Genomic DNA, 56168 nt, shown 5'->3' with positions numbered 1-56168 from the left:
CACACACACACACACACACACACACACACACACACACACACACACACGGTTTTAAAGGGGCCAATCTCCTAAGCTCAGTAGTAAACTAATCAGTTAGGTAGAAGAGTAGGCTGACTGGCACAATGAATGGTGAATGACAAATCTGAGACTACAGAAGGTCTCCTGTAGTTACTTGTAATGAGATGCCTAAAGCAGCATGATATATCCCGAAGTGCACTTACTTCTTGAATGAAAATGCTATTATTCCATTCCATTACTTATTTTGTGGTATACTTATTTATCTCCATTCTTCTTCCATTTTTATTCAAGGAGGTTTCCAAGCCTTGTCTCATAGATAGGGTTTCCTGCTTTAGTGAAGGGAGATAAGTGCCCTGATGCTTTACCAAATCCTTTTGGAAATATTTGGTGTAAGGTGAGGAAAGAAACACCACAAAACAGAGACTTTTGTCAAAACAAGTTATATGAACAATATTCTCAATATCTTGTATCATACAAAACAGGATTATTACAAAAGAAACGATGGGCTCAGAGGAAAGGTTGTGACAAAACAAATTTTGACATTTATAAGACAAAAAGGAAAGAAATAACCCCCCCAAAACCCCAATCTAATTCTGAAGAATGATCTAGTCAAAAAATCATGGATGTTATTAGTTTTTTAGTTACTATTAGTTATCAGTCTTTAAAAAAAAACTTTCAGGAAACACACAAAACAAAAATGATTAGTCTTTCAAACCTTAAGACCAAAGCATGCCGCAGTTCGGCTTCAAGTGACAGCCGTTCTGAGGGTTCTCTATCCCCCCCACTTGCCCCCAACCCAAAAAAACTAAACTATCCTATAGTTTTCCTTCAGGGATAAGAAGATTCTTAAGAATGTGCCTTCATAGGACTCTTCTCTATTAACAGTATTATATAAGGATGATAGAATCCCATCTTACAGCAGGCAGCCTTAGAAAGAGCAATCTTCCCTCTAGTCTCATTAAATTAACTGGTAAGGTTTAAAGTAATGGCGTTAGAAAGTGACCTAGGTCTCCCTGGAAAGCCACATCATGGCATGTGCTCTTTATTCCTAGAAAAATTAAAAAGACTGGGGCGGGGCTTTTCCATAAACCTACTGTGGAAGCAGGCAAAAAATAGCAGCAAATATTGAGACACTTTTAAAAGTATATCCATATTGGTACTCTACAATACAAAAGACTTAAACAAAATACTTTACATCCATGTAGTGGTTAATGACAAATCATTCAAAAGGAGCAAGACCATTCATTTTCAATCATTTCCAAAAGATAATGCAACTTAGAGCTTCCATTTTTTAAAAATCCTATACATATATATATTACTGAGTTTACATCAAATGCTCATAAACTCTATATTCTCTGCTCAATAAAAACTAAGAATTTTTCTTTCATCAACACAACATGAAGTAGAAACACGCAGCACAGTATGAAGCAGTAAGTGGACCCAAGTCTCTGATGTAGCCACTGGCAATGAAGGGAGAGCCTTCGTTCGAGTAGACAACTCAGAGTACCATGACTCTGACATCTTCTCCAAGCCCCCAGTTCTTGTTTTGTTTTGTTTTTCTCCAAAAGCACAGATTTAACTGATTCAAGCAGTTAAATTACACCAGGAAAGATTCCTCCAAAATTTGTCAGCAATTATCACTGTTGACCTAAACACCACATGGACCTTTTTTTTTTTAATCCTTTCGGAAAGCACTTTTGAGATCTCTTGAGTTTCTTGGTTTTGCTGTATAAAGCCCAGGGCCTAGAGCCCTATTTTTTCCCTCCTGCCCAAACTTAATCCAGTAGAAATATTCAAGTCTCAATAACAGTCTTTAGGTGACAATGCAGCACAGTATCCTTTTTTAGGCAAATGTTGACTATTAATGCTATAAGGAGCCACCCTTCTACCAACCAGCCAATTTGACCTTTGGTGAAAAGTTTTGTCTAGAAGACTGGTATTTTATCAAAGAAAAATTAACAAATAAAAACAAGGCTTTTTCCAAGAATCCTTTAGGGTTAAAAATTGAAGCCTGTCATTTATAAACATCCTACAATGTCTTCCTCCTCCAAACCCTCCTCCCTAACAGTAAGTTATAGAATAATCAACGCTAACATCACCTTTTCAATATGCTCTCCACTTAGAAGGAAGAGGTGATAAGTGTTGAGTCATTATCTTTTCTGCCTTTCACTTGGGCTTTACATAATATAGTGAGGAATAAAAAAAAATGTTATCTTCTTTATTGGAAAGATGTATGCTGAAGGACACTTTCCCAATTCACAATTCATTATCCAAGTGAAAAGCAAGTAGGGGAATCAGAAAAAGTCATTTTCTATCTGTGGCTCAGTCGATCAATAAAGAAGGTTGACTGCAGAAAAAGCTTTTTTTCCTCCTCTTGAGCTTCTCCATGAATGTATATATAGACCAGTGTGAGACAAACTTCTCAGAGAAGAAAATGCCCCTGGCCTAGTGGGCATAGGTTAAGCAGAGTTTCTTAAATCCAGAACTAAACACCAAGTCTGAGAGATTTAGGTTTCAAATACCCCAACTCAGAAAAGTGTTGTTTTTAAATTCTTAGTATTGCTCAGAATGCCATTAAAAAAAGGAGTTCCTAGAAAAAGAATTAGACACCTCTTCTGATTATTAAATCTTTAGTTAAAATGGAGAGCTACAAACTCCTTCCCTTCAGCTCATTCTCATCATACATACACATGTATGAAATGATGAGCAATGGCAATATCAGAAAGTTTAATTCAGGTCAAAGGTGAGGACCTCAACATGACTGGTACATAATTATTAGAGAAATTCAAAGGTCTTTCCAAGAAACCATCCATCATGAGAAGTTTCTAAAAATTTGTCCACAAGGTCCGTGAGAAAATAAAAGTAAAAAACAAACTTTTCTTCCATCACCATTTTGTTTAAGCATTGTGTGTGTGTGTGCACATGTGTGTGATTCATCAGGTTTGTGGAACCATTCAATGAACCTGATGCTGATGAAGCTTTGAAATAAATAAGCCTCAAAGGGGATCAATCATTTCCCTAAGAGAAAAAGGCACCGTGTTCTGTTTCAAAAAGAATTACTATCAAAAATAATTTGTTTCAGCCAAAGATTCACCTAAACACCTATAGTTCAAAAATTCCACTAAGAATTTAAGGGGTTATCCATGGTGACCTTCTTCAGAGATCACCAATGATTCCAGGAACATAATTCTGACAACCGATTTATAAAGGAGAGAAAATTCAGTTTTTTGGCCCATCTTACAAATGGAATGGGGGGAGGGAGGAAAGGGAATATTTTAAAAGGCAGTGTATCCACAAAGTTCCAGTTAAAAGGTACAGAAGGAGCAGATGGTAAATTGGAAGGTGTCATTTCTAGTCACCATTCTGGCTGAGAGTACATTTTCAAGAGATATGTAGTAACCACATCCTTCTCTGTTCCTATTCCCACCCTCTTTGGCAGATGGCCAAAAAAAGGGGGGGGCAGGGAGGGGAAGAAAAAAGGTCAACATATGGAGACAATGCAAAGGGCAAAGGTCCAGGAGGCACTGTATGTTGGTTTCAGTAACTACAAAGCCTTTTCTGGTTTGATTCAAAATGCTATGGCAGTATAAAGAGGTATTCTTAGAGGGAGTCTTCATGGCCTGCTATATTCAAAGCACCCTCTCTGCACAAGTTATTTGTGATAACAGCACACTCAGAGAGTATAGAAAAGGATGTCCCAAGAGTCCCACAATGCTGGAAGCCTCAGGAATTGCTAAGAGATCTTCCCAGGGAGCTGTAAGAGAAATATTTTAATAGTATAGACTGCCTCTAATCGACTGTAAAGTATATAAAGAGAAATGGGTCCAGAAGGTCCAGAAAGCCCAAGTAGAGCACAGAAAGAAAAGAGGAGAGGAAGAGGAAGAGAGGAGAGGAAAAATTATTTCAAGTCAGATTGAACTCCCTGGGTCCCAAAAGATACCACTAATAGACTTTAGTGCAGTGTTCAAACAAAGGCAAATTCAGTCACTTCTGGGTGACTGGCAAGCAAAAGATGCACACACTTCTAAAATTATGAGTTCAGCAATCCTTGTGAATGATGCAAATCTAATTTTGAAAGGAAAATACTTATTGCCTAAACTGATCATTCCTGAAGTATAAGAGGAAACAAAAATCCATCTCTCACTTCTACATAGATGTATACTTTACAGCAAAATAATATTTATCAGCCCAAAGTGACAGGGATATTTCCAGTTTGATGAAAAAAACGTTCTCTCTCCAGTTCCGAATTTACTTCTGATATAGTCACCGATCAAACTGTTCTCGGCAGTCCAAACTGCCACTCAGTTAGATTTAGGCAACTAACACACACACACACACACACACACACACACACACACAGAGTTGTGGCAAAATCAGGGGAAGAAAAATGGCACAAACTTTTACACAAACCAAAAGCTGCCTGGTGTTTTATTTTCCCAGCAGAAGAGGAAAACTCATAAAAATATAATTTTTTTCCTGAAATCCACAATTCTTTTCAAACCAGCCAAGCCTAATTCTGTGGAACTCACACTCTTCAAAAAAAAATAATAAGCCTAACAAAAACTACTTCATTTCAGACACCAATTTGCTCCACTGGAGCATGAGGAATGGCATGATTCAGTAGGGGCTAGTGCAATTGTCGAAATCAGTAGCAAGCAATCACAATTTTCTTCACCAATAAGTTTGTCGCATACAAACACACAATCCTAGCAAGGCTGGTTTAGCATAGAGCCACTAGCCTCCATTGTTGAAATCTGCTTTTCCATTAAACACACTCACCAAAAGATTAAGGCAAGTGGCTGGAATTTAAAGCAGCCAAGAGGTTGGTATAACCTCAGATCTCGAGACTCAAGAGCCAGACAAGAAAAAGCATCTAATTCTAAATTGTAGAGCTGAATTTTCTCCTGGCTTTTTAATGTTTGGGGTCTGGGTGAATTTTTTTTTTTTAATTCTCATCTTGCAGAAATCTGCTTTAAAAGGAGAAAAATAAAAAAGTTTCTACCCTTCCCCCTTACCAAAGAACCTCTTCAATTGAGAAGAGAGAACTGGAGCCTGGTGGCATTTGAAAGAGACATTCAAAAGTGACACAGGTTAACCTAAGGTAGTGGTTTGGAAATGAAGAGCTTAATTCTGACATTTTGACACAGAAGTTCAACACAGGCCCGCCTGCTGCTGAACAGTTTATAAATAAAGTCCGGGAGTCAGCGGGAATATTTGTTTTGGTATCAATGCTTCAGAGATGATGGCTTCCATCCTCCCTTTCACACTTCAGGGTCCAGCAGGGCTCTCAATGGTTGACTGATTTTCCATGGTGTGCCCCAACTCCAGAAAAGTGGTTTTTACCTAGCAGGAGAAACAAAGAAAGAAGAATTAGAACTTTCCAGTAACATCTTCATTAATTCCACTTATGTATTCACAGGGAGCTCAAAGAAGGAAGTAAAACTAAACACTTCTATTTTCTGGTATTTATTCTTTGGTACTTGTTCATTTCCAGGTTATCACTGTCAAGAGATGATAATGCTGGCAATTACAAAGTGTGGAAGGAAACAAAAAAAGGACAATGGAAATGAGAACCCCATTGATCTTGCCAATAGCTCTTCCCCTCAATCTGGCCAAGTTTAGTTCTGTGATAAAACACTGGAAGATATTCTTCAGTCAGCAACTATGTTTCCCCCTCCCAACCCCAATACAAAAGCAAAAGGCAGAGAAGTTCATGTACAAGTAACATCAGTCATATCGAAAATTTTAAACATCACCGATTTTATTCACCTATCTTTAGGGTGTCTCCTCTGAACATAAATCCTGTGCTACCAATTATTTGGCATTTCAAACTAGGTGTCTTAATCTCAACAAATCTAAACTGAACTCATCATCTTTCCCCTTAAACCTTCCTCTCTTCTAAACTTCCCTTCTCCTGTGGAAGGCACCAACATCCTTGAAGGATCTGACATTCATAATCTCAGCTTTACCCTCAACTCCTCACAATTCTTCACCCCACCAGAGTCTACCAGTTGCCAAGTCATGCCGTTTTAACCCTCACCACACATCTTGCAGTCTACTCCTTTTCTCACCTCACACAGTTTACCTACCATCAGGTACATCACCTCCGGCCTACATTACTGCAACAGCCTCCTAGGCGGTCCTCCTGCTTCAAGCCTCCTACCACTCCCATCCATCTTACACATGAAGTAATATTCTTTCAATATAAATCTGACCATGTGACTTCTCTACTTAATTAACTCCAGTAACTTCCTAATGGCCCTAGGATAAAACAGGAACTCTTCTGTTTAGATTCGAAATGACTACACTACCTGGTCCCAACCTGAAACTTACTCCCCTTTCTGAACTCTGCTCTACAACCAAACTCTGTACTCGCTCAGGACACCCCGTATCCTGTTCCTATGCCTTTTCAGTGGTCTCCCCATTCTTGAAATACACTCCCTCCTGACCTCCACCTCAGAGTCCCTTTCTTATTTTTCAACTGAAGTCCACAAATTATATGAAGCCTTTTTCTGATGCCCTAAATTTGAGTTTCCTCTTTCCCAAACTACCTTGTATTTAACTGCTATGCATATATTTGTGTTTGCTAATTTTATATTTATGCCATATAATTTTTTATATGTAATTACTACTTTCTCCATTGAAATATAAGGTTCTCGCAATCAAGAATTACTTCATTTTTTTTGTATCTATATCCTTAGTACCTAGCCCAATGAGTGGCATAAAACATTTAATAAATACTTGTTGATTGATTGATTAGAAGCATAGGATTCTTCTCCCAAATACTGTCAAGAGATTTACAGTTGGCATGAATCTAGTATGTTAAGCCATATATAAACATACATATTCATATGAACACCTGCAACAGAATGGGACCTAGTGAATCTGAAAAGAACTGGTAACAATCCAAATTAGTTGTGCAAATGGCTCTAACAATGAAAATGGAAAAAGCATCTAGTGGAAATTGAATGCAATGTAATTATCTTCCTCAAGTTCGGCCCCAACAGTGGAGAGAACAATGCACCTCCCTCCCTTCTTTGCAGAGGCTGGGTGGGGTGGAGGGGGACTACAACCACGGGATGGAATATTCCATGCACTGTCAGATTCAATTAATGCCATGGTTGCCTTTGCCGAATTGCTAGTTCCTCTCTTTTTATCTTTGTAATAAAGAATGGCTTGATGGGGAGGGCAGGAGGACAGGCAGATTTGGGGATAAAGGTAATATGAAAACAAAATATGTCAGTAAAAATTTTTCTTAAGAAAAAAAAAAGAAATAGTTATACAAATGTAATGCTTAACTACTGATGCATTAGAAAATCCTCCAGGAGGTGTTCAAATTTACTGCTTCCCAGATCTGAAATTGCTTCATGTGGAAGATTCCATAGTGTTCACTCTTGGTGCTCAAGCTGTTCTGAACCTCTCCAACAGCTTGTGCACTCATGTTCTTGTTCTCGTTCTGTCTCTGTCTATCTGTCTCTCTCTCTGAATCTCTGTCTCTGTCTCTCTGTGTCTCTCTTTCTCTCTCTGAATCTGTCTCTGTCTCTCTCAGTCTCTCTGTCTCTCTCTCTCTGTGTGTCTCTCTCTCTGAATCTCTCTGTCTCTGTCTCTCTCTCATCAAGTACAGGGAAAAGTTAGTAACCCAGTCTAGCTAGATATAGAGCAGAAACTGAAGGAATGTGAAGGAAGGTTGGAGTTCGACTGTGAATGGGCCTTAAACACCAAACTAAGAAGTTTATATTTTATCCTACAGGCAACAGGGAGCCAGTGAAATTTTTTGTGCAAAGAAGCTTGGTTAGACCTGCATATAAAGATTAGATAAAGAAAGACTTGTCTTCCTGAGTTCAAATCTGGCCTCAGATAACTTACTAGTTGTGTGACCCTGGGCAAGTCACTTAACCCCATTTGCCTAAGTTTCCTCATCTGTAAAACGAGCTGGAGAAGGAAATGACAAACCACTCCAGTATCCTTGCCAAGAAAACCACAAATGAGGACCCAAAGAATCAGACATGACTGAAGACAACTGAACTACAACAACAAGGATGGACTGGAGAAAGCAGAGATTTGAAAAAGACAAGGTCACTATATACAAGGTCATTATAATACTATGGAAAAGAAGCGATAAGGCCCTGAGCAGGGTTGGGGCTATGTGAGTAGACAGAAGAGGAAGTATATGAGAGACACTATAAAGCTAAAACTGTTTGAATTTGACTTGGCACGAAGTTCAAGGGAGAGGAACCAAATGAAGAAAATTTCAAGCTTAGGTGATTGGAAGAACTGAGTCTCATCAGCTGAAAAAAGTGAAGTTGCAAGGAAGGGAAGGATAGGGTTGGGAGGAAAGAGATAATGAGAACAGTTGTAGACAAAGTGATCTGGAGGTGCCAGTAGGGCATCCAAGGAAGCACAATTCAGGGGAAAGACACATGCACAGTTCACAACTGATAGATCTACATATAGATGTATATGGCTATAGACCCTTTAGGTTTAGACTTATAGATCTATAAACATGTGATAACTGAACCATGAGTGTCTATAAGGCTGCCAAGGCAAAAATGTAGAGGAAGAATGAAACAGAAACTGAGGGAGATCGACATTTAGTGGGAAAGGCAATCTCCAAGAAGGAATGGTCAGACAGGTGGGAGAACCACGAGAGAGCAGTATTACAGAAGTCAATGGAGGAGAAAGTATTCAAGAGAAGAAGTTGGGCAAAAGCAGAGAATGTTGGAGAAAAAAATAAGAATTGAGAAAAGATTGAGAAAAGGCCATTAGATTTAGCAAGCGAGAGGTCACTGACAACCTTTTAAAAATCATTCCGGCAAAACGATGACATCAGAATCAGACTGCAAAGACCTTCTGGGAAGTGAATAGAGGGTAAGAAAATAGAGGCAGCAAATACAGATTATTCTTTCTAAGAGTGAGGAATGAAAATGAGGAGAGATATGTTACTAACAGAGCTTGAGGGTATGACAGTCAAGGGAAGGTTTTTTGTTTTTTAAGGACAGGGAGATCTAGACATGTTTGTAGAGAGCAAGGAAAACTATAGTGGGCAAAGGCATATGATATGAGGGGAGTTCATGAAACTGAGCTATCATCTCAATAAAGTAAAAAGTAAAGTTAAATCCAGTGTTTAATGTGAAGGTATTTTTAGAACCTGTAGTGGATTGCATGCCGCCATGGAGGGGAGGGAGAAGGAGAAGAAGGGGGAGAAAATTTGGAACTCAAAAGCTTGTGGAATGGAATGTTGTCAACTAAAAGTAAATTCATTATTTTTTTTTAAAGTAAACTTGTCAAATGCTGAGAGAATGAAAGGATAGGATGGGAATGAAGTTAGGTACACAAGGTTTAGCAGCCCAAATAAAGAATATGGTAGTGAGTCAAGTAGAAATGACCAAGAGTGGTGTGCAGAAGTGAAGGCACAGTTGAGGTTAAATAACATAAATAAGCAGAGGACCCAGTCTCAAAGGTTTCCTGACCTCCTCCAGAAGTGCTCAACAGCTTGGGATCAGGAGGAATAAAAGCAGATGGTAGAGGGAGACCACTGTTGAAAACTGAAGAAATGTGGTGACAACAGACAGCAATTCAATAGAAAGAACACAACTTAGGAGCCCCAAGAATTGAATTCAAGTGACTTTGGGCATGTCATCCTCTCTGGGCCTCAGTTTCTTCATCTGTAAAATGAAGGAGTTGGACTAGATGACTTCTAAGACCCCTTCCACCTTTCAATCGATGATCTTAAGCCCATGCATATGAAATCTGAGACCAATCCAACTGTGGGAAAATAAAACCCAAAGAGGAAAAAGCAGTCATGCCTCAATAGTCCCAAGCTCCTCAGCAGAAAAGCTATCTTCCCATAGACTTAGAATGTTTGAGAACTTGAAGGAACCTTAGAAATCATCTAACTTAACCCTACTTTTTATAGATCAGTAAGCATTTATTTATGTGTCAGGCTAAGCACCAGAAATACAAAAAAAGACAACATGCAAAAAAATCAAGCAAACCAAGGGCCAGAGAAATAAAGTAATTTGTCTAACATCACTCAGTTAGTGACAGAACAGTGACTAGAATCTGGGTCTCCTGTCTCCTACTTCAACATCATAGCTTTTAGTAATAGATTCAAAATCACAGAGCCTGAGAGTTCAATGAGACCTTGAAGACCCTCTAGTCCAACCCATACAGGAAAAGAATCTCTTCTATGCCATGTCCAACAAGCAGGCTGAATATACAAAGAGAGGGAAACAATGAGCATTTCACTTGTTTTCCCTCCCAAGCAACTCTGTTGTGAGTATACTGCCAAACTCAGTTTAATGATGCATGTAAATAAATTTAGAGGTTCAAGCAGATGTGAGTTATTAATTTAGTCATTTTTAGTCACAACTACTTCTGATAAAACTCTACGAGACAGAACTTTTAAGAATGATAGAATTTCGAAGCAAGAAAGGAACAGACTTGAGTCTTGGAAGAGGTTATAGGGCAGTTTGGAATTCACTCTCTTCTCTGCCTTTTAGAATCCTTGGTTTATTTCAGGTGCCACCTACTAAATGAAGCCCTTCGAATTCCCCATGGATAGAATCCTCACCCTTGGGATAATTTGCTTATCTGTTGAATGTTGTTGAATAGAGGCTCCCTGAGGGCAGAAAGTTCTGCCTGATTTCCATTTCTGTCTTTGTATTCCTACAGCTGGGGGCCTCATACTAGGGAAGTACTAAATGTTTTGTTGGAAAGAAAGGTCCAATACACCCTAAAATATTCACCGCACATTGTGTAATAGCAAATAATTGAAACAAAGTTGAGGCCTGTAGACTGGGGAATGGCTAAACAAAATGGTAGCTGAATGGGACACAATATTGCTGTGCTGTAAGAAACAACAGAAAAATTCTGAGAGCTACTGGCAAGTCAAATGCAAACCAAAATAAGCATAACTAAGAAAATAATATGCTTAATGACAATAACAATAAAAAGGCAAACAACACAACAGAACACTGTAATTATTATGGCTAAGTTTGGCCTCAAAGAAAAAACAAGAAAATCCCCTCAGCAGAGGTGGAGGACACTATATTTGTGTAACATGGCATATATTGTCAGACCTGGTTGATGTGTTAGGTTTTTGGGGGGGTTTTTTTGCCTTTTTTTTTTGGAGGGCAATTGGGGTTAAGTGACTTGCCCAAGGTCACATGGCTAGTTTTTGTGTTAAGTATCTGAAGCTGGATTTGAACTCAGGTCCTCCTGACTCCAGGGCTGGTGCTCTATTCACTGTGCCACCTAGTAGCCCCTAATGTATGAGTTAGTTTTACTTGACTGTTTTCCTTCTTCATTACAAAGGATGGTTCTCTGAAAAGGGGAGTAGGGAGAGAGAAATTTTGAAATGAAGGTAATATAAAAACATAAGATGTCAATATAAAATTTTAGCTATTGAACAAACTGAATAAATTTAATCCAGTTTCTGCCTTGTACAAATGAGGAAACTGCAGTCCAAAGGGAAAGGAACTTGTACTGAGCCTAGAATAGAGGTTTCTGAAATCTGAGGACTGTTAGTGCTCAAAGTTGTGTATCAGATTAGGGAAAGATAGGAAGAGAAACCAAAGCTTACCCAAGGACTCCAAGAACAGACATACTGATTTTGAATAAGTCTTACTTTATGAATAAAGTTAAATGTTGATACACTATGACCTATAAGAGTTTATGTTAACATCTAGGCCAGGACTAATTCAGGCCAGTCTAGTAATTCACTCACAGTTTTCCAATGCAATGAGACATTCATGGCCCATAAAATGCAATAAAAGTGACTTTACTAGAATGAAGTTAAAAAAGGATACATTTCCTAAAGTTAAAAAGGATACTAATGCAGATAAAATACTACTTCTCTCAACCTCTGTGGTTACCATGGCAATGAGCAATGCTAGCTTGGAAAGATATCCCTGTGGGTCAATAGGAATCCCATTAAAACCTCCAACACTAACTTCCCAGATAGGCTGGGCCTTTTATATCTAAGGAGGCAAAAGAAGGCAAAGAGCCTCCCCATTCCCTTCAAGGATTATCCGGTCCAACCTACACAGAACGGGTGCTACTCCTACCGAGGATTAGCAGCACCTTCTGTAGAGGCAAAAACTGGGGCCAAAAAGTAGGTAGAGATTGATTGAGGAAGGACGAAACCAATTGTGATTCATGAATGCAAAGGAATATTATCGTGCCATAAGAAAAAAAACTAATATGAATAATTCAGAGAAACATGGGATGACATATAGATGCAGAGTGAAGTATGAAGAACCTGGAAAGCACTTTATATAGTAAACAAAATAATATAAAGGGAAATAATACAATTGAACATTGCATTATTATAATGACCAAGCATGGCCCTGAAGGAGAGATAAGAAAATATATTTCCTTTCATTAAAGAAATAGGGAGGGCAGCTAGGTGGTACAGTGAATAGAGCACTGGCCCTGGCGTCAGGAGGACCTGATTTCAAATCCTGCCCGAAACACTTAATACTTACTAGCCGTGTGACCTTAGGCAAGTCACTTAACCCCAACTGTCCTGCCTTCCCACCCCCCAAAAAAAAAAGAAATAGAGACATCATAGGTATGCAATGCTGCATATATGTCAGAGATGACTGATGCCTTGGTTGGTTTTGCTAAATTTTTTGTTTGGACTTTTTTTTTAAATCTTTGTTACAAGGGAAGGTTTGATAGGCAGGGGAGTAGAAGGGGCATATTAAGAAGTTAAAGTGGCATAAAAGCAAAAAGCATCCATGAAATGTTATAAAACTGTATTTAATAAGTATGAATGGCAGTCTTCAACATTTTAAGCTGAAGTCTAGGTTGAGATGGACTAATAAATCCTCTTCCAAGCTAAGGTGGAAATTACAACTGTTCAAGTTGGCCAAAAAATATCATTTTGCTTGAGGTCTCTTCTAGGATTCTAGAGGTCATTATTTCAAACCTTCATTAATTAATGACTTAAAAACAATTTCAACATTTATCTCCATCCTCCCTAGTCTCAGTGATGATGGTCTACCTTCTACTCATGTCAGCAATTCAGCCCCCAAAAGATTATTATGGTCTAGGTTGCTAACAGGATGGGCATGGGGTGGAAATGAAGCCTTCCTAGCAAGGCCATTAATGAGACCTCAGAAGAGAAGATGCTGACCAGTCATCCTATCAACCCACTTTCATTTGTGCAGCAGCAGCATAAAAACACCCAAACAGACTCTGATCTTCAGCCCCTTGGTGCAAGATTAGCAAGTTATGTCTTTTTTATCCCATTTCTGGCATATTGGACTACAGATCAGTCCAAGTCTGTACTTCAGGGAACTCCAGAATGAAAACTATACAAGAAAGCCATTTCTTAGACCTACAAGAGGGTAGGCACACTCTCCAGCACGCCAGTAGAAAACTCAACAGCTTCTAATCATATTCACACAGATAGAAATCCACAAAGAAGATGAGAAGGTAGGTATTTCTAGAGCTGTGCCCAACCCCATGCCCATCCCCCTCCCTCTGCATTCCTCCCATTACTCCACAAGGGTCACTTTATTTTTAAACAGGCAGAAGTTTCTTTGCCAGGAAGGAGGGGAGGGCTCCCTCTCCAGAGGCTGTGGCAGAAGTAGCAGAGATGACTTGTTCTCCTATCAGCATCAGTTTGTGCTACAGTTGTCAAAATGGCAAATGTTCCCTGTCAGATAAATGAGCACCAGAGCCAAGATACGGAGATTCAGTTCAACAAGCATTTATTAAATACTATGGACCTGGCACGATGCTAGATAGGCTTGCGGATACAAAAAAAATCGACAGTCCCTGCCTCCAAGGAATTTACATACTACTGGGGAGAAATAACATAAAAACAGGTAAGTAAATTTTAAAATACATACCAAGTCATTAGAGAACAGTGAGTGTACCAACAGCTGCGGCAAAGGCCTCTTGCTACAAAACAGATAGAGCACTGGGACTGGAGTCAGTAAGACCCAAGTTGTGTGACTCTGGACAAATCACTTAACCTCTGCTTGCCTCAGTTTCCTCAGCTGTAAAATGGGAATAATAATAGCACCTACCCTATATGGTTATTATATGGATGAAATGAGATTAAATATTTTTCAAGTGCTTTAGCAAAGGGTCAGGCACAAAGTAGGTTTTTAATAAATGCTTTCTTCCTACCTTCCTTCCTTATGGGAGGTGGCATTTGAGCTAAGCCTTTTAGAGGAAGAGAGCCTTGGGTGGTAAGTGGCAGAGGTGAGAAGGAAGAGCATTCCAGGCAAAGGGACAGCCTGTACAAAGCCCTGGGAAGAGAGATGTGGAATGTTGTACACAGGAAACATGAAGCAGGCCAGCGTGGCAGCAATTTAGAGCGCATGAGATGCAAGGAATGGCCTGAAGGGTTTTATAGAACCATAGGCCCTGCTTGCATGGTGAGTATAAGTGAGCTGCAGCATATTACCAATATTAACTTGTATTCAGGAAATAAATCAGTGTACCTGTAACCATATATAGTCCATCCAACCAAACCCTCAAAACTCAGATCTTAACGTTTTATGAAATGCAGCAATTTTAATTCCTTCAGAGTGACACAGGCTGGTTTATCCACCTTTCAATCAGCCTGCTTTTTTGCTAATGAGAGTTGGAAACATGTGTTCTGGAGAAATAGCTTCAGATTTGACCCTAAAAATTAAAGATTTTTATCTTGTGGATTAGAATGTCCTGGCTGGGGAGGAGTAGAGGAGAGGGGTGGGAGGGGGGTATATGTAACCAGAGGCAATCTTGCCTGACTTCTCCTTTCTTAATCAAATTTCCAAGCTGGTGGAAAACCTCGGGAAAATTAAACCTGCCTTTACCCTCACAGCAGGATATCAGTCACATGGTGTTATCATAAGAACTGTGTGTGCAATAATCCTCAGATTATTGTCCTGGTGCAGAAAACATGACTTCCCTTCTCCCACTGTGCAAAAGGGCAGGTGGAATATCTTGTGCTGAAACCATTAAGACGCAAGGTCATGATTCAGTCACATCTGCAATATTAAATGTTGCTTTTTCCGAGAGGAAGCCCAAGGACCATGGATGAATTATGACTAAATAGGAAATTAAAAAAGTTATTTTTTTCTTATTTTGTCACAAGGTTGCTCTGACTTTGCTCTAACTTAAAACATGCCTGTCTTTGAATAAAAAAGTAAACTCCACACTATTCAGTTATTCACTACATGACAGTTTCTATCCATTAAAACAAGGCTGATAGGGAAGTTCCCCTCCAAAATTAATCTAATCATCCACACAAAAATAAAAGAGGATGAAAAATGTATGTTGCCCTGGCATAGTAGGAAGATACATAGGGTCAAATTAGCTTATCAACCACACAGATATTTCTCCAACACCTCTTAGTGATACCATATGGCTGTGAATAATGCAACATATTCTCAGAATTTTTTTTTAAAGCAATCGGGTTTAAGTAACTTGCTCAAGGTTACACAGCCAGTTATTTCTGGATGGGTGCTAAGTGTCTGAGCCCGGATTCGATCCCCAGGTTATCCCGACACTGGAGCCAGTGCTCTTACTTGCTGTGCTACCTGGCTGCCCCTAAGAAGAATTTTTTTTTAAATTATATATAAACCCAAAAGGCAACAGAAAGATACTTCATGGCTAGAACAGGACTGTAGCAGTAGACAGTAAATGCATTACAGAAAACAGGTATGACCAGAAAAGGGAGCAGGGACAGTCACAAACAAGGATGAGAAATGGCCATCTTGAGTGGTATATTAGAATCCCCAGGATATTAAAGTAATAAAAGGAAAACCTTCATCTCATCCAGTAGATCTTCTTTTGGAGATTCATGAGAAAATATGGACAAGAATCACACAAAGTAGACGAGAAATCTTGGAGGCCTGATATTTGCTCAGATAAGTTTCAATGTCAGCCTCCTATTGCCTTAAAGATAAAATAGGCTTCTTGGCTCGGCATTTAAAGTTCTATACAGTTTCAGCCTATCATTCTAGACATGTTACATTACTCCCCTTCACACATTTTATGCTATAGTCAAAGTGAACTATTTGCTATTCCCTGAATTCCATGTTTCATCTCCTGCCTCCAAATCTTTGCACAGACCACCCTCTATGCCTGGTCTGCACTCTTCTCTTCAATTTTTTTTTGGAGGGGGGAGGGCAGGGCAATTGAGGTTAAGTGACTTGCCCAAGGTCACATAGCTAGTGAGTGTTAAGTGTCTGAGACCAGATGTGAACAAAGGTCCTCCTGACTCCAGGGCTGGTGCTCTTTTATCTCTTAACTTCCTTCAAGATATAACCTAAATTTCACCTCCTATTTGAAGAACGTTCTGATTTTCCCAGGGGTTGATCCTGGGTTGATCTCTCCTTCCTCAAATTTTCTAGCACTTGTAAATACGTCACATTTACAAAGGATACAAGCTCCTGGAAGGAAGTCTTTATGTCCCTACAGCCTAATTCTGCTTTCTTTATTCATGTTAGATACTTCACAAATGTTTTATTTGGCCTGGGAATCAGGAGACCTTGGGTCCTGTCCCAGCTTTCATCATGGAATAACTGTGTGACTTTGGTCACTTAAACTTTCTGAGGCTCACTTTCCTCATCTGTAAAAGGAGGACTTTAGACTAGACTGAGATGGCTTCTTCAGACACTACCCAACTCAAAGAACCTATCTGTTCTGAAATACTCTGGGAGGGTAAGGGTTTAAAAGGTACAAATGTTCTAGAAAAAAAAAGTCATAAAAAAAGGAAAAAAAGTCATTCTGATTTTGTTCTGATTTACTGAAGAAACATCCCTGTGTTTCAAGCTTGACAAGACAATAAACTCTTTTCTATGCATTAATCTACCTTCTGACTTCTGAACCCACTAAAGCTAGGCTAGAAATTCCAGTTTGTGTGCATCCTGTTTGACTGGCACAAATTTATATAATTATCTTATACTAGGGAAAATGCATGAGAAACAAGAGTCGGCGTTGATTATTTTAGACCCAGTGCCTACAATTTCCTCATCTAGATTAAATTTCTCAGTTTATCCATTTCTTGGTCTGGGAAACAGCAGAGTGGAAGGGGGTGGGGAATGAATGTTAGTTAAAGGACAAAACATGAGGTTATATATACTCTCCATCCTGTTAGTATTCCTCTAAGAGGAGATCAGAGATGTACACTTTAATAAATGGGATTCCTCAAGCAGGAACTTATAGAAAGAACAAGTATATGCAAAGAATAGGTTTTCCTAGATGTTACTTTCATGAGTCTGACATGTAGGAGCATAAAATACAGTTCACCATATTCACCCAAACACCAGAAGCCAAGGAGGAAGCCTTTACCAAAGCTACTGTTATTGTACCTGTAAATATACCTGTATTTGACATCAAAAACTGTTGAGTCTTCCTCATCATCATCTTCTTCATTTAAAGGAGTCATTTCTACTCTCTCTGCTGGAGTCGTAATGATGTCATATTTCCGGGTTTTCTTTATTCTCTTTCCAGACCTAGAAGGAAAAAAAACATATACTTATAGAACAGAGAAAGAAAAGAAATAGGTTGCCTTGGCCTTCACCTTAGCCTGCAAAGGGAATGGGCTTATTATAGCTCTCTGACGCAGAAGATCAATTCCCACTGTACTCCTTTCTCTTGAACTGGCAACTGAGCTCTTTCTCAGGATCCTGGTTTCGTATAAACCACACCATTCCAGGGCAATCTTTCTGCTTCTAACACCCTACCTGCTATACTTCCCAAGGGCTACCACCAACATGCCATCTCCCAACCATGCTAATTAAAGGTACTGAATCACTGGAGGCCTGTGCCAACCTTTGAACCAAACAAGATTGAGGAAGACATGTTATCCCTACAGAGTCAGAGAAAATGAGAAGAAAATTTGGAGATTTGAACCTCTAAAATGTTTTTTATAGCACACTGACAGACCATTGAGAATATGGTGGTAAGTGTGAAACCAAAGATCTCTGCTCTACTCCTAAGTTATCATTCTGCCCAACTTGAAAAACTGTCAAAAGAAATGGTGATATATTATGGAATAACAGAATATGCACTGGACCAAGGCTCTTCTCCTGGCTCTGCTCCAGTCTGCCACATGACCTTGGATAAATCACATTACCTATACAGGCATCAGGTTTTTCCTTCATAAAACAAAAGGGTTAGATTACATGAGTTCAAGTTTCTTTCCTGTTCTGTGATATTCTAAGAATATAAGCTGAAATGAGAATTAAGGCAGGGGACTATCTTTACTGAGGAAATACACAAAGACACACACCCACAGCATTTTTTCTTAAAAGTACAAAGAACATTCCCTGATTAAAGTCCTATACTGAAGCCTCTACATGGTATAAAATGGAATTTGGGTCTTTGACACTATGCTAATAGAGCAAAAACTCTCATTAAGTCCTACCATATTAGTAAGACTTTGAGTACAGACCCAGTGATGGGCCCTATGATCTTAAATTAGACTTGAGTGGCTAAGTTCAAAGAGCTTCATCACCAGAAAGTTGCCCATTGGGTGATGATAAATCTATTGGCCACAGCAACTTACCAAGACTATAGACTAAAGCAAAGAGAAAGCTTGGTATGTAGCATTCAGCAGGCGTTTTAATAAAACAAGTGCTCATATTTACAAAATTTGTTACTGTTCAGTCTCTTGGTCCTACTCTTCGTGATCCCACTTGAGGTTTTCTTGACAAGGATAATAGAGTCGTTTGCCATTTTCTTCTCCAGTTCATTTTATAGATGAGGAAAAGGAGGCAAACAGGGTTAAGTGACTTTCCCAGGGACACACACAGCTAGTAGGTGTCTGAGGTCACATTTGAACTCAGGAAGGCTCCACACTCTATCCACTGAGCCACCTAGCTACCCATTTACAAAATTAACGGAAATTCAGTTCTAATGCTCAATTTCCTCCTGTATTGATGAGTCACCAAAGGATTGCTCACAATCGCTTCCCTAATGGGATTTTCCCCTTCTATTTTCTTTTCAAGAAAAGAGATGATGGTTCATTTAGTTTAAAACAGTCGAAGATACAGACAAGTCTCAAACACTACAAATAACGTACCTTTCAAACAAAAGCAGCACATTTTAATTTCACAAGGCCTGGCACCCTTCTCACACATTGCTCTGAGGCACACCGTGTTACGCTTAGAATTTTGAACATATAAGTAAAGTGGCCAATCATAACTGAAAGTCAGGAGGATATTCCCAAGGCAGCAATAACAAAATCCCATAAACAGGAAGTTTAGGAATCTGTTTTTAAACAAAACATAAGTGAGGCATACTAGATCCTTTATCACATACTCCAACTACATGAGCATAAAACTGTATTTTTCTTATGCAAATCACTACCAAAAAACAAACATGTAGGGGCTGCTAGGTGGCACAGTGAATAGAGCACTGGCCCTGGAGTCAGGAGGACCTGAGTTCAAATACGGCCAGCCTCAGACACAACACAAAACACTAGCTGTGTGACCTTGGACAAGTCACAACCCCAATTTCCCTACCTTCCCCTCTCCAATAATATGTGCTTTAAGTAAATCCATGAAATCAATATGAGGATGATTCATGATGACAGTGAGTTACCATAATAAACTTTCACCTAGGGGAAAGAAGAGGGTTGCTGTGGATCACTAATGGAGAAAGGCTACATAGTATTCTCTCTAAAACAATTACTCAAAAAACAGAACACATAGCTGGTAAATCCATGCTGCCATACTGGAATAAGATTAATGATGCACTTTTCATTTGTTGGAAACTTTCTCCAGTCATGCTTTTACATATGGGTGCTTCTGTGCACTCACTTTTATGCAAAACACATATGAAAATTCAAGCTAAGGGGGCAGCTAGGTGGTGCAGTGAGTAGAGTGCCAGCCCCAGAGTCAGGAGGACCTGAGTTCAGATCCGGCCTCAGACACTTAACACACACACACACACACACACACACACACACACACACAAAACCTAGCCATGTGACCTTGAGCAAGTTACTTACCCCCAATTGCCTTCCAAAAAGCAAAAAGAAAAATAAAAAAAGAAAATTCAAGCTAAAGAATAAAAATGTCTACCACCCAGACCATGCCATGCTTGGTGAATGGACAGTATTATACTAAGCTAATCCATCAGTATGAATATCTTAAGACAGGAAGACAACAAGCTAGGCCTAGAAATGAGCAGGAAGACAAGAATATCATAGATGGCATTTGGGAAACTCAGCAGTGTTTTCAGTGATCCTAAACTGCTCATTTCTACAAAAGTCCATCTCTCTCATGACAACAATAGTCTGCTGGTGCTATATGGCTGCCAGTTATGGAAAAACACAATCTGGGAAGAATAAAAATTGCAGGTGACCCAAAAAGCAATGGAAAGCTGCACAGTGAAGTAAGTATATTGTCAGGGACAAGATGCCAGAAGAAAGACATTCTGGGGATAAAAAAAGAATAAAATACTATTAAGGAAATAAAAGAAAAAAGAAAGACATATTCTACGGATATAAGACCAAGTCATTTAAACAGCAAGACTAAGAGCCAATAGCTGGACAACCCAAAAGCTACACAGGTATCTCTAAGCTATCTGAAGAGGGGAAAAAAAAGGTCTCAGGGGCGGCTAGATGGCACAGTGAATAGAGCACCAGCCGTGTTGTCAGGAGGACCTGAGTTCAAATCTGGCCTCAGACATTTAACATAAAAACTAGATGTGTGACTTTGGGCAAGTCACTTAACCCCAATTTCCCTCCAAAAAGCAAAAAAGAAAAGTCCCTGGCATGTTGTGGGAGGAAAAATCCTTTATAAAGGATTCAGGGAAAGACATGGGTGGCACTTGCATAGGATAAGAATGCACTGGAGGAGAAGTTACCCACGCTGAGAAGATCACAGATTCCTCTAAGTAAATAAAGATAGAAATTAGGATGTAATTACTCATTATGTAAAAGCATTTTTATAAAAAAATTCACTATATGATTGCATTAAAACTGCAAGTAACCCCTGTTATATTTATGCAAAACACTTCAAAGGTGTGCCTATTTCATAAAGGTGCACTGATGTGTGCTACTGAGTCTTTGGAAAGAGAAAAGATAAGCCTTTGGAGAGAAAGGAACACAGGCTAGCAGGGATCCACCAAACTGACAATATGTAAGTACTCTTAGATAAATAGACAATTTAATAAATAGACAATAAAATATTTAAAGTAAACTTTGGAGAAAGGATTTTAGAACTAGAAGTCCCTTTTAAGGTCATCGAGTCCAAATCCTCCTTTTACACATGAGGAGGAGGTTGAGTGACTTATCCAAGATCACAGAGGTGGAAAATATGAATGCCAGAATTTGAACTCAGGATCTCAGACTCCAAATCCAACATTCTTTTTTATATTGCATCATGCAAACTTACATTTAGAGCATCACTGACCTACATCCTTAGACATTCTGTCCTTTCTCACTTTCAGAAACCACAAAAGCACATACAACAAAACTCAGTTTTGAGCCCAAGTTCAAACAATACACAATCAGGACAGAACAAGCTAGGAAGGCTCAATGTGGGAATAAGAGAGGAGGGTAGAGTTATGGGGAAGCAACTGGTCCAAAGAGACAGTGTTATTATGGTAGGGAAGAGGGTAAAAGGAAATAAGCACGTGAGCAGTGATTGTTAACTCGATTGTGAAGATGGTAGGTCCTCCCCCTCTCTTTGTCATGGTATTCTTCTCTCTTTAAAATAGTTGATACTTGCTAAATCTTTTCATTCTGGCAAAAAAAAATCTCTAGGTGAGTTAAAATTCCTCTAATTACTCTTGACAATACTGTTTTGAACGATCTGTTTTTATTGATGGATAAGTTTCAGTAGTCTGTCCTTCAAACACACTTGGCCCTTATACCTAGAATGACCTCTCCCTGTTGAATTCCTGCCCATCCTTTAACGATGATGATGATGATGATAGCAGCTAACATTTATATAATGCTTTTTATATGCCAGGCACTGTTTTAAGCACTTTACAATTATCATTTCATTCGAGCCTTTGTCCACAAACACTTTCCTGATTCCTGCCATCCCTACCAAAGTCCCTCCTGAACCTTCCCTAGTACTCTATACTGCACTTCTCAGATAGAGTGTTACATGAGAGTAGCTTTGGGTCACATCCCTCCTATCCCCAACAAAATATAAATTCCCTGATGGCAGAGATTGGTCTTGCCTTTCTTTGTATGCCCAGAACTTACCATGGTGCCTAGGGTAAGTGCTTAATAAATTGATAGCTAGACTACTCCATGAAGGCAGGGACAAAGTGTCCTCTTCCTCTTCTGCCACCATTAATTACTCACTGCCTAACCTCCAAGGAAAAACTTTAATAAAGGAAAGTTCAAACAATGACTTACAGGAAGATGTTAAATTAAGGACCATTAAAATTTTACCAGATTCCTAATTTCTAACCTCGAAAATCAAACTACTGGCCCACCCTCCCACCTTCATGCTATACCATACCCTGGGAAATCACTTTGGTACTTCCTGGGTGATTTAGAATTATTCCTAGAATTCTCATCATAATAAAAGGTCAACACTCCCTCCTCAATGCTGTACTACCCCCATGTGTTTGGGGGAACTGGCTCCCAAATCAAGTCTGAAAATAAGTCTTTAAGCTTCAAAAGAATGTGTGGATCTTAGAAACTGGGTAGGAATAACAAGGGCTGGAGAAAGAAGAATGTTTAGCATCCAGAGATTAGAAAGAGCCTAATAATTGATGTCATGGTCTAGCTCAACTTGTCCAAGGAATAATATGCAGCTAATCATGCTTTTGGAGCATCATACAGTAAAGAAAATGCAGAGTCTCACTAAATGATTCTTCACTTGGAACTTCACATCTATTTGAGTAAATGGCCCATAGGTAAAATCATTGCTGACCTCAGAGAACAGGCTTCAAAAACCTCTAAATTTATCACTGAGGAGATCCCTTAAGGCTCAGCCAAGGCTTCAGAAAAGAACAAAGTACCTCAGACTGAAGTTTAAGCTTGTGTTCCTTCTCAATTAATTTCCCAGTCACAACACTCACTAAAACTATCTGCAAAGCTTTAATAAGGTCCCTAAACATTTACAAAGTCCACAGGAGAACCTAAGAGGGAGAAACATCGAGGGCTTGAAGTCACTACCTGGAGAGCCAGTTCTTTCTAAGTATGCTGTCTCTATTAAGAGAATAATTTAAAACTCTGAAAATTATCCCAACAGCTATTAGAAAAAGCCCTCATGTGTGATTTATACAACAATTTTGATGTAATGAACTTTAGAAATTACATTTCTAACCACCAATTCTCCCAAACCTCACGGAAAGGAAGCCATTTTTATGCTGTTCAACTGTCCTGGGTGTTAATAAGGTGAAACTGAAACTTGTTGAAGTCTTTAATGACATCTAGACAAGTTCTTGCCTGTGGCTCAACTGGAGGTAATGTCAAGTAAGGGGTGAAAATAGAAGCTGGATTGAAAGACCACATAGAAAAATATGCTGTGCAATGGCAGAGTCAAGATTCCAGCAGGGGTCAGAAGTCTTGTCAAATATTTCTCAAATTAAAAATATATGCTTTTCCCCCAAGCAGCTGGATGCCAATTAGAAAAGAGGAGAGGAAAGGAGGGCCTATTCCAGCCCCAGTCCTTATAAAGAGACCCAAATAAGGCTTCCAATGAAACATCCAAGCACAAAAGATGGGCCTAACTTGATGCTGATATGCCAGAATGTACCAGACCAGAATGTCCTCAACCACCAAAGCAAGATTTTGTGCCTGCACCTGGTCATCCTGTAACTAGCCTCACCAGTTTTCAGAATCTTCCTAATTTCCTGAATAGTTCTGTAATCTAATAGGATTTCCCAATAGACAGATGTCACTCACAGATCAGAATTGAGGTAAATTGATGATGAAGGTGAAATAGAACAAGCAGGGGAAAGAAACAACTTGAGGCTCTCTGATCCACCTGATGTAGGTTTTTTTCATTTTTTTTTTTAAAGAGCAGAAATTAAGTACAAGATTGGCAGATGATGCTAGATGAAGCTCATTTGCACAGTCAAGATAATGAGAGATCAAAGAGATAGGGCTACTGGATGACAATTCTTTATCTTTGTTTCCTGAATTATTACCAATTCAAACCTCTCTCTTCCCTGGAATTTCTCACCTCTTGGCTTTAATAATGATAATAGTAATAATTAGAGCAAATGTTTATATAATGCTTACTATGTGCCAGACACTGTGCTATAAGTGCTTTACCAATATTATCTCATTTGATCCTCACAACAACCTTGAGAGGTAGAGACTATTATTATCCCCATTTTACAGATGAGAAAACAGAGGCAAAAGGTTAAGTGATTTGCCAAAGGTCACACGGCTAGTAATTATCTAAGGCTGGATCTGAGCTCTGACTTCTTGATTCCAAGTCCAGAGCTCTATACACTGTGCCACCTAGCTGCCCACACAGAGTTTTAACAGGAAACTACTGTACTATCTTCACATTTGTATCACTTGAAATTGTTATTTATCACAGCATATATCCCAACTTAAAATTGCCCAGGCCACAAAACTCCTAAAAGGGTGCACAAAACAAGGCAAAAACAGAAAATGTGACATGAAGTGAAAATAGAGCTGAGAGAAGAATGCCCAGAAAGGCCTTCTTTCATGTTTGAAGCTTAAGTTCTTTTATTCATTCCTAATTTAAAATGTCACAATTTTACTTTAAGAAAATCTGTGAGCAGAGAAGAGTTTTTGTAAGTCAGAGTCTTGCCCAAGAGCTAACAGTTATGACCTGTATGAGCTTAGACGAATCACTTAACCTTGCTGGGGTATAGTTTCTGCATCTTTAAAATAAGAGGGTTTATCCTAAATACTGTCTCAAGATTTCTTCTATTTCTATTCCTATAAATACCATGGAGATTTTAAAATTATAAGAAGAGGTCAGGAGATCAACTGATCAGTTAACCAATTCAGAAAACAGCCCTCTTTATAAATACAACCAAGGGTTAAGTTTTTGTTTGTCTGAAACTACATTCTGAAGTGAGGTATTTATCGAACTGGGCTAGAAGTTGTATTTTCATCTTCTCTTAAGAACTAGCAATCAGGGGTGGGGAAGCTATGGCCCTGGGGCCACATGTGGCCCTCTAGGTCCTCAAGTACAGCCATTTGACTGAATCCAAACTGAATTCTTGAGGCCCTTGAGGATCACATTCAGCCTTGAGGCCGCAGGCTCCCCACCCCTGAACTAGCTGAATGATTACTGACAAATTGCTCAATCCATCCAAGCCTCAATGTCCTCTTCTGCCAAATGGGAAGAAATTTTGCCCTAAGTCTGCTTGGCAAACTGAGGGCTCAAATGCTATAAACTTCATGAAATCTCTCATAATCTCTGCCAAAAGTTTTCATTTTCTCCTCAGAACTCACAGACTCATCACTCTAGAGCTAGAAATTGTCTTAGAAGAAATCTAATACAACCCCCTTCACTTACCTAAGCATTTGTCATCAGCACGACTTAAATGGCACTTGTCAAATAAATTCGTTGCATTATAGTAATATTTGTTTTGTGTCATATCCCTTCTGTTAGATTACAACATCATGGAGGACAAGGACCCCATCATTGTATCTCCAAATTTTATAGCCTACCATGGTGTCTTGCACACAGTAGAGATTTAATATTTGCACAGTCAATGCTAACTATTTGTTGAATGAATAATGGATGCAAGTATTTTGAAAAGGCATAAATAATTATAAAAATGCAAAGCATAAATATTCATTGTAATTAATACCTAATTTTTTATTCAGGATAACACAGTTTATAATAGAATTTAAAATACTAGACTGCCCCAAAACAGGAAAGAGAAAATTAGTAAGTACTATAGGCCTTAGACTCAAAGACTATCCATCCCCAGGCAGTGACTAACAGTCAGGTCAAATACTTCCACCTACTGATAATATGACTGTGCAAAGGTAAGTAAAGCTTTTCGAAATGAGAGGAGAGTAAACTAGAAGAGGAAGCTATCTAAAACTATAACAACATTCACTTGGCTAGTCACTCGGTGCTGCTGACAATCAATAACAAACTGCCGATGGCTGTAAAAAATCGTGACTATTTCAAAAATCATTTTCTTCTTTATCTAGGCTCTACCATTTCACCTCAACCTGATTAAAGCCAGATTTTTTTTCAAGAGCTGAGAACAGGTCACTTTGCTGGGGCTTTTCAACTCCCTGCCTGTGACAATGAAGAGGAGCAATGCCTGAGTATGTGTGTAACTGGAATGCCACAGCCCACTGCTTTGTCAAGCCCAACACTCACATTTCCTACACACTTGATAAGGAGGGGAGCTGGGTGGAAGTGTCCCAAGATTACACTGCTCAAGGATAATTTGCTACTGTAATCAGAGTCTCCAGGGCAGCTGTGAGTATTGCTCTGATGAAAACACTACACAAAGATCTGAATATACACACAAAAGTTGGAACCTGAATTTTTAGGACTACAATGACAGGTGGGCTGAATTGCTAGCCAGCAAGTTCTATACAGTGACTTAAGTAGATTCCATTCAACCACAAAGGTATTACTATGAGAGCTTACATTTCTCCACCATTAAACTCATTTACATTCTCAACTTTGGTATAGGACCATAGATCTTCCAATCTTGGGGACTGGGGAAGAAAGACAAGGAAAAAGTAAGCCATAAATACTCCCTAGTAAGTCAAACAAGAGAGAAGCAAGAAGGTTCTCCAGAATTCTACAGACCCATCCACATTTTCATATTTTAAGGAGGAAACCTGTCTTCGTTGGGGCAATGTGTAGGCACATAAATTCTCTGGGGAATTAGTGAATATGATGGATTACTCAAATGGACTTGGCTGTCAAAAAGGCCAAGGTTAAAATCTCACCCAACGCTTCTTTATATGACCCTGAGCAAGTCCCTTAACCTCTCAGAGCATCTGGCTTTCTCATCTGTAAAAGGGGGTAATAACACCTATAGTTCTTCACATCAAGGGATTTTGTGAGGCTCAAATGAAATAATATATGTAAGCCACTTTGCAAACTTTAAAGCACTACATAAATGTTAATTATGCAATGCTATGAGTCAAAGGGACCTAAGTTCAAGTCCCACCCCAACATTTATGGATCCTGTGACCTGAGCAATTCAATTAATCCCTCAGGAGCCCCAAACAACTCTGCTCTTCTACAGTGGTAGAGGGAGTTCTCACCTAGAATTCCATACACCAATGAAATTGAAGGCCCAGCCTCCCTCTCCTATCCACACACACAAAATGGTGTTACATGACACTGATGTTGAAGAATTCCTTCAAAAAAGATATCAAGAAAATCTTTATACTTCAAAATCTCCTTAGATCACAAAAACTGCATTGCTTCCAAATGTATGCATCAAAATTACTACCCTCAAGTCACATCCTTTAGCACTTAACCTTTTTTGACACATCAGAGCACCCTGTTATAGGCTCCAGGTACTGCAATGGGGAAGTGGTAATATGCTAGGAAACAGAGTAGGTTTGAGAAGTAGGAGGCAAAGGAGAGATGGGGAGATTGAGAGAGAAAAGTGTTCCCCCAACTGGTCACAGTCTTAGTAGTGGTAAAAAAAATCAGTTAAAACATTTGGAGGGGGGAAGAATTAAAATATCAGGTTTTCTTTGCAGCACTGTAGTTTTCCCCCTTCTGAGAGAGACAGAGACAGAGAGAGAGAATGTGTGTGTTTGTGTGTGTGTGTCCCATTCCTCTCCTTCCTTTAACCTTTGGAAGGCAAACACACACATTAATCTTCCAGGAAGTAACTTCTCAGTGCTCTCATGAAATCTTTCCAAACTTCTCTCATAATCACACCAGGTCTTTGTGACCCTCTATGTTTAATCTGTTATAGGAGTCATAGGGAAAAGAGTAACAACAATTTCTGCTAGACAAGTTTCTCCAGGTTTGCACTTATGTTTATAAAGGGCTGAGTACTTTTTTTTTAATTAGTCAAGCACATAAGGTTTGCAGATGCTAACAGATAAAGAGAAAGCCATTCTCAAGAGAAATTTTTTAAAAAGTAAAACTATTAGGAGTTGGCTTTGTCACAGCCACCCCTATCCCTATCAAAATTGTAACCTATCAACTTCATAGTTTAATTGTCTTACTCTAAGCCATGTTGGATGCTTCATTTTTGTGATTGTATAAGTATAGGGCAATCCCAAAGAGGAAGCTTCCTATACCAAAGGTACCAGCTCTGTAATTTAGTCTTAAAGAGCTCTCTGGGGGCACTGAGAGATTGAGTAACCCATCCAGAGTCACACAGAACACATGTTTTAGCAGTAGGATTGAAGAATATAAATCTTCCTGATTCCAAGGCCAGTTCTCTATCAATTGTGACCAACATACTACCTTCTCATGAGCACCGAACCCTTTATAAGAAATTACAGCAAAATAGAATCTACTGTAGAAACATCTCTACCATGAACCTGCTTTGCCCACTCCATCACAATTCTGTGAAGAGCCTTGAAAAATTCTGCTCTTGACCATCCTCTCTTCTCACACTTGAAGATTTTATCCTTTTCCATTCTTCAACCATCACCTCCATGCAGATACTGCCATGCTGTGGGAAGAGCACTGGATTTGAAGTCAGAAACTGTGTTCAAATCCTGGCTCTGATACTACTTGTGTGACCTCTGGAGTCACTTAACCACTTTGGGCCTGTTTCCTCAACTGTAAAATAAAGGGGTTGTACTATATTAACTCAAAGGTTGATTCCTGCTATAAATTTATTTCTGTGAAATTATCCATCTCCATCCTTGATCTGTCTTCTGGCTCCAGTCTCACATCTGTTCTACATTTCCAATGACCTCAAAATCAAACCTAAAAATTTAACTCATTGTCTAAGTTCCCAAACTAACTCTCCCTCTTGACTTGTTTCTTTCTTTAAAGGGAGTTATCCTGATACCTCAAAATCACCTTTTAACTCTCCCTTTCCCTTGCAACGTTCATCTAGTCATTCAACAAATTCTGTCCATTTTGGAAGGCTCCTTAACCGCCTCCAATGTCTACGTCATACTATATACTGTCACTAGATTAATTATGCTAACACATTCCTTTGATAATTTTACTTATTCCTCTGCTCAAAATTTTCAGTGGTTCCCCATCACCTGTAGAATGAAGTCCAAATTCAAGGCCCTCGACAATCCAATCTAAAATCTATTACACCTCTCTATCAGCATTATCTCCATCTTTTCCAACTTGCCATTCCAGTCAAAATGGTCTCCACATCGTCTCCTGAAAATGTCTTACACTTTCTACATCTGAACCTTTGCTCACACCATTATCCTTACCTGTAATGCCTTTCCATCCTCTTCTTCATTAAGCCTTCATTTTGAGTCAATAAACATCTATTAACTGCCTAGTGTGTACCAGGCACTGTGCTAAGCATCAGATATACAAAGAAAGGCAAAAGAAAATCCTTCTCTCAAGGAGTTTAATGGGGGAGATAACATGCATATAACTCTGAACAAACAGTCTATATGCAGGATAAATTGGATATAATTAACAGAGAAAAGGCACTAGAATTAGGGGAGATCAGGAAAAGTTTCCTGTAGAAGGCAGGATTTTAGCTGTAATTTGAAGGAAGCCAGGGAAGCAAGGTGGAGGAGATGAGGACGGGGAGGATTCCAGGCAGGAGGGACAATCGATGAAAATACCTAGAATCAGGAGACGGGATGTCTTGTAGAGCAGTGCTTCTTAAAGTGGGCCGTGGTCCCATAACTGAATGTGGAGGGGGTCACAGTAAAAGGTTTCTGAACACGAAACCACTAAAAACTAATTCAAAATCAAATGAGTAATAAATCTGAGGTGTTTCTGGCAGTGCCTGTGTTCCACTGTGCAACTTCACTGCAGCCTTGGTTCTAAACACACAACATGCACACTTTGTACCATGTATGCCTCCATGTCACACAACACCAGCAAACACTGCCAGACATACCGTGGCTCGAATTCAAGACTATCATTATGTTAGGAATTGCAGTGTTTTTACTGTACATACAAAATCATCAAGTGAATGTTGGCTTGGGATTAGGGCAGAATTTCCCACAATTTCTGAAATGGCCCTAAATATACTTCTGCCATTTTGTATTATATATTTATGTGAAGCAACATTCTCACACTGAGAATTATAAAATCAAAATACTGAGTAACTCTGAAAAATGTTGAAGGTGCTCTATGTCCTATAGTATCAAATATTCTGCCAAGATTTAATTCCTTATGTAAAAATAAAAAAGCACATCCATCTCATCAGCATGCAAATGTGCTTTTCATCTTTAATAAATGGCGAAATCATATGTATACCAAATAATTATTTTAAAGTAAATTTAATTATGGTTTATTGTCAATAAAAGTTTGATTTGTGTACCTATTTTACATACCTATATACCCAGGGTAAGGTAAAAATTTCTCAGGTGAAAAGGGATCATGAGTAGAAAAAGTTTAAGAAGCACTATTGTAGAAGAACAAGCAAGGAGGCCAATGTTACTGGATCACAGAGTGTGAAACTAAAATCTGGATTTATTTCTATCTGTTCTTTTTTTTCAAGCTATTGGGGTTAAGTAACTTGCTCAAGGTTATACAGCCAGTTATTTCTGGCTGTGCTGCTAAGTATCTGGAGCCCAGATTCGATCCCAGGTCATCCTGACTCTGGGGCCGGTGCTCTTACTCACTGAGCCACCTGGCCACCCCTAAGCAATTGGGGTTAAGTAACTTGCTCAAGGTTACAAAGCCAGGTGTTTCTGGGTGGGTGCTAAGTGTCTAAGCCTGGATTCCATCCCAGGTCATCCCAACTCTGGGGCCGGTGCTCTTACTCGCTGTGCTACCTGTCCACCCCTATTTCCATCTGTTCTGTCATTTCTGGGGGAGACTCTGTGAAACATTATCGGCTCCTTCATCTTTCTTTTTATAACATTACATACACAAACACACACACAGATAACACTTCATGCTGTGTCTATAAGATGAGTAAGTACTTACAGGGATCTTAGAACTAAAAAGTATTACGTGGTATGACGTTATAAAGGAAAAAACATATTAAAACAAAAACCTCAGAAACAAACTAAGGGACGATTTTCTCTTTTCCACTGGGAAAAGATACCTAAGTGACATTTCATGCAGACCTGCAGCTTAGCATAAAAAGTCTAACTATGGTGCAATGAAACTCAATTCATGTTACTGACATAATGAAGAAATCCAATATCTAAGCAGATTGAAGTACAGTGAGGTCTCAAAAGGAAGAAAAAAATCTAGACCCTTGGGACTCAAGAGCCTCTAGTCTAGGGAGGCAGATGTTTTGCTCCAAATTATTTTGGGTACAGGAATACCTCAATTTGAAAGGCAGTTTTGTGTCTTAAAAGTAGAATACAAATTGAATTTTGGCAAATCGAGTCATAATTTGAATGCATTAGAAAAGAGTTTAGTATTTTAAAGTTGAGTTGAATCTGTCAAGTGAAATACTATAAAATGAGGCAGAAGGTACAGAATGAGAAGCAAGGGAAAACAATTTCTAAATCTTATGACTTCTAACAAAAAAAAATGCACTCTCACCTTGATTTGTATGCAGTTTATTTAATACCTTTATTCATTAAGAATTAATAATAGTAGCTAGCATTTATAAAGCACTTTAAGCTTTGAAAAGTACTTTAACTATATTATCTTTGCTGATCCCCCACAACCAACCTGGGAAGTAGATACTATTATTATCCCTACCTTGCAGATAAGAAAATTGAAGGTGAGAAAGAATAAATGATTTGCCCAGGTTCTCATAGTTAATAAGTGTCTGAGGCAATATTTGAACTCGGATCTCATCAATTCCAAGTCCAGCACTCTATCCAGTATGACAATTTGCCATCTTATTACATTATAAAACATAAAACACTCAACAAAAGTTTCAGTTCTACAGTATTTTCATCATGATAAACAAATCAAAGCAATGTTGATGTTCTCTTTTAAGCCATAAAAATAGTCAATGGGGCTCCCTTTTCATTGCCAAAGATACAGGGGGGGATTTTTATTTCATGTAATTGAAATGACAATTATAAGCAACAACTAGTCGATTTGAGATAGGATGATAAGGAGCAAAGGGGGGAGGGGGAGTTTTGTTTTGTTTACTGTTTAGTTTCTGCCTAGCACACAGTCTGAACAGATCTTTCAGGGTCTCAGAAGTCTCCCTCCACAAGGAAAGAATCCTGACTTGAAGTTTTGCCACTGATCCAAACTGGGAAATGTTAGCTGACCTATATTGCCCAGCCCCACCCCAACCCCAAGTACCAAAGAAAACTCTCCTTTCAGACAGGAGTTTATAGTGATTTCTAGATGAGTGGTTTAAGAACATGAGTACACATTAAATGTAGCTATTTAATCAGAAAGTAAATGGGAGCAAATGGACAAATAATTCTGAAGAGTACAGTGATGACATTTTATGCCTCAAAACCCGTTTACTTCAATGTTAACAGTTGTGAAATAAGTCCTACTGGTCATATTGACATTTAGTATTATATTTATATTTTTGTTTTCACTTTCATTCCCTGGGTCTCAGTCTTTTCATCTGTAAAATGAGAGGGATTGGCCTCTAGGGTTCCTTAAAACTCTAGATCAATTGTCCAGAAGGGAAACATCACCTTCCAGGCAGGCCACTTTGCCTAGGAGTTTGCTACTAAGTCAGTTTCCCTTAGCTATCCTGCTTTTCCCAGCTTTTCCTAGCTCCTTTTCTGAGTTCACTTCTGGATTCAGAGTTTATCTGGTAATGAGAAAACCCATGAAGGGCAGGAGAGAAGTAGTCATTGCTATAGATTTGTAATTTGTAACCTGGGCATTTGTAAATCAGAGATTAACGATACTCTTCTCATTTATAGAACCTTTGGTCAAATCAGACCTTATGTGCCTCAGAGAAAAATGGGAGAACTGGTAAATTTATATTGAGAAAACATGGGTCTAGAAAAGCAAGGGATGATGCAGTTCTAAAATACCTTCCAACTCTTATTCTGATCTATGACCTTGAAACAAAAACAAAGAATGAGTAGGGGGAAAGTTGGAGGAAAAGTGACTTTCGGGGGGCCAGCTCATGAGCTACTCTTTTGACCTTGAGAAGATAAAAAACAAAGGCACTGGTGGCCTTCAACTAGCCTATTCTTTTGATCCCTACTTTTTCCTTTCTCAGCTGGAGGTACCTGCTACTTTCTAAACACTATCTCTATTTTTCCCCACATCATCTCTGTTTTTCAACATTCATTCAATATCCAGTCTGTACAAGGCACTGTGCTTATAGATGTGGGGAATAAAAATAAATACGTCTTCACATAGCTTACAATTTAGTAGGGAAACCAGCAGACAAATAGCTATATTACTCGAATATATGATAACCATAAGGGTAATGGATAAAGTGCTGTGAGTTCAGAGGAAGAGCAACCCTAAGGTGGAAGAGCACAAGGGATCATGGAAGGTTTCATGAAGGAGGGGGAACTTAGGTCATTAAAGTCCTGGTAGGGGGTTTCAACAAGAACCACAAAAACACAGCAAAAGGAAAGCGAAGAACCAGGAAAATGAACAATTAAGCTTGACTGAAATATCTGCTTCTATAAAGGGAATAGAGTGAAAGCACCTAGAAAGTAGGCACTTAGGTCACACAAAGTGAAGGATTTTCCACCTCCTCCCCCATCTCCAAATTTGCCCCCCCCAAAGAAAACTGGCACATTTACTTATGCTATTAGTTCTAATGCATCTTTATAACAATTAGCCATGCAAGCTATCCTTAGGGAATACAAGTCAAAGAAAACTGAAAAGCAATTTTCCCAAAAGTAGCACTTTTATAAGTATTAGATTCACTGAATCTATGGTTAGTCTCCTTTTTGCCAACATAGGTAGTAGCTAATTAGATTCTTCTTGCCCACAGGTATAGGATCAGAAGCTTATTCAAATAAAAAATGGTCTAGAGGAGGATAGAACACTAATCAGTTTGCCATGACAGCTGTTTCTCAGCAAAACTAATCTCTTTTTATCATTCCACTCCCAAGTAAACAAGAATCCACCCCCTTCCTAGCCTGCAGAATAAGCTGCATGACTCAAATATGCAGGGCAGTCCCTTCACATCTGGAGCCATGCTGCTTTATATTCTATTTCCATTCTTGGGGCAATAACAAGGGGTGTGCTGTTTAAAGAGTTAAAATCTTTTCTTTAAATTTTTTTTTTAGCCTTATGGGTTTGGTTTCATGTTTTGGCCCAACTGACATCTCCAAGCGACTGCTTCTCTAGCCACTAAAGTTCTCCAATTGGAAAGCCAGCAGAATTCTGGTATTTATGGTTTCCCATCTCTTGTTTTTCATGGCCCCTTTACTTCTGGGACACAGTGCATTGTTTATTTTCCTTTCTCTATAAAGGAATAAACCCTTTACCCAAAGTCCTGTAGCAAAAAAATCACAAATTTTTTCATCAAGACCCCCAAAGTTCCTACCTAAGTTTCTTCCCATTTGTTGATGGTGCTCATACAGTTAGTGAACTGCTGGTTTCATACATGCTCCTATGAATACAACAGACATCAAAAGCATTTGTTTTTCTAGCCCAGGGATGGAGGTGCATGACCCATGAAACCCTGACCCCCTACAGGTTACAGGCTGAGCAACAAGACACATTTGTTACACTTCATGCAAAATCAACATCTTGCAGCCATTATACAAAATGCTACTTCAGCGAATTATTGTGTGGCCACACACAGATACACCATTCCCATGGTGAACATTAATTCCTCCATAAGCTCTCATACACAAAACCACCCCTGTCCCCATCAACACCACCACACATGCAGCCTGAAATATAATCAACACATTACTCTGACCCTAGAATCTATAAACTTTCCATTTAAAAGTTCCTTAGCGTGCAACTTTGTTCATTTACTCCACTTTTACTTGAGTCTCATTATTTGTATCCCAGTTAATCTACTCTGTTATCACAAAAAAATTAATAGCTTATGTTTATATAGCACTTTATGGTCACAAAGCACTTTTACAGACATTATCTTTCTTTCTGCAACAACCATGGGAGCATGATCCATTGGAAAGAGTGTTGAATTTGGAGTCAAAGAACCTGGGTTCAAATTCTAGCTCTGTTGCTTACTAGCTTGATCCTGGGCAAGTAATTAACCTCCCTGGGCCTCAGTTTCCTCAACTGTAAAATAAGGAGCTTTGATTAGATGACCCTTCACTTTCTAAATCTCTGGTCCAACATGAGAGGCCATCATGGTGTAGTAGAGAACCAGGCCTTGTAAACAAGAAGATTAAGATTAATTTTTTTTCTCTGACACAAATTAGCTGTGTGACCTTGGGCAACTCACAATCTCCTAGGCAACTCATTTTACAAATGTATTGCTAATCTTCATAGGTGAAGATGAGTCCTGTACACAGATGAAATCATAGGCAGACAAAAAAAAACCACCCCTGTAATATAAAGTAGCACAAGTCCTGTCATCTTCATTTTATGGATAAGGCATTAAGCTCAGAAAAGTTCCAAGTGTTACACAAAGCTAGTAAGTAACAAATCTTGAATCTGGAATAGATGTCTTAGAGCCCTGATCCTGGAGGTGAGTTCAAATTCGGCTTCGCCCCAGCTGTGTCACCCTAGGCAAGTGACTCAACCTTGGTCTGCCTCCCTTTTAACCCTAAATGGGGGTAATAATAGCACCTACTTCCAAAGGCTGTTGTAAGGATCAAATGAGATAATGGCATATAAGTGCTATTATGATCATTCTAACTACAAGGCCGGTGCTCTTTCTATGGCTTCTTAAATCTGCAGAGGGGGAAGGGGGAGGAGACGGGAAAGAAAATGGGATTATTTACACTGAGAAAATGAGCTGCCCGACCACACAAAGAACAATGTTAAAGACACAACTAGAGCATATAAATCTCAAGACTTCCTTTCGTGGTGCTCTAACCCTAGTAACACCCAGCCTGAAGCAGCACCTGTGTACTCCAATTCACAAACGCTTGGGGGGAGGGAGGGGGAGCTAAAAAGCAGACTGGAAGAAAAGGCATCAGAGACCAAAGACAGGGACAATGAAAACTAAAAGGAAAAAATCTGAAAGGCAGAGACTTTTTTGGCTGAGGAAGAGCATCAATTGAAACACCAAAATGGAGATTCGGTGGGAGCAGAAAGCAAAGGGGTCACAAAAATCGCTGCATTCCTGAGCCCGAAGGAACCCTGGAGAACCCCCTCACTTCATACATGACAAAAATGAAGCAGGCCCAAAGGGCTGAAAGGGTCCATGAAAGTTTCTGCCAAAATGTATAAAAATGGAGACAAAACTGCAATATAACATCAACCCCGGGGAATGGGGATCCCAATTTGCTACAGTTACCCTACAGCAAAGAGTCGAGATTTCCTTAGAAAACCAAGCATACGACCTGATGCGTCTCAAGTCGATTATGACAGCTGTTGCCCAGCTGTGGTAGCCCTAGAACATCTCCAGGATCGACCTGGTGGTCGATTCTAGATTCAAGACCCTGCTGGTGCTCTCCAAGGCCCTCTCCTAGAACACACCTTCTCACTTGGCATGAGAAGAGACGGGGGGACGGAGGAGAACGGAAGGGAGAAGGAGAGGGCCAGTCCGGGTACGGACTGAGGATAAGCTACCTGAACACCCGAAGCAGCAGGCAGGCGATGAGGAAGGAGGTGAAGGCGCACGCCACGATCACGGCCGCCTTAAGGGTGGGCAGGTCCCGGAGCAGGCTGGAGATGCGGGTCACCAAGGTTTCACTCCGGTTGGCGCTGCCGCCCACCGCCGCCTCTCCTTCCAGCTGGGTGACATTCCCCGGCCCCGACCCGGGGCTTACCTCCAGCGGCACAGGCGGCTGCGGCTGCGGCTGCTGCTTGGGCGAGGGGTAGAATACGCTAGCCCAGGCTCCGGGAGCCAGCAGGAGTAAGAGCAGCACCAGGGAAGGCAGCGCTCTCATGATGCTCGCGGCTGCCGCTAACCTTGCGCTCAGCCGGGGCCGCGTTGGGCTGGGCCGGGGGCAGCTGCTGGGGTCGCAGGCTGGAGGAGACAAGGGGCCGGGCAGGGGGTGAGGGGTTCTGCTTTGCAGGAAACTGCGGAGGCCGGAAGAGCCCGCGCAGCCGCCGCCAACACGTTGCACAGAGCCATTCGATGGGCTGCGGCCCCACGTGGGCGGGTCCGGGCAGCGAGACGAGACGAGGGGAGGCGAGGCAGGGGCGGGGAGCTGCGCATCGGCTCTGTCCCGGCCCCCCGCCCCAGCTCCCTGCGATAGTGTGCGAGGGGGCTGGCTGGGGATGCGCCAGCGACGCGGGCACCCCTCTGGCCACAGCTCTTCCCCCTGCTCCGGCTTCCAGACGCCTTTTCTTCCTCCCAAATCCCCACGGGGACCCTGGAGAAAGTTATTTAGGTCCGAGATTGGCCAGCTCTTTCTCACGAGCCCAGAACGCTGGCAACTATTAGTAATAACAATTACAACATTTCAGTATTTAACTTACGTCCGAACTGAGTCACAGAGTACGACTTTCAGAGGTAAACGACCCATTTCGCCTATCCTTCTTTCCTAGAGAAAAAGAAAAAATGAAAAGGGAATTTAAAAAAAAAATGAAGAATGAGTGAAGTGAGAATGAGTTACCCATACACCACACTCAAATTATATTTTTCTTGGGTCTTCCTTAAAGACAAGGAGATGCTACTAATTACAAACCCTCCCTAGCGACCCACTTAAATATATCACCTCTACTGGAGAACAAATCACAGATCGAACTAAAAACCTGTGACAGCAGTTTTATCTTTTGAAGGACAAATCTTTATTTTGTAGAAATGTTTATTGTGAAATAAACAATATTCGTTGTAAAAACAAAACAGCCTGGCAGAGTGGATAGAGTGGAGTGTTTGGAGTCAGGCAGACAGGTTCAAACTCAGTTTCTGCCACCAGCAGTGTGAATCTAACTTACATGCACTGCAGGCTACTTCTAGGTAGTCACAAAAGGGTTGAGATTTGAGAGTTGAAAGAATTTGCCATATTGGGAATCCCCTGCTGCTGAAATCACAACTCCTTGCTAAATGTTTATTATGTGGGAAAAGCCATCTATCTTTCCCTCAAGAAACTTTTATAATTTTCATTACCATATTTGGCAAGGCTGTTTTTCTTAAACATAGATCATATCCATGTTTAAGGGTCTGATATTTCAGAACTTCTTGCTACCTCCTAATGGAGTAAATAGCTTAGTTCTTCAATGCTGCATTACCATTATAAAGTAGACACTGTGGACACACAACCCAGCAATTAATTTCCTTTGGATAAAGCAGAGATTTGCAATACTATTTTACAAGTATGCAAAGTGAGACAAGAGACCACTTACAGCTGATTTGGTTATTTTAGAAAGGCAGCAGCAGAACCAAGAATGAAATTGGACTTAATTCATTCTCACAGCCACACTCCTAAGAAAGGCTTATCCACATTTTCTCTGTCACATACACACATACCACTTTCCCCCCCCCCTTAATCAATCCATTGCAATCTACCTTCCCACCCTACTGACTAGATTGAAAGTGATCTCTCCCACTACCAATAAACTCAACTGCTTAATCCAATGGTTTTTCCTTAGTTCCTATTCTACTTCACCTCTATACAGCTTTTGACACCATTAAACATCCCCTCCTCCTTGACACTCTCTTTTCCTTTACCTTCTATGACACTGATGATCTCTCTGGGTTCAGTGCCATTTAGCAAGCACTTAGTAAGGGGTTACTACAGTGCCAGGCACTGTAATAAGTGCTGTTGATATAAAGACCTAATAGTGTTTGCCCTTAAGGAACTTGTATTCTTTCTACTGGTTTTCCTCTGACCTGTTTCATTATTCTATCTCTATATCCTTTAGTCAATTATTATCCCTACCCTGCCACTAAGTATGACTGTCCTCCAAAGCTTGTCCTAGTCCATTTCTGCTCATTACAGTCTCTTCTTCAAAGATCTTATTAACCCCGCTGTGAGCTACTTAAAGATTTTACTTGCAGAAGTCACTTAACCCCAATTGCCCTACCTTCTCCCCTCCAAAAAAAGCAAAAAAAAAAAAAAAGCAAGATTCTACTTGCAGAATCCTAATTCTATGTATCCAGCCCTAATCTCTGCCCTTAATTTCATCCACTCCTTTATTACCAACTAAATGCTTGATATCTCCACCTGGATGTCATCACAAACTCAAAAACAGACCTCATGTTTCTCCAAAATCATCTCTCCTCCAATCCTGAATTATGTTAATGTAGCATCATCCTTGTTTGTCTAAGTTTACAACCTTGGAGTCATCCTTGACTTGATACAAATTTAAAAAGTAAGACAATCGATGCCCTCCAAAAATTTAAATTCTAATAGGGTAAGAAAATACATAGAACAGGGGCAGCTAGGTGGCACAGTGAGTAAGAGCGCCTGCCCCAGAGTCTGGAGGACCAGGGATCAGTTCTGGCCTCAGATACTTAACACCCACACAAAATAAGTGGCCGTGTAACGTTGGGCAAGTTACTTAACCCCAATTGCTTTAAAAAAAAATACATAGAACATACAGAAGAGTGGTAGCCAAGGAGGGTGATCTTGGTCTGGGAAGCCGCAGGGACCATGAAATGGAGCCCTAGGACAACTGATGGACTTATTCTTTCCAGGAATTACAACATTGATATTGTTTCCAGTGACAGGAGTAGAAGGGGGGAAGTTGGGAAGGGATTTAATTATTGTTTGCAAAGCCTGAAATAGAAGGTGGGGAGCAGTCAGGGTTGGGATAGATCCATGGAACTCTTACCTGATCAAGATTCCAGGGCCCCAAGGCAAAGATTGGATCAGAGGTGGAAGCTGGAGGTGGGAAGAGGAAGAATGGCATGAAGATACCCATAGATCAATAAAAAAAAAAAAAGAGAAGAAAATTTCTTTATCTGCTCACAATTGTTCATTGCAATTCATCTAAGTAGAAATGTCTTTCGTTTATTTACTTTTTTAGATATTATCTAAGTTGTGAAGGAATTTAAGTGACAAAAAAAGAAGAGTTCGTATTTGATCCTAGAGACAATAGCAGGGAGCCACTGGAACTTACTGAACAGATCAGTGACATGACCAGAGAAATGGAATTCACTTTGGTAGCTGTGGAGGAAGGATTGGAAAAGGGGGCGATTGGATCAGGGGTTTCTTAACCTTTGGCATACTAGTAAACCTTATAGACCACTTATCAGAATGTTTTTAAATGCATAAAATAAAATGCGTATGATTATAAAGGAAACCAATAATATTGAAATACAGTTATCAAAATTAAAAAAAAAACCCACAGATCCCAGGTTAAAAACGCCTGGAGTAGAAGGGAGGAGTCCAATTATGAGAATACTGCAATAATCGAGGCTATTGGATTATAGTGGAAAGAGGTTGAGAGGGAGGGTCTTGCAGATGTGAGATATGTTTCTAAGTTCTAATCAACAAAAACTGGAAACTAATTGGATAGGGGAAGGTAAGAGAAAGTGAAAAACTGAGAGTTGCAAACTTGGATCTCTAGATATGTAGTGTTGCCTCTTTTTCCATCATTTTTCATCCTCCCCAACTCTCTGGCTATTTAGCCACCTTCACTCCACCTTGTATACAAGGATATCATGAGAGACTTTGTCAAATGCCTCACTGAAATCCAGCTTTACTGTGTCTTTGAAATTCCCTTGATCAACCTACAAGTCTATTAATCCTGTCAAACAATGAAATGAGGTTAGTCTGGCATGACCTGCTCCTGATGAACGAATTTTCTCAGTAGCAGGGTTTGTTTTCTAGACATCTGACAGCTGCCTCCCAAGGACCTAAAAACAGTTTTGCCTAGAAGTCCTTTTTCCTGGGAGGGGTGTGGGGGGGGAACCCCCCACAATGTATATGCTCCCTTCCTCCCTAAACAGAATTCTATATTATCTTGTTAAGCCAAGGGATGTTGTGTTTTCAAAAGGAGCTTTTCAAATCAAATCAACAAATATTTATTGAGTATCAACTACATTTTAGTGAAGTATTGATCTAAGCAACATGAGGATTCACATTCCTACTGGACAGACAACATGGAAAAAATTCAAATAACCCTTCAAGACAACAATAGAAAAGCAGTCATAAAGCAGGGGGTGTTTAATTGCCCCCAGTGAATTGTGGAAACAGTAATTGCTACAGAAGTTAGAAGAGGCTAGACCAGGATGATACAAAGCCAAGTTAGTACTAGGGTCTTATAGTTAAATTAAGGACTATACACATTTTTCTTGGATCTTCAAGCTCATCAATGAATCCCCAAAACCCAGATCTGACAATCTTACCCCAACAGTACTACATGTAGCAGACATGCTTCATGACACAACAATTAAATCATTTCTAAAGGGGAACTTTCCCTTACAATGGATGGAATAAAAGTCCTATAATAAATGCTTGTTAAAACAGCATGAGCAGTAGCTCCTAAAAAAGTGAGTGAGCCATGAGGAAGACAAATGGGCGTTACAGGTTGTGGTATCAAGAAGAAAATGTCAGAGACAGCAAAGGCCAAGGTATTCATGATAGCTCTATGATTAAGCTAGCAAATCTAGGAGAAATGAAAACCACAAAAACTTAGTGGTATCACCTGGTGATGGGAAAAACAGGACCAAGAACTGTGAGAGAGAGGATGCAAATGAGGCATATTGATGTCAGAGTAAGGGAGTGAGATGCTAACTGGAAAAACACTGATTTTGCCATCCACCGAGCTCATTCAATTAATTAATTTGTTGTAACAATTTCATTTTGTGGGCACTGTGAGATTCAGCCATTTGAAGATGGAGGGAGGAAATGGCACTCAGCAAAATGCAGGCTACAGTTTTCTTGCTATTCAAGAGAAAAGATTAGTTACTTCTCTGTCTTTACCTGCATTTTAATAATGCTGTGTTCCATGCTTTCTAAGCTTAATGCTTAGGGGAAAATTAAATATTCTTAGGAGAACTAGAAAGAAATTAGATTGTGGTTTTCCCAGAGAGACTCCTGGGTGGGAGCAAAATAAGCTATAACGTTATTATTGAGAAGACTTCAAAAATAAACACCGTCCAAGTGAGCCCAGAGCTCCGGATTACATGTGATAGTATTGGTTGGAGAAAGAAAAGTAGAGGACAAATTCATCCTAACATTCCTGCCCACAGGAATCCCTCTAGCCTTTAAAATAATCCCTTAGCCTTTTTCTTTTTCAACACATACTGAGAGCAACACAGCAATCAAAGAGTACTTTTAAAGTTCTATTGACCTCACCCTCCCAAAAAACAGTTATTTCCAGTTATTGTAAATAAGTTAATAATACACCAAAGTCAATTTTTTTCCATAACTCAGATGATATAAGTCCCATCTTGCATTAGAAAATCTCTCCATAATGTAATTATAGGAGAAAGTAACTTTTTTTATAACTGATCTCATTCATAAGGATCAAACCTCCATTCTCAACTTGTTCCCTTTGTCAGAGCTACATTGGTTCTGATGGATAGCCTGATGCCACTAATTTTACTTTCCAATGGGAAATGAAAGTTTTATCATCTGATATTCATACCTAATTTTATAAATTATTCATCGTTTTTGCATGGAAGTAAAATAGCCTCAAGCAAGAATATTTCAAAGAAATTTTTATACAGTGTTCATAAAAGAATCATGTGCTAGTTGCCAGACAGTTTGTACAAGTGCTGAAGTTAAAATACACTAAGCACTGTCTATTTTTTTTAGCAGGAAAAAGACTGTCAAAGTTCTGTCTCTGTTCATTCTTGATAGGTACAAAAGATCTATGTATTTTTTGAAATTAGTATGAGCTTTTCCTAGCCAGTAGCATTTATGTTCGTAGATCTAAAAATAATTTGATACATATGTATTTATATATACATATATATAACTTATTGAATCATTTTTAAAAACCTTACCTTGTCAGATACTTAAGCATGTAATTTCTACATCAGAAGACACCAGTAAGAATGAGAAGGAAGGACAACCTCTGATAATGTAGTCAGATGTGATTATGACAAATGTGATCCAAACTAATTAAGGTTTGTATAACTTCTTTTTTTCCCAATTCTAGTAGTTAGTTTACTTTTTTAGAAATGTGAAAACACTGGAAAAAATTACCATTAGATGAAAAAAATAAAGGTTCTACTTGTCATTCTTTTTCTGTCAATATCTTACATTTTTATAAGAAGTGACTTTACATATTTCATTTTCTGAGTTAATCAGCACAGTTTCCTGCTTTCTAAAATGACATTTGGGTCTATTTTTTATGGTAATAAGCATCACTATCAATATCAAGTGAAAGGACCATTAGCTTCAAATTGTAGCTAATGAAAAGCAATGATTCTTCCATATATTCAGGTCAGGCTAAGCTAACAGCACTATATTCAAGTTCTTTACATTTATCATTTCGTCAATTTTTATATAGTCTGGTTGGTATATAAGAATTCTCCCAAAAAAATGAAAATGACAGGGTTTTTGCCAAGTAAAGAACTATTTCAATCTCTATTTCTCAAACACCCCCTCACAGGGACAAAGACATAATGAAATAATACCAGGTTTAATAAACCAATCAAGCAGCATGTAAAAGTGCCATCCATTTATTTTTTTTATAATTTCAAAAGGAGTCATTTCACAATATTGAAATGAATAATGCAGAGATGGAAATATCCACAAAACCTTTGAATGCAAAGACTGTTCCATCTGTCTGTAGCTACTTATTTATTCAAACATGTGCCTGGTCTGTATTAAAGTCTCTGTGGGTTTCTGGGGAGCAGAGACCAGCTAAACAAATCCACACAATGCAACCAATCTTACCCTGCTAAAGACTTTACATAGGGAGCCATCTTTGACTTGCAGTTTATAAATAGTGATTAAGGGGCAGGATTCAACTAAAGCCATGGAAATTTGCCAATTATTGCCTCCTTATACTATGCCTATTATCCTATCAAATAGGAAGTATGAAGTAGTATGGAGAGCACTACATTTAAGTAAGAAAGACCTGGATTCCAATCCTGCCAAAGATACTTATTCACTGTCTAACTCTGAGCAAGTTATTCAGCCTCAGTTTCCTCAACTATAAAATGGGGATAATAATACCACCACTACAAGGTGGTTTTGAGGAGCAAATGAGATAATGTATGTAAAGAGCTTTGCACAGCTTAAATCACTATGTACATGTTAGATATTATTAACACCATTATTAATAGATTTAGGACCAACCAAAAGGGCTTCTTTCCAATAGACCTATTTCTAATGACTTCCAACTATTAGTATCATTCCTTTGAATTAAGGCATTATTTCCATAAAGTTGCAAATATGAATTATATAAATGAAATGCGTTAACCTATGATCCCATTTTTCTTTAAGGAGTCCTAATCTCATTGATGTGGGTAATTTTTCCACCAGTTCAGGTCATCTCAGTTCCTCCCTGTCTTAACAGAGTTGTCATAAACTTCTGTAGCTGCACCCCCTCCAAAAAAAATCTCTACTTAGGCACCAAGCTCTGATGATAATCCTCTGGAAATTTAGCTAGACTGATTCTGGGTCCCTGGTCTTACACATAAAGTTTTTCTAGAGCTAATGCTCTGCTCATATAGCCTTTCAGAACCTGTTTGTCTTTCCCTCTCCCTACTCTAACTAACCCTCCACACATACACATACAATACACCAGACACTAGGATGAGGCAAGTAGTAGAAAACTGTAGTTAAGCATTATTACATTATTAATTTGTTAATTATCAATAGGGAACAAAATCCAGAAAAAAAAGAACATAAGACAAATAAGTTTTGATAGACTTAAGGACATTAAGAAACGTCTGCATTTTAGGATGTTCTTAAAAGATAGAGACAATTATGAAGGCACTCATCCCCTGAGAGGTAGGGTTGCTGAAAGTGAGTTTGTATTTTTGACAGCTTTCCTTTAAGTGACCTCAGGCTCTTTAAGAAACTCCAGGCTTTACCTAAGCTTGCAGAACAACTCCCTTGGTATCATTCCACTCCCAATAAAAAGTCCTATTTCCTTTGTGAAGTTAAGACACAGAATTAGTTGAAGTGGGGGAGAGGTATATATAAATCTAACCCTATGTTGCTTCTTGTTTACAACATGACCTTATTAATGGTAGCTATGCAAGTTTATGGGTAGACAAGGGATATGTTGAAAGAGCTGATCTTTATAAGCTTCCCTTCAGTTTCCTAGTACCTCAGCTGAGATCTAAGCACCATGAATTGACCAGCTTTTCAATCCTATTGATTTTTCACAAAGCACATTGTGAGGTCCCTGTGGTATATTATAAAGAAGACTAGATTTTTGAGTCTAAAAAAAACGAAGAATGTGGTTTTTAATCTTGTTCCTGCTATTTACCATCAAATAATCTGGGACGAGTTATATAACTTGTAAAAGCCTTGGTTTACTCATCTGCAAAGATAAAAGGCTTGGTCTAAATGAACTCTAGGGTTCCTTCTGTTGCAGTTTAATGGTGTATTGTGGCAGCAGCATCTCAAAGAATTCAGTATCAGACTAATTCTTATCCAAATATAGGCATTTATTGAGGATTGACACCCCTGAGAAGCAGACTAGATTCCAGGAGGAACCAGTAACTTAGTAAGACAACACAGGCAAACTTACAATGTATTGATGCTGAATACACAACAGAAATTATGAAGATTAAAAAGGCGGGGGGGGGGTGGCTAGGTGTCACAGTGAATAGAGCACTAGCCTTGGAGTCAGGAGGATCTGAGTTAAAATCCAGCCTCAGACACTTAACAAAAAAAAAAAGCCATGTGACCTTGGGCAAGTCACTTAACTCTAACTGCCTTACCTTCCCCCCTCCAAAAAAAAAATAAAAAGGCAGGAGGAGCTTGTTAAGGGATTAGGTAATGGAGGGGGCTCCCTTCTATAGTTCGGTGATCCAACATTCTGTTTGTGCTGCTTTCTGATTGGCTAGCTATTGTGGTCCTTTCTGGTCAAGATGGATAGTTAGGTATTGTGGTCCTGTGTTGGACTAAATGGATGATGTGATTACTGTTGAGTACAAGGACACACCTGTTCAAATATGTGAATTGTATCTGGGGACAGTGGCTAGCTAGGGACAGTGGCTAGTTCAAGTCTGGGGGCCTTAGGTGTGGTTAAAGCCAGATTGTGTGATTAAATCAAGACTTGCCTGCTGTTCAGTGGGGTCCATGAGGAAGTTAGAATATAGGGGCTGGGGGCAGCTTTATTAAGATTTCATCTTCCAGTGCTAAATCCTGTGATCTTTTATGGCCTGATATGTTGACCCTGTAACCCAACTTAAGTACCACCTTCTGCATGATGCTTTTTCTGATCCCCACCGGCTGCTGATATAACTCCCTCCCCAAAAAGGGATAAGGGCATTTTGATCTGGGAAGTCACAGGGATTATAAATGGAACAATAAGTCAGTCAATTGACACAACCTTTCCAGAACCAAGGGGAATATTGATTTTATTATAATTCCCAGAGTGAAGGGAAAGGGAGGGGAAAATACATGGGCATAGCAAGTTAGAAAATGGTTGGAGTGAAAGACCATGGTCAGGGCTATTTAATGAAGTCTTGCCATTCCAAACACCTGGGCTGCAGAGAAAAATGGAGAGTTTTAAGTAAATATTAGTGGAGGCAGAAACAGAAGCAATATGGTCACCAAAATATGTTAAAGATCATCTGAACATAAAAAGGAAATAGAGAAGATATTTGGGAAACAGATTACAAACTTAGCTCAGAGGTGATTAATGGCACCTGAGATAGGAGAGATGTCTTGAGGCCCTCCCCCAGGCAAGCTTGAAGGTAAAAAAAGCTATCCAGCAAAAACAAAAAACAAACAAAAAAAAAACTATCCAACTCTTGTTCTTCTTCTGGGTTGTTTTATTTTGTTTTTTCTGCAAAAAAGAATGATCATTGGACTTGAAAGGTCCTAGAGGGCCCCATGAGGCCACAGGTTCCCCATCCCTGATGATAGCAATTCATCTAAAAAAAAAAGATATAGGAAGGAATTTTAAAGGAACGCAAACCTAACCTAAATCAGGAGAGTTACAGCCCCCTAGATTAGGGAGGTGATCATTCAGCTGTTCTCCTGTCACACCACATTGTGTTCCCTTCTGAATACCACTCTTAAGATAGCCATTGATAGGGATAGAGCATCAAGTGCAGTATTATTATCAGAATTATCGGGCCTCAAGGCCATTTCATAGGTGGAAAGATAGGTAAAAGGCATTTAGGGTACTTGATAATGAGAAGATCAGACTTTGGAGAAGCATGAATAATTGCTAGAATTTACATAGTGCTTTACATACATTAACTCACTATTTTCAAGGATTTGAAAGGCTGCCAGGTGAACTAAAGATTGGACTTCTTCCTCTTAGCCCTAGAGGGAAGAACCAGAAAAAAAAAAAAGATCTTGCCAGATGAACTGAATCTAATAGGGTGGTATATAAAATCCAACACTTAAGTTAACCGTAAATGTACAGGATGGGGGAGATTTGTTGAGACAACAAGGAGTGGTTGAGTTTACTAAGGTAGAGAAAGAAAAGAGAGGAAAAAAAGGAGAACCAACCATATTCCTGAGGAATGCCAATAGAAAAGAAATTAGCAGGAAGGTAGGTGATCCAGACGTTCTCACAGAGGGGAGAATGGGGTGGCAAGCTATGTTAGTTACAGTAGAAAAAGCTGAAAAGGGACCACGAGATTGGATTTGGGGATTAGGTCATTGGTCCCCTTTGGTAGAGTCATTTCAGTGAATTCATGGAGGCAGAAAGCAGATTGTAAGTGAATGAGGAGTAAAAGAGTTACTATATGGAAGTAGCAAGTACAGATAATTCTTTTATAAAATTGCAATAAAGTAATAGAGAGATAGATTATGGTAGGGTGAGTTGGCAGCAAGGGCCAGGGAAAGGTTATTTTAAAACAGGGGAGACCTAAGCATGTTTATAAGTAGAAAAGAAAGCCACAGAAAAGAGAGAGATAGAAGATATAAAGGAAAGGGACAATAATTGATGGAGCAGGGTCCTTGAAGAAGCAGGAATAGGATTCCTAGGATCCAGAACACAAGTGGAGACATTAACCTTAGAAAAAAGGAAGGACAGGCAAGCATTGCACTTAGCCTTTGTTAGGGGAATATTTGTTTTTATCAATTGTTTTATTACACATGATGTCTTATGTCTCCAGTACTTACCACAGTGAGACTTAGTGTTTATTGGCTGATTAATTGATTGGAACAGTATTATTTTATCTTCAAGAATAACTAATATCTAATAGGATGCCTGCTATGGGCCATTATTATTTTATAGTATATTTTATAACTTTTTATATTTTTAACTATAGTATAGTTTATAAAGAGAAGTAGGGTGGTAGAGTTAGTCTTAGATCAGCCTTAGAGTCAGGCTGGATTTGAGTCCTGCCCATGATACTTATTAGCTGTACAATCCTGGACAAGTCTCTCAATTTCTTCAAACCTCAGACAGTCTAATAAATTTCAGAATAGTCATTATCTATGCTAGAGGGACTTTCCAAATGGGAGTTCCCCATGGTCCTGAAGTCACAGGGTTTGATCTCTACTTAATAACAATAAATTGCTAAAATAATGTGAAATAAGAGTTTTGACTTAGGAATAATAAAGTGTATGCACACACAAGTTATCACTTTAAAGCCAACCAACCATCATTTAAATAGACAAGCATGTCCTACTAACATCCCCAGCCCATAGTGAAATAAAAATTCTGAATGGTCTAAGAACAGGTGTTATCAAAGACACAATCTACTAATTTACCAATTCTTCAAGGATACTAATAAAGTAATAGATTGTCACTCCACAAAGCATTTGCTGTTTGGCCATAAAAATAGCTCGTCAACATTAAGAATAAATACTTTTGGGAAGTGACTTCACAGCTCCCTGTTGTCAGGAAGTTGCATATTTTCTACAGTATTTGGGTGAAAGTATGTTTGCAGTAACCAGTTAGTAATAAAAAACATCTTTGAAAGCTATTTTGAACTTTCTGTATAATGCATTTAGGGATTTTTCTCACGGCTGATTGCCATTATTTCAAATAGTATTTGCATAACTTGGACAAATTTCCCATTCTGCTTGGAAGTGCATGATTTCACAGTGCCCTTTGGTGACATCATGCTTAACAGAATTACAATAAATAAAAGGCACTCTGGGTTTACTAACTTTTCAAATATATCAACATACATATATAAATAAACATTATATAATATAAACATCTAATCAGAATGTAAACTGTTGAGCAGAAGTTTCAGCTACAGAAATATATGTTGATCCAAATACGTTTTCCATTGCTTAAAGATGTCACTGCATGACTTCCTCTTCTCCAAAGTCATCCTAATCTGGTAACCCATTTTTCACATAAATAACTAGAATAGTTTTTGGTTTTTTGCCTTTTTTGGAGGGCAATTGGGGTTAAGTAACTTGCCCAAGTTTACACAGCTAGTTTTGTTTTTTTTTTGGGGGGGGGGTTAAGTGTCTGAGGCCAGAACCAATCCTGGGTCTCCCAACTCTGGGGCCAGTGCTCTTACTCACTGTGCCACCTGGCTGCCCCTCCCAATATAGCTTTTAAAGAATTCTTTTTGTGACTCTAACTTTCCTCACCAGTCCTACCTAACTCTGGGCGGGCACTTTACTCACTGTGCCACTTAGCCGCCCCTACAATTGTTTTGAAAGTCAAATTGATAAAATTTAAATCTAGAAGGGACTCCAGAGATCCTAGTCTGACACCTTCATCCTATAGATGTAGTTGTGTGGGGCTATTCACCACATATAACTTGAGGTATCATCAATGGGGTATGGTTCAAAAGGAAACAGAATAGACATCTCTAGCTCTTCTGCACAGCTGCCCCTCCCCCCATTCTCCAAGAGAAATTTTAATTTCTATCAGAAGGGGAAACAGAAGACTGAAGCCAGAGACCTCCCTGTTCTCCTCAGAGAGACAGGGTACTCAGCTAGAATTATATCTATCATCTGCTCTCTTATATATTATTTGTCTAGAAAATGAAGATTTCAGATTCTATCTAATTTCTGCTCACTGTTTCATTATTGGCAAAGAGAAGTAGGACCCCCAAGCTTTACATCCAAGGCTTTACTCCTTTCCCAGCAAATAGCAATTCCACAATGAACACACATAGCAAATAGCAATTATCAAAGAAAAACATTTATCCAAATCAAGAGTAAAATAAAAATAAAAAAAGTATACATGGAACTATATAACAGACAATATAGAGTGAAGGAACTCTCCCATTGAGAGTGAGGTAACAAGGCAGAGAGCCCTGGATCTCTCCCAAGGAGAAGTTCCCCCAAAGTCTCTAGTGCAGGGATAGGGAACTTTGTGCCTCGAGGCCACATGTGGCCCTCCAAGTCCTCAAGTGTCAAAAAGTTGAGACCCAGAGAAGGACTAGACCAAAATCACATGCCTAGTTTCTAGTAGATCCAGGGCTGAGGTCCTCATCTCCTCAGTCCTAGTCCTACTACTGACCTCAGCACACTATCCAGCAGCTTTACAGACTTCGATATGGATTCAGTCCTTGACAAAGTGATGCACTAGGTTGCTTGGAAAAGATGTCAAGTTTGGTCTCAGTGGTAGCAATAGGGGGATGGAGAGAGAGAGGCAGTCTAGAACTTCACAGCCCCACCAGTATGCAACACATATAACAATAGATGGATGATACAATAGTAATATATTTAGAGTCCCCCAAAGCTAGATGTCACTTCCATTAAAGCTCACATCCTGTCCTCCTCCCCTCCCCCCACCATGGAACATTGAACATTACTCCAGGGGCACAGGATAGATGAGCTTTCCACTTATCTTGCTCAAAACCAGGTCTCCAGGTCACTTCATGTTCTACCCCTTTCCAAATCCCCTTTCCAACTACCCCTTTTGTATACTTCCAATTGAATATAAGCTTCTTGAGGGCAGGGATTTCTTGCTTTTTGCATTTGTATCCTGGTTTTTAGCTCAGTGTCTAGCACTAATAAGTACTTAAGAGATGCTCTATCTATCTTTTTATAGAAGACCAATATGTAAATAAAGCTTACCAGCTTCTGAGGATAAATAGTTCCTACCATTTTAGTGTCAGTTGTCCCACTCTTAGTGGCCCTATTTGGGGTTTTCTTGGCAAAAATACTGGAGTGATTTGCCATTTCCTTCTCCAGCTCATTTTACATAGGAGGAAACTGAGACACACAGCATTTGTGATTTGCCCAGGGTCACATAGCAGTAGTGTCTGAGGCCAGATTTGAACTCACAAAGATGAGTCTTCCTGACTTGAGGCCCAGCATTTTATCCACTAGTTGCACCTAATAAAGATGGAGATAAATACAAAACATAAAATAGCTAACTTTGATTACGTGAAACTGAAAAGCTTCTGGCAAACAACATTAATGCATCTAGGATAAGAAGGGAAGTAGTGAAGTGGGAAAAAATCTTTCTATCAAATTTTTCTGAAAACAGTTTGGTATCCAAAATAAAAAGCAATTAATACATAAGGAAAGAATAGAGTAGTGATGATGGTGGTGAGTCCATGTGTAGAAAGGGGCCCACATAAGGCAAAGATCCTTCCCCCAAATGCAGAAAAGAAGTATCATTGTGTGGCTAAAAAGGAGGCAGAATACACATATCTAACTTCTTTTCTCCCTATCCTTCTTCAAGGAACACTTTTATTCCTGCCAAGAGGGGAAGCAGGAGGTTGAACTCAGAGGCCACCACTCTACTTTCCACAGACAGAGGCAGGAACAGACTGCTCCCTTAAATTTTGTTTGTCTAGGGGATATGATAGGTGATATGATTGGGTCCAAGCCAACTTTTGATCATTTTATCATTGTGGGGAGGGGGACCCTAAGCACTATGTCCAAGGCCTGATCCTTTATCCACCTAATAACAGTTCCACAATGAACACATACAGCAAATAGAAAAGTCCATTTGTCCACATCATAGCAAACAGAAATCAGAGAAGGTATATAGTAATATATACCAGATGACACATGCTGAAGGAGCTCTCCTACTGGGAGTGAGATAACTTAGCTCAACCAAAAAAAAGGGTCCTGGATTTCACCCAAAGTAAAATTCCCAGCATTTCTACAGTTGTTGTTGTTATAGGGACATGATGGAAACTGTCTGCTCCTCCTGAGTCTTCCCTGGGACTTTTCCTTCAGCAACCTGGAGTTGGGTTCTTCCATCTCTCTCAAGGCTAGAAGCTGGCTGGACCCTGGAAGAAGATTTGAAGTTTGACCAGTACCAAAGGGGGGAAAGGGGAGGAGGTGTCTCTGGAGAACTAAAACTCTCTGTTCTTGACAACTCCATCCTGCCTCTCATACAGGGCAGAGCCTTCATCTCCACCAATAAGGAGAGGGTAAGTCACTTAACCCTGTTTTCCTCAGTTTCCTCATCTGTAAAATGAGCTGGAGAAGGAAATGGCAAACCATTCCAGTATCTTTGCCAAGAAAATCCCAAATGGAGTCACAGTCAGACATGACTGAAAAATGACTCAACAAAAAATAAGTAAATGGTCAAAGGATATGAATAAATAGTTCTTAAAGAATTTCAACATATTCACAACCACATGAAAGAATGCTTTGCATTAATAATAATAAGAGGAATGCAAATCAAAATAACCCTGAGCTTTTATCTCACCCCCTTACAAATTGGCAAAGATGGCAAAAAAAAAAGGAAATATTCAATGTTGGACAGGTTGTGGAATGACACAAATGTGATCTGACTGCTGTTTGTCCTTCATTTTTGAAAAATGACCAGTGACATCACCACCATCAAGTATGTCTTGACTCATATGTATGTGAATTGGATTTAAGTGAGGCAGAGTTGCACAAAGTTGTCAGTCTCACTCTGTCTTCCAGAGACATTGAAGTCCAATGGCAAGACAGAAGTTAGGACTACTGGCAATAGACTAGGATGCAGTGGATGACCTTGGCATCTTCAATGTCTGACCAATCTTTTAATACTCCACAGTGCCTACTTTCATTGCCTTCAATTCAATGTGAATTTGTATAATCATTTTGGAAAGCAATTTGGAATTATGCAGTTTTGACTCAGAGAGAGATGCCATTACGGGGTTTATACCTCAAGGAAGTCATTGATAAGAAGAAAGTCCCCATATACACCAGAATATTTATAGCAGTACTTTTTGTGACAGCAAGGAATTGGAAACTAAATATATACCCATTGATTGGGGAATGGCTAAACAAATTGTGGTACATGAACATAATGGAGTAATTACTGTGCTTCAAGAAATGGTGAATGTTATAATAATCATGGAAAGATCTACATGAACTGATTAAAAGTGAAGTTAAGCAGAGCCAAGAAAACAATGACTTCAGCAATGTAAATGGAAAGAACAACCACACACCATAAAATCAAAAGCAAATGTAACAAAATTATAAAGATCAAAAAGGACTCAAAAGAGAGACACATACAAGGACACTCCCAACCCAGGCCAAAGGAGTACATGTTTTCAACTTGTGTTGATTTTTTGCTTTTTTTTTTTTTAAGCAATCGGGGTTAAGTAACTTGCTCAAGGTTACACAGCCAGTTATTTCTGGGTGTGGTGCTATGTATCTGAGCCCGGATTTGATCCCCAGGTCATCCCGACACTGGAACCAGTGCTCTTACTCGCTGAGCCACCTGGCCACCCCTGTTTTTTTTTCCTTAAAAATATGTCTTTTAAAAATACTATTTGCTATATGGGATAGAGCCCTGAGAGGAGGAGAGGGATGGATACTGGGGGAAACTATAATGATGTAAAAAACAAATGATATCAATAAAATCTCATTTTAAACAAAGACTCAGTATAGCATTGTCTTAGATTAAATGTAGAATTATCTGAATGGCAAGAAAATACCCTAATTTCCCACCCCCCCAGCAGTATTACCAGATAGGAGTACTAGAATAAAACCTACCTATTAAAATACCTTCATTTTGAGTTGGGGTTCAATAATTACAAAGTAGGTTAAGGAAGTATCCCTCTTAGGAAAGTGCCTTCTTAATGCACAGGTTTTCCACTTAAAGCTGGTGGATGTGATCTCCTGTCCTTGACCTGGTTTCTGACTAGATAATGGCAGTGCTGATGCCAAGGAGATGACATTGCCCATAAGCCACCATGATCAATGAACGCAATGAGTGTCAGGGAGAGAGTCTGCATGAGACCCATGATCTCCGATCTCACTGACTCCTCCTGCTGCTTTAGGAATGTGTTCTGCCTAGTTCCATGATGATTTTCCTGGCTTATTTCTGCTTCAGATTCCTTTTCTCACTTCCCTGGATTTGGTTTCTTGTTGAATTCTTGTTCAACTGAACAGAGCACTGTTTTTTAAACTCCTCTAATCACAGGTTAATCCAGGCCTTCATTCTAAAGAAAGTTCTTACCCATAAGGCCTGTTAAGTTCACCACAAGGTCCTATACCCTTGTTAAGAAACTCAATATCATACCTCAAACCAAAACTTCCAAGAAACCATTTCTGAATAATTAAAACTTCTAATCAGGTATGGTAGGGCATATCTATAATCCCTGCTACCGGGGAGGCTAAGGCTGGTGGATCACTTCAGCTTTGGAAGTCAGAACTATAATTAAGCTAAAGCTGATTAAGTGTCCACACTAAGTCCATCATCAATATGGTGAGACCCTGAGGAGAAGAGAGGGGCAAACTGTACCAGGTTGGAAATGGAGCAGGTCAAATTGCCCTGGCCTCTCAGTGGGTAGTTGAATGGTGGCTGAAATTCCAGGCTGGGCAAGATAGAGAGCTCCAGCCTCAAAAAGCAAACAAACAAAAGCTTCTAAAATGTTTTATTCATTATCAATGGGTTTAAATGTGTGATTACTGAAAATAAGGTTAATATTATAAGGAACTAAGGTATATACATATGTGAAGCATACGAGAACCAAAAACTAGGTGTCCTCTTGAATGATTTGGGCCATTCCAACCCTAGATACATTTGCTGTTGTGTCTATCTCTTCATGACCTTACTTTTGGGATTTTCTTGGCAAAGATACTAGAGAGGTTTTCCATTTCCTTCTCCAGCTTATTTTACAGAGGAGGAAACTGAGGCAAAAATAGGGTTAAGTGACTTGTTCAGAGTCACGCAGCTAATAAGCTTCTGAGATCATATTTCAACTCAGGTCTTCCTGATTTCAAGCCCTCACTCACTCTATTCACTTCACAACCTAGCTGTAAGATAAATTTGTACTGCTTTACATTTCTCAGGTGAGTCTGAACCTCTGGTAGCCAGGTGGCCTATGGCTAGAGTGCTGGATTTGGAATCTCAAAGACCTGAGTTCTAATCCTGCCTCAGATACTTACTAGCACTGAGACCCTGGGCAAGTCACTTAACCTCTATTTGCTTCAGTTTTTCCAACTATAAAATGGAAATAATAATAGTATCTACCTCCCAGGGTTACCATAAGGATCAAATGAGAGAACCCTTGCCCTCTGTCCTCTTTCATCATTTATATCTGGAAAGAAAAATTATAGTACTTTATCTTTGAAACCTGTTGGTATCAGGCTATATTAGTCATAGGAAATGGAGCTGGAAGAGATTCCTCTACCTAATTTTTACAGATGAAGAAACTGAGTCACAAAAGAGTGAAAGAACTTAGCTGAGGTTCCACTGCTAAAAAGAGACAGAATCAGGATTCAAATGCAGTCCTTCTGATGCCAAATCCAGGTCTCTGCTACACCTGGAAAACAAAACAATGCAAGAAGTCTGCAAAATAGTTTGTTAAAGAGAATGATATCAGTTGAATGAAAAACAAGAGAAGCTGTTGTTTGGCCTTTCTCTACACAGAAGCTGCCACCTGTATGCACCTATGCACACACAGGCCCATTCTCCCTATTCATCACTTCTTCAACATGTCCCACAAGGCCACAAGTAATGCAAGGATGAGGGTAAGGAGGAAGAGAAATGAGGATGCATGAGTATATAAGGAGAAAGAAACAGATATTAGGAAATGAAGTCAGCAACCAAGGAGTCAGTAGTTTAATATGGTTTCAAATAAGTAAGTACTAGGAGATTCACCAGGCAGTAATCAGACCACAGAAGTCAAGTCAGGCTAGAGACAACTAGCAGATCAGTGCTCGAACGCACGCGCGCGCGCGCACACACACACACACACACACACACACACACACACACACACACACACACACACACACACACACACAC

At 39.4% G+C, this 56168-nt stretch overlaps 1 protein-coding gene across 2 annotated transcripts; it reads right to left on the bottom strand.

Moving 5' to 3' along the window:
* Window positions 1-442: 442 nt before the first annotated feature.
* Window positions 443-37155, bottom strand: FAM174B (family with sequence similarity 174 member B). 2 transcript variants are annotated; one of them, XM_069098523.1, is made up of 3 exons: window positions 36618-37155; window positions 17340-17483; window positions 443-5361 (listed from the first exon to the last, which is right to left on the bottom strand). In XM_069098523.1, the coding sequence occupies exons 1-3, from the start codon at window positions 36935-36937 to the stop codon at window positions 5358-5360; spliced, it is 468 nt and encodes a 155-aa protein (XP_068954624.1). In that variant the 5' UTR covers window positions 36938-37155; the 3' UTR covers window positions 443-5357. The 2 variants fall into 2 exon arrangements, with proteins under 2 accessions (XP_068954624.1, XP_068954623.1); XM_069098522.1 differs by having other exon boundaries at window positions 17352-17483; window positions 36618-37074.
* Window positions 37156-56168: the final 19013 nt, after the last annotated feature.

Source organism: Petaurus breviceps, unplaced genomic scaffold (genome assembly GCF_028583685.1).
Source record: "Petaurus breviceps papuanus isolate PSGF00001 unplaced genomic scaffold, PetGlider_PUasm1.0 37, whole genome shotgun sequence".
Taxonomy (NCBI): Eukaryota; Metazoa; Chordata; class Mammalia; order Diprotodontia; family Petauridae; genus Petaurus; species Petaurus breviceps.
Note: the sequence above shows the minus strand (reverse complement) of the source record. Positions and strands in the feature narration are given on the sequence as shown.

Coding starts and splice junctions, on each gene's coding strand:
- FAM174B (XM_069098523.1), bottom strand. CDS start 36,937: ATGAGAGCGCTGCCTTCCCTGGTGCTGCTCTTACTCCTGCTGGCTCCC. Junction 17,484..36,617: donor CTGCTGCTTCGGGTGTTCAG/GTAGCTTATCCT, acceptor TTTTCCTTCTAG/GTCTGGAAAGAGAATAAAGA.